We start from the raw sequence: 72,089 nt of genomic DNA on the forward strand, positions 1-72,089 counted from the left end.
AACAAGGTAGCCAATGGCCAGTTAGCTCATTGAGGGTTTGAGAAAGCCCAATTCTTGTGCAATCTCTGATGCAGACCAGGAGCCTCACAGATTGTCAAGAGTGTGGTGGTAACATCTCAGACATTATTGCACTAGCCCCTCCTAATGCAGAGATTTTGACTGGCAACCATAAATATGACAGCCCCCAGGCCCATATATGCAACCCACAGATGGATCTTCCACTCCCCAGGACTACAAATGCATTATTATCAAGGTCACTTTCTTGAAGAGTTGGAAAGGTTCTAATCAGCAAAGGGTTATGTCTAAGGTAAATAGAAGCAGCAATTAGGGATCCTGGGGCTGGGCAGGCATGGAAGCCAGGACAGCAGTGAAGAGGGCTGTACAGCAAGGGGGGATTAAAATACATTTTTTGTTTAGCTTTAAGTTTAACTGCTTATACACTTGATCATACCCAAAAGGTGAAGAAGTCAACCAATAAAAAACAACATTTCCCGATTCCTGAAGGTATGAAAAACAGGCTCCTTTTCAGATATGAGCAAAAAGGTTCATAGGTTAATAGGTATAATAGGTTAATGACCCCTAGGACTATTATAAGCCTAGCCATGCAACTTAAATGTGACCTACAAAATTGATTTGTGTAGGGGGTGATTTACTAACTGCTTTTGTGCATCAGAGACATAGGTGCTAGATCAAGGGTGAATTTCCCATTAACCATCCATGGATTCAAGTTGCAGTTAAATATGGTTAGGGAGGAACACTGCTTCACATGGATGGTGAGCTTGTTTCGGAGAATGGGAACCCTCTGGGAAACATATCTGTCTCTACTACATGTCCTATTTATGTCACAAGCAAATTTTAGGTCTTTTGATCTAGTAATTCTGATGATATTTGTGTTGCAGATGTACAAAAGGTTAATCAAAACAGAGTCCATGGATGACTTGTTTGCCAGGCAAAGATCACCTCTCAGTATTCTGTATGATATAGAGTAAAGAGACAGGGCTTTAAGGTGATCAGTATAAAAACAAGGATATTTTTCCAGACTTCACTAACAGAAGATCTCCCTGCTTTAACTACCACTATCTCAGGTAGATGAAACCTCATTTTAACATGCCATCCAAAGCATGACATCTCAGGAGTATAGCAGCCCATTCTGTCCCAATGCTATTTTCAGTATCTGTACTGGAGTGCAGATCCAGAATATTGTAAGAAGAGAATCCATAGCCTTACAATTCTTCCTGTATCAAAGGCAAGCAGACAACCTTCTAATGAACTGATATTGCTATAATAATGGTTGCAGTTATATTTATTTATTGATTCCTTGTTTACCAGATAAGTGGGCATGTGCATTGCCCCTTTCAGTCATATCCCACACTCAGTGAGCAGTAGTACACATATAATATAAAGCACAGAAACAGCATAAAAAGAAAGAACTCCATAGTTAGAAAAAAGCTAGTCATAGTGTACAAAGTGTAAGTACTTGTTGAGTGGAAATAAACATTGATCAACAAGTATAGCTGCATTGGCAAAACCAAATGTTATTTTCAACTATACAATAGGGAAAGAGATCAGATAATATTTAGGGTGATATGTAAGAATTCAGGTACAAAGACATTAATACATTCAGTACTAACAGGTTGAATTCTTACCTTGTATTAACCATTGCCACAGTAGCATGTGTATTGGGCTGCTTTAAGAAGATGGTCCTGGAGAGCATGTTTAAAGGCCTCATGCATATCTTGTTTTTTTACTTCTGTAGGGAGATGGTCTAAATGGCAAAACATAATCTAGCAAATGCTCTTTTCCAAATAATAGGATTGAAACATGGACGAGTAAGGAAAAGGATTTCACTTTGAGAACTTAGGTTGTAGTCTTAGGCTGAAGATCTTTTAATAGAGTTGTGCATTAGATTGTGCTCATCTGCAGGCTTTCCAAAAATAATCCATGGATTTAATTTGGGACTTTGTATCCTCTGATAGCCAGGGCATATCTGAACTCTGAATTTCCTTCTGGTGATTAGACAAAGAGTACCCTAAATGGAAAAGAAGGTTTCAATAAGGTATGATATAGCAGTATAGGAGTCTGAAATACTGTAGAGGGTGGACAATTCAATAGAATTAAAGTGGGAATTAAAGAGTGGTGGTTTTACATTTGGGGAAACATCTATAATCTGCGGATGTCTCTTTATTGTTCTAAAAGATCAAGTGGATAGCAAAGGGTAAAAGTCACTTAGGTAATTTGGAAGGATGTCTTTCTGTAAGCACCTACATTGGATGCCAATTTTGAGGACATCTACAGTTGTGCTATTGCCTGTGTGTGGATATGACTTTGTGGGTGTTTTCAATAATTGTTCTTAAAGTGTTGTTGTAGCATTTTGTTTATCTGGATAGAATCTGCCTGTAAGGCATTAATATTAAAATCAGCAAGAGTTATGGTTCATTAGCAACCCCTCTAGGAAACTTATTTTGTAGAGTGTTTACAACACTGGTCACCGAATGGGGGGGTGTCATAGAATGAACCAATAAATAGATGAGCATGTGCTCCTAAGATAATATGACATAGGAACAAATTTGGGCTTTGATCATCCATAGTGCCTGATTTAGTGGAGGCAATAGCAGTAAGTAGTATCAAGGCAATGCCTCATCTTCTGGGACCTGGCCTGGGGTCATTGATAAAATGCAGTTATCACAAATATATTGGGAGGAAGAGATCTCATTTTCATCCAGGACTCTTCAGTGGCAACTATAGCACATTGCTGCATCATTATAAGCATTTATGGAAGCAATTCCTTGACAAGATAAGGTTGTACAGGAGGTAGTATCATTTAGTAGAAAACTGTATGACTGTGACTAAGGAATTGTATGTACTGTGTAAGAGAATGATCTGAAGATAAATTTGTTTTCTTGATACAGAAAAGAGAAAGCTAGTGTAGTCTTTATACTTTGTAGGGATATTTATTGATATATGGAAAGAGATTGTGGTTGAAGAGGAAGGAGCCTATCTGCCACTTAGGCTGTTTCTAAGGTAAATGGAAACAAAAATAGCTGGAGTGAAAGTTAAGGTAGAAGAAGCAGGAGTGTTACATAGGGTGAAACGTATAATGGATAGGGAAGAAGAGAGGGAAAAATAAGTATGTTAGCTGAACTGCCACCTAGGAGAAGGGAAGATTGCAGAGGAAGGAGAGATAGAGCACGTAAAAAGTAACTTACCTGCCACATAGGCTAACAAGGAAAATTATGTTTTCAGTGAGTGGAAGAAGAAATATGAAATACGAATTACATACAGCCTATCTACCACCTAGGCCAACACTGAGGAATGTGAAGATGGGTGAAGCACAGGTAGAAATAGAAAAGGTCAAAGTCACCTACCTGCCACCTAGGCTGACTTGGAAAATGAAAGGAGAAAAGTGAAGAGAGGAATAACTTATAGTTATGGTCAAGGAAGTAGATTAGAGGATTTAGGAAGGCATGTAATGGTGAGAAGAGCAAAATGAAAGGTGATAATGTCACTTGAGAAATGAGAGCAGTTGGATGAAGTATGTCAAACACAGGTAGATTTTAAGGGTGTATGAAAGGAATAAAAGAAAGGGGTACTAATCCATACTGGTTAGCTGGTGGCAACAGAGGAGTTTATGAGTGTAATGTTAATGTGAAATAGATGAATGTGTGAGTGAACTAGCTGAAGTAGCTGAAAATGACATAATGCAAGGAAGCTGTGAAAATTGAAGGGCTGCTGAGAGTGAAATGTTAGAAATGATAAAATATAACAGATGGACAAAGTGTCAAATAAGAAAGAGTGTATCTGAAAGAACTAAAAGAATTAAAACAAGAGTAATGTACAAAAATGGGAAAAAGGGAGTTGTGGATGGATGGGTGGATGGATAGATGGATGGATAGATGGTGTGGATTGCCCTAAAAGGTAGAGATAAGTTGTATGAGTTTGTGCAAGTGACTCACTTGTGAGAGGAAAGAGAGTAGAGAGAGTGGTTGCTCTTTTGTAATGTGATAGTCTAATAAGGGTGGGAACAAATATTGGAGATATATAGCTGTCCCAGGAATACTGATGGGCTTATCTCTGAAGACATGGTAGGTTGGCAGAAGAGATTTCTGATAGTTTTGTAGTAGGAGATGTGATATGTTGATGGAAAGCATAAATGAAATGCATTATATACTATAATGTACATTATACTATTTTAAGTCAATTATTTATGACATGACATTTTTGTACAGTGCTCTCTTTGTAGGATTTTTGCATCTTTTGAAACTCTGAGGTCCTTTTCATCACAGTGATTCCAGGCAGACATAAAGATGCAAGTGAGATCAGCAGCTTAACCTTCGAAGCTGAATACAACGGTGTAAAGTCAAAAAGCACCACAGGACGATGCTATGTGACTAAACAATGAAACCCCTCTTTAATCAGTCAAAAGAATGCAACATCTCATCTGTCTCACCTTTCAGTAAACTTGAAAATAAATCAATGCAAGCAGCAACATCAAAAATGAGCTATTATAACTCTAACACTATTTTCGTGCAGCTACATCCTTCAATATGAACTAAACATTGCAGCTGGTGTACAGTAATGCATTGTTATGCCAATAAACCTTCACATGGACTTAAAATGATGTAGTAAACAAAAGCAAAATCTAAACAAAATCACATTTTGATTATATAATAAGGCTTGTTTTTAACCCCAATTAATTTTCATAAATTTCTGAAATTCTTCCTTTATCAGCAGTGTCCTTTTAAACTGTAATGTAAGGCGATTAAAATATGAGCTCAGAGAAATGGCATATTCATATTGTAGTTAAACTGTCCTTTTCTTACTGTGAATGAGACTTTATAATGAAAGGCAGCAATTCTGTCTTATATATATGTATACTCTATCTTGCTTGTGTTATGGAAAATTATTATGTCTCATGTTTATTCTTCACAAAATGCATATTAACTTGTGGTTTCTTCACAAATTAGTTAAATACAATGTTTATGTTTATGTCAAAGAAAAACTAAAAAGTAAATGCATGATTATGCAAGATATAGTTTCATATCAGTAGTAACTTTATATTTCAAGTACCTTACAACTGCATTTTGTGTATTAGCAAATTATAGTGTACTGACAGAAAATTGAAAGCCAAGTGCTGAAGGAGGTAAGGGATGTTATGTCATGTTATGCTATGTTATGTTATGCTATGTTATGTTATGTTATGTTATGCTGAAAGTCTAGATTCAGAAAGTTAATGAATTGTGACAGGTATCTGTGGAAACCAGATTAATTAACAGTATGTTCTGGCCTTTTCAGGCTGGGGAATGAGTCTTTGCAAGGATGTCTGTGTGATACTATGTACTGGTACTAAATGTTACAAGATTGAAAGATAAATTCTTAGACCAGGTGGTCTTTGTTTTAAAATGCATATTTGTAAAGTGTCCATGTGAAGCTCTAAGAAAGGGATGAGGACATTTTAAAATACATTGATTTGTTAAAGGTAATGTAATGTCAAAGTTCTGCATGCATGCAACAAATAAAAAAGAACATGCTGGAGGACTAGATTCCTGTCTCAGAGACTTCCCATACTCTGCAACAAGCTACCTGCCTATATAAAACAAAGCTCCTCATTAGCAATCTTCAAGAAAAATCTTGATAATTGGATGGCAAATGGGAAATTCACCCTGGGGATCACCTCTGTGGCTCTGCTCAACAGAGGCACAGGAAAATAATTTTCTTGGGTGGCAAAAGCCAGGGTACCTTTTTGGCTAGGCTTATATAGGCCCTAGGTCCAATAGCCTAGTACCTACCTATGAACCTATATGTAATTTTGTTGTTGTTGTTGTTCTTTGAGACTGGTCTAAAAATTTGGGCAGGGAGTCTCCTAGCACTGTTTATGGAATAAACCAGTACTTTGCTCATCCTGAAGTGTCATTCTTGACTGAGTCAAAAAGGTAAAATTCGCTGTTATTTAATTTTTTGCTTTAACAATTGGTGCCATAACTCGGATGCTGAACTTTGGTATTGCTGCAAGGCAGTGTGGAATAAATTTAAAGGGCCCAGAATAGTTCTTCTGTGAATTCTACACTGCTTTGTATGGAATAGTCAGAGACTCAGTTACCTAACTATTCATGCTGTGCAAACATGCTAGACTGGGCGGGAAAATTGATTTGTGGGAAAATGTTTTATTCATTTAGATAATTGTAGTTTAAAGAGTAGAATGAGTGAGTAACTAATTTTGTTGAATGACTGAGTTTGCTTGATATGTGTATGTAAAGTAATAGTGGGAGGACCCCACAGGAAATAAGGAAATGTTTATTAATGTGTATGCACATACAACAAAAAGAGAAATTAACACAAGGAGGGGCACTGTGTCAAGGACAGTGCCCTCAAGAGAAAAGTCTAAAAGGTAAGAGTTATGAGAGATTTTTTTGTGTGTTTTGTTTTGTGTTGTTAATGTATGAATGAAAAAAAAGTTAAATTGGTGCAGCCATTATTGCTAAATTACCAGGATCCGGGGTCTACAAAGGTAAGTCTTAATAGGGGAAAATGGGAACAAAGTTAAGTAGGCAGGATCAAATCCCTGCAAAAGGAACACCTGCATATTTTATGTATCATAATTATGGGAAGGAAACTTGTAAGTATTTGAATAAGTGGTTTCAGTTTACTAACATTGCCCTTGTGAAATATTTCCATTAAATGGAACTGATGATAAGGATAAATTAGGGAATTTGAGTGGTATTTTGGAAAATAAGAAAAACAAAATTAGTGGAGAACAATGGGCAGTATTTTATTTTTTGGAATGCTGAAGCTCTTAAAAGGGAAAGGAATAAGTATTAAGGGGATTACAGGATACTAACAAAAAGTTGCTGCAACAGGGAAAAGAAGTTAAGAAGGTAGTACAGACCAGTAAAAAGGGATCCCTTTATCCTGTCTTGGCAGGTTTGTATGAAACTGGGAATGGCCAAAAAGCAGAGACTTCAAAAGAGGATGATAATCCTCCAGTAGCTACTGCACCCCCACCCCTATATGGGTAATACCTATGCAAGATTTCGCTGTTTCGCAGACTCCTACATTTCAATCAACTGTCTACTGAATACCAGGTCAGAATGGTAATGTTACATCTCATCCTAGTTCCCCTGTTCAACCCTTATCTTCAGAACAGCCATCTATAGTCAAGAAGATTTCTACTTCTTCTTCTTCTTCTCTTCCTCTCATTTTCAAAAAGCTTGTACCTCTCCAACAAGAGCACTAGTATTTGACACACCTGTTGCTCTCCACACATGCACACATTATAGGGTAGGACAAGAGGCCCTTGCCTCTAGAGAGGATTTTTTGGCACCACTCATAAAAATATTGTGGGCTAATAGAGAGCTTGTTCACCACCCTTGGACCCATGCTAATTTCCATACTATGTCCAAAAGTTTTCCAAAGATTAGAGAAGACCAATCAAGGTTTAAGGAGGAATTAAAATCTATGATCGAATGCTATAACCTTACTTTGACATATTTAACCAGCTGCTTCATGTAGTCACTTCAGATGAAATAAGAAAATGGTTACTTAAAAAGGCTGAAATAATAGATTTTAATCTCTCAGGAAATGGATTTGTAAACAAAATGAAAGGGCTGTTAAATAAAACTACAAAAGTGTGTCAAGTTAAGACATATTGGTCTAAGATACAGGCATTTAATCAAAATAAAAGGAAAGCCCCCTGCAGATTATTTGAGCTATCTTAAAGCAGTGTTTGCCTGACATTCAGAAATACCAGATCCAAAAGGACAAGCTAAGCCAGTTATTGTTGCTGCGTTTGTGCAGAGTCTGCAAACCCCTGTACAAAATCAAATAAAACAAGTGCTTATAGACTGGCAGGGAATGGTCTTGGAATCCTTGTTAAGTACTGCAAATCAATGTACTGAGTATAAAGAAAAAGGGAAAAAGAACACTGAGGATAAGCTGTTAACCTTGCAAATAAGGCAACTAGAAGCCATAAGGGGATGAAGCAGAGGCAGGGAAAGAGGAGTTACTAGGGGGTTTAGTAAGAGTGTTGGTCAAGGGAAACAGCAAGCTCACAGTGCCCCTCCTGCCGCATCTAATGAATCTTGCTTCAATTATGGTGAAGCAGGACACTGGTGAGATGAATACCCACACAAGCAAATGCAGACAGTTCAAGATACCTGGACCGAATGGCAGTTGAATTATAGCAATACTGGATTTCCTCCACCATCTCCTCACATTGGAAGGAGTCAGGAATCACCATACTGACCATGTCAGAATAATAAGACAAAAAATACATCTTGATCCTTTGCTGCCAATAGATCAAAAGGGACACTATGTTGAGGTAGAAATAAATTCAAAGGAAATTCCTTTCCTGGTGGACAGTGAAGCTACTAGATCTGTATTAATGGTTACTTCAGATAGTCAGATACCAGTCTCAAGACATAAAGTAAAAGCAGTTGGAGTAACAAATGCTACTGTTACATATTTTGTTTCAGAATCTATACCTATTTCTCTAGGACCTATTGAAGAAAGACATTCTTTCCTTTTGAGCACTACTGCACCAGTAAACTTGTTAGGAATTGATCTGTTATGCAAACTGGACTGTATTATTTACTGTACATGTAAGTGCTAGCAGTCTTAGCAAAAGCTGACAAACAACCTGTTGAAGGTATACAGACAGATAAAGAACTACTGCAGCAGATACCTGCTAACATATGAGCTAAATATGCTAATGAAGTAGGTATATTAAAATCTGGAAAACCAGTAAAAATAAAATTAGATCCATGTAAACCTCTCCCTAGAGTTCCACAGTATCCACTGAAACCAGAGGCAGAGCAGGGAAGAATGGAATCAAACCTGCAATTCAGTCCTTAATACAACAAGGAATAATAGTGCCAGCTAAAATCCCTTGTAACACTCCTCTTCTCCCTGTAAGGAATCCAGGAAAGGATACTTATAGGTTTGTACAGGATTTGAGGGCTGTAGACAATGCAATAATACCAACTTTTCCTGTGGTTCCAAATCCAACAACAATACTGAGTTGCATACCAACTACGACAAACTATTTTCCTGTGATAGATATGTGTTCAGCATTCTTTTCTATACCTTTCCATCCTGAAAGTCAGTTTTTGTTTGCCTTTCTTATAAGGGACAGCAGTATTCATGGATATGTTTACTACAGGGATACACTAAATCTCCTTCATTATTTTCTCAAAATCTAAAAAAAAGGATTTGGAAGATGTGAGTTTTCTAGGTAGGTCTGTATTAATGCAATATGAAAATGATTTACTAATAGCATCTGATTATTTTCAGAAATATCAGCAGGATCCAATCCACCTTTTGCAGAAAAAGGACATAAGGTATCAAGAGAAAAGTTGCAGCTTTGGTCATCTCAGGTATGTTGATCATCTGATATCTCACGGTAGCAGGCAGAAGTTACTGTCTCATACTGAGGCAATAGCTAAGGCCCCACATCCAACTATTCAGTGTCATCTTAGATATTTCTGAGGTATGATAGGATACTGCAGACTGGATTTCTAACTATGCAGAAATTGTTACACCTTTGACAAATCTTTTAAAATGGAATACACCAGAGCCCCTCCCTTGGAATAGTGAGGAAGAAAATTAATTTAAAAATTTAAAACAAGTTTTAGCTACTGCCCCGCTTTGGGATTACCAGCTTATGAAAATACTTTCATTTTATTTTGTCATGAAAGAAACGGGTTTGCTCAGGGAGTGCTTGCACAAAAACATGGGAATAACTGTTATCCATTAGCTTATTACAGTTCAACACTTGATTCTGTTGCAAAAGGGATTTCTACCATGTTTAAGGTGGTGCCTGCTGATGCCATTCTAGTCAATCTTGCACAATCACTGGAGCTCAGGCATGATCTTACAGTAGCCATGCTTCTTTCTGTATCATCTCTCTTACTTAAAATGAAAACTCAGCTCCTCTTGATTGCACATCTAACTAAATATGAACTTCCACTCCTTTCTGATCCTTCTCTATCATGCACTGTCCTGTTCTAAATCCTGCATGTGTCTGTGTGTGTGCGTGTGTGTGTGCGTGTGTGTGTGTGTGTGTGTGTGTGTGTGTGTGCGTGTGTGTGTGTGTGACTATTTATCTGCATTCTCCTACGGATGACTTAAAAGACACTCCTATACCTGATTCTGAACTGTGTGTGTGTGTGTGTGTGTGTGTGTGTGTGTGTGTGTGTGTGTGTGTGTGTGTGTGTGTGTGTGTGTGTGTGTGCATGTGTGACTATCTGCATTCTCCTATGGATGACTTAAAAGACACTCATACCTGATGCTGAACTAGGTCTATTTCTGAATGGTTTCTGTGGAAGAGATTGAAATGGAAATTTGGTCATAGAAATATCTGTCTGCACCAGTAATGATGTTTTGCTCTTATATTACCTAAAGAATTAGCGGTAGTTAAATGTAGTGCCTGTCAAAAGGGTATAGATACTGTTTTAAAAGGAAACAATTTAGCAAATCAAGCTGCTAAGCAAATTGTAAAAGGACTCTTTGCAAAATTACATATGAGGTTATTGCAGTGACGACATGTTCGATTTTAATAAAGTATGAGATTTCCAAGCCAAAGCATCACAGAGAGAAGTTCAGAGGTGGCTTAAAGACAGATGCAGTAAATCTACTGATGAGTTCTGGCAACATCTGGATGGCTGACTAGTGGTGTCTGCCTCCTTGCTACATTACCTGGTGAGGGCATATCATTTAGCAGCCCATGCAGGTAAGACAGCTTTATTTAATCAAATTACTCAAAGTTGGTATGCTCCTCATGTCTCTTCTTTGATACTTCAGTATGTTAATAATTGTGCAGCATGTTTAGAACACAATGTTAGAAAAAAAATGAAAATATTAAAGCTGCATGTTTACCACCACCTTGGGTACCCTTTGTTAATGTGCAGCTAGACTTTGTCCAGATATCAAAGGTCCATAATTTGCAATTCATATTGGTCGTGGTATGCATGTTTTCTGCATGGGTGGAAGCTTATTGATGCTACAAAGCAAATACTGTAACAATTATTAAACATATTTTTAAATTTATTCCTAGGTTTGGTGTACCTTTTACTATCGATAGTGATCAGAGAACACATTTCAACAATGCACTGATGTAAAATTTTTAATACTAAGTTGAGTCGTCATGATCCGAACCATCCACAGTCATCTGGATTAGTAGAAAGTGTCAGTAGAACCCTTAAGAACAAGGTGACAAAAATCTGCACTGATACAAATCTTAAATGGCCAAAGGCACCTCCCTTAGCACTAATGAGTATGAGAAGTGCATTAAATACTAAACAGAAATTGAGTCCCTATGAGACATTAACAGGGAGACTCATGACCCTTACAACCACTATCCCTGTGTCAAATGAAATATTGACTCTAACCAATGATGTTATATAGTCTTACTGCACAAAACTTATTTATTTCTTGCAGCAGTACCACAGAATTGTGCAAAAATCTCTTCCTCAAACCCCTGAGCAGCCCTGTCACCAGCTGTGGCCGGTAATTGAGTTTATGTTAAAACTTTCCAAAAAAAGAACCATTTGAGTCCAAAGTGAAAAGGTCCCTTCCTAATGCTACTCACAACATTCACTGCAGCTCGCTGCACAAGACTGCCAGCTCAGATTCATTCATTGCATTGTATAAAGACTTGTCATGCAAAAGCCCCAGACAAGTCATCTTTGTCAGTGAAAAAAAGGTCAAAAGATACAGGATGACTAATCTGCCCAGTGAAGGATTAAAACAGAAAATCAACTCAGATGGCACCCCATGATGAATCCACTGACAGCAGATACCTATATCTTGTTTTCTTTGCTGTCTCCTCTTTGTAATTGATCGAGAGAGATTGGTTTCCTCTTGGTTCTTCGACAATATGACTTAAATGTGACAAACTGTTGGGTGTGTTTGCATATACCTCATCATTCTAAGGCAGGGATTGCCATGATTCTGATCTCTGCATCACAAGTGACATTTAAAAAGAAACTTAGAGATACTAACTTAACTTGGCATAATGTGATTGACTTTTCAAATGTTGTGTTGTAACTCTCCAGCTTGCAACAGCAAATTGTGGAGATACATGTTATGCCAAAAATGGAACTCTACCAGTGGGAACCAGCAGATGCAATGACACTAGACATAAAAGTGTGTTGCACTCTTTACAACTAAAGAGCTATGACTGGGGGTATGACATGGGCATGACAGAGGATAGTCACTACATTTGCGGTGATCGTGCCTACCCCTGGTTGCCTACAAACTGGCCTGGATGTTGTTTTGTAAGCTACATCACCCCTGATATTCAACATTTCAAAAACTCTCCAGCCGGAAGACTTAAAAATAAATGGGCAATAAACTGGGCAGAGCAAGCATTTCAGTTTTTACTCCTGAGTATGGAGTACAAAGGACAATGCTCAAAATTACAATGCTCGCCCAAGTTCTTCAGGAGGTAGCAAACCACACTTCACATCACATTAGGATGGCAAATCAAGAAATGACTAAAATTCGAGCTGTGGTACTACACAATCCGCTGGCACTCAACATGATGCTATCTGCCAAATGGGGTTATGTGCCCTCATAGGAAGCCGTTGTTGTTCCTATATTAGTGACTATCATGATGAACAAGAAAAGTTGGCAATTTTCATGGAGCAAAGGGCCAAAGACATGGACAGTACAGCTAAACAGTGAACACTTTTTGGATGGTTAGGCAGTGCATTTGGTAACTTAGAAACCAGTATATTACAAGGCATCATTACAATAATTGTTCTTATTCTTTTAATTGTTTTAATATTTTCTGTTCTGAAGGCTGTGATATCAAAATGCTTACTCTCACCTGCATGTGCAATGCCAGTTATAAAAGTATCTAATGATGAACTTAAGGTAAATAAAAATCATATAATTGTAAATGATAAATATTATGATGCTAAAGCAAATTTTATCAAATTAAAAAAATTAAATATAATTGTGGGTAACAAAGTGTCAGTGGGAGGAGACTATTATGGAAAATTATCATGTGTCATGTTTATTCTTCACAAAATGCATATTAACTTATAGTTTTCATAGGTTCATAGGTAGATACTAGGCTATCTGCCCTAGGGCATTTATAAGCCTAGCCAGAGTGTATTTGGCTTCCGCCTCCCTATTAGATTAGCCTACTGTGCCTCTGTAAAGTAGGTCACAGAAGGTACCCTTTTAAGATTAGTTTACTGTGCCTCTGTCTGGCAGGGACACAGGAGAGATCCCAGGGGTGAATTTGTGATTTCCCATCCACGCGTCCAAATTTCGCTTGAAGAGGGTCAGCGAGGGGCTATGTCTAACATGAATTGGGATTCTATTCCAGAGTGAGGGGAGCCTCTGGGAAATGAATCTGTCCCTCCAGCATGTCCTATTTATTTTTGTGCTGAGGTGTAGGTCCCTGGATTGTGTAGCTCTAAGGGACTTGGATTTTTTGAGATGGAGCATGTCCATTAATTCTGGGTTTGACATGGCTTTGTACGTCAGGCATAGATCGCCTCTAAGTAGGCAGTAAGCAACTGAGTAGAGCTGGAGATTCTTTAGTCGAGCTGCATAGGACATCTGTTTGTAGCCCATGATCCTCTTGGTGAGGTACTTTTGGGGTCTCTCCAGTTGCTGCTAGTGTCGGGTAAGGTACATCCCAAAAGGGGCATTGTATTCAATTATGGGCCTGATGAGTGACAAGTAGAGGGGCACAATGACCTCTCTTGATCTAGATGCGAACCCTTTCGTGATAAGGTGGGCTATATAGAAGGTCTTTCTAACCACTTTGGCAACGTGATTATCAAAGGAGAGATTACTATCTACGTTGGTCCCCAAATCTCTAATTACTTTTTCCGTACTTAATGGATTACCACCTATGTGGTAATTTGTGGGCACCTTGTTTTTCCCAAAGGGGATGACTATGCACTTTTTAGCATTTAGCTTGAGGCCGTGGCTCTGGCACCAAGCATCCGTCTCTGTGAGTCCCTTTTGGAGGATGCTTGTGTCAGCTGGAGATTCGATTATGGTCCCCAGTTTGCAGTCATCTGCGAACTTTGTCAGCCATAATCCCCCCGTGTTAGCCTGAACCTCAGAGAAGTATATACCGAACAAGAGAGGTCCCAGAACTGAGCCCTGTGGGATGCCACTTGTAACTGGTTTGGATTCAGACATGGCACCTGCGATTCTGACCATGTGGGTTCTATCTCTGAGCCAGTTTGCAACCCATCTTGTGATATAGGGGTTGATATTTAAGCTGGTAAGCTTATTTATGATGCCCGAGTGGGATATTGTGTCGAAGGCTTTTGCGAGGTCCAGGTAGGCTGTGTGGACTACCTTACCCTCATCTATGGCTTTGGTAACTGTTTCAAAGAAATCAACTAGATTTAAGAGGCAAGATCTGCCCTTAACAAAGCCGAATTGGGTAGGGTCCAGTATCTGGAGGCTCCCAATGTCTTTGTTTATGAGTTCCATGATAATACACTCCATAGCTTTACAGACCAGACTAGTCAGGCTTATGGGGTGATAGTTTCCGGGGTCTGTTGTGGCACCACCTTTGTGGAGTGGGACCACTGTAGCTGTACGCCATTCTTTGGGTACATATCCTGTAGTAAGGCTAAGTTTGAACAGTGACTTAATGTGAGGGTTCAGTTCTTCTTGGAGCTCGTGTAAGACATAGCCTGGGACACCGTCCGGTCCCATAGATGCTGCGTTTTTTGCTTTGGAGAGGGCAGCTTTCACCTGTGCATCTGTGATGTCAGGGAGGTTACATTCAGTTGGGATAGGCATTTGCTCCTTTGGGGGGGAAGGGGGGGAGAAGCTTGCGATGAATCTGTCTGCCAGGATGTTGGCTATGTCTGTAGGTTTGGTATATTTTGTACCATTATGCAACAATTCAGAGCATATCTGTGAGTTTCCGCCCATGTTCCTGACATAACTAAAGAAGGCCTTGTGATTATCTTTAGTATCTAGGGCAATTTTTCTTTCAAAACTGGCCTTTGATGATTTTATGAGGGATCAAAGTTTCTTGCTGATACTGATCAGAGATGCCTTCCCTTTTTGGGATTTTGCTCTGTCATGTAGTAGCTTCCTCCTTCTGTTGTATAGCTTATTTATGGCCGGGGTCCACCAGACCGGTCTCCTGTTTTTGGAGGAGTGAGTCTTGGTTTTATTTGGGATAGCACAATCCATGCATTCCTGCAGGTACTCATAGAATGCATTTGTAAAGGATTCTGTGGATTGGGCTGTATTATCCTCTGGCCCAGGGGCTTTGAAGGACTCCACCTCAGTCTTGAGAAGTGCAAAGTTGGCTTTTGAGAAATTCTTTAGAGTGATTTCCTTGGCTGGGGGGTGGGGACGGGATATGGATGTCCAGGGAAATTTGTTTATGGTCTGATCTTACCAATGAGGGGTTTATCTCTGGTGTGGAACATAGAGTCCCCATGTTGGTGATGACCAGGTCCAATATGTTGTTCCATTGCGTTAGAGTTTATAAATTCAAGGAACCGTTGGGCGAGGGTGTTTGGGCTTGAGTAGTTTTCCCAGTCAAAGTTTGGGTAGTTGAAGTCACCCAATAACATAGTGTTTGGAGAGACCTTCATATTCTCCAGTGTTCTCAGGAATGCCAAGTGGGGTTCCTGTAATAGTGAGGGTGTTCTGTAGCAGGCTACAAACTGAAAGGCAGTTTTGCCCACTGTTAGTTGCACATGGATGGTTTCTGATGCTTCGTGCAGTGCCACTAACCTGGAGGTGTAGGCATATTTGATGAATATAGATACTCCCCCTCCTTTTGTGCTTCGGTCCGAGTTTTGGGGCTGAAACGCATGGTATGAGTTATAACCTGGTAGTGCTGGGGTGCTCTCAGGAGCCTTGAACCAGGTTTCTGTTACTGCACAGACATCGATTTTCTCCATACTGAGGACAGTCTCGAGTGCGGTGCATGCATCTTGAGGTTTAGACTTCTGGCATTGAGTAGCATTACCTTTAGTTTTTTTATCTTTGGGTTGTCTATGGAGGTGGGTTTGTCCTTTGAGCCTTGCCTAAAAAGGCATTATGGGGGTGGCAAGAGCCTTGGCCAGTATACGAAAGCCTAAGGGTGACAGGTGCAAGCCGTCCCTAGCGAAGCAACGTGGCTTGTCGAGCATGTCATCCCAGGCTGACAGACACTGGATCCCCTTTGAATGACACCAATACTTTAGCCAATTGTTGAAACTGATCATTTTGTCTTTATACTGTGGCATCATTCTTGGTGAGGGCAAGATGCTACTCAAGGTCAGGGTCATACCAGCCTGGGCTACATGGTCAGAGAGCTCCTCTATGTTTCTTTTCATGTAGTCCAGAGAGGTACGTCTCAGGTCATTCACACCAGCATGGACAATGACGGAGTCATACTTGTACTTGCTTTGGGGTGACCTGAGTGCTTGCGTTATGTGGCGGATCCTGGCACCCGACAGGCAGCTTACAATGACCTTCTCCTTGTTCAGTCTGGTGAGCGGGACTTCAGTGTACCGGATAATAGAGTCCCCTATAACAAGTGTATTTGGTGTATTGTTTGGCCTTAAGGGCTGTGACTGCGAGGCACACTGATTTTGTGAGATATGTGATTTGTGGGTATTGTTGAGGGGTGGCTGTTGCTTGGATATCTGCTTAGGAGGTCTTTGCTGTTTAGGCAGATTTTTATTTAGAGCCTCCGAGTATGTTTTTGTGTGTTTATGTGTTGGGTATGCAGATGCAATAGGTCTATGTGAGACTGGATTTGTGGTGTGGGTGGTTACCTTTTTCTCCTGACTGACTGTGCCAATCTTGGGTTTTGAGAGCTTTGCCTCCAGTTTGGCTGTGTAACTGCATCTCTCACATGTATTAGAGTTTGTTGGAAGGAGGAGATGGTTGTCTGTGTACATAAGGCAATTGTAACATTGCCTCAAAATTCCCAGATTCACCAGCTGGACTGGAGAGTAACCTTGAAACTGACCCTTGGACATACCAGATTAGTATAGGGAACTGTTTTTGTACTGATCAGATTATGGAAGGGAACTGATTTTTCACTTGATCAGGAAGGACCAATTGGGAGTCTAATACTTATGAGAAGTCAAGGAGGGTGTAGTGCTTTAATTAGTTAGTGTTTCCTTGTAAGAGCTGAGCAAGTGCAGGGCTTTAGAAAGAGAATAGAGTGATTACTTTGAGAGTTTGAACAGTTCTAAGGGAAAAAGTGAAGAGCAGACTTTGTGGAGCCTGGAATAGTTTAAACCTGTTTAGGCGGCGCTGCCCGACGCTGCTCAGTGTGCGAAACCGCGCAAAAAGAGAGTTGTAGGGTTTTAAGAGAGAGAGATCAAGGAGTTTAGAATTGACCCAAAATGGCCAATAAAACTACAACTTCTAGGTAGTAACCACTCCTCCAGGAACAGGCAGGCTGTTCAGTGTTAACCACTCCCACTGGTGAACACAGAGACTTCCCTTTAGCCCAAGCAAGCACTGGCCTTCTAGAAACTTCCAAACAGTTCAGAACAGCAAATCTGTAACTGAACTTTCTTAACTTTCAGAAAGTGGGAAAAAAGCAAGATTTTTTTTTTTTTTTTTCTTTTTGTTGTAGTTTAAAGGTAGCAGAGATACACAAGCAGCAAAATAATCACAACAGTGCAATAAATGACCCCACACTTGAGTGCTAGGCCAAAATCAGGTAAAATGCAGTTTTTAGAGAAAAACGATTTTAAATTAAGTGCAACACAGGAAATGCAGTAAACAGGCTCTAGATGTGTTCCAAGTACTGTTACTGTTACAGATATAAACTTTAGCAAGCCGGAAAATGCCAAAAAGTAGGCGGCAAAGCAGTAAAACTTAACAAAAAATCAGAAGAAAATACTTAAAATCACAAAGGTGGCTCCTTTTCTTCTCTCAGCATTTTCTCCCCTTGGTAGGTGCTTCAGCAACAACTAGCAAGCCTGAAAAGATGCCAAAACCATGAGGCAGCCTGGTTTTAAGAGAGACAGATCAAGGAGTTTAGAATTGACCCAAAATGGCCAATAAAACTACAGCTTCTAGGTAGTAACCACTCCTCCAGGGACAGGCAGGCTGTTCAGTGTTAACCACTCCCACTGGTGAACACAGAGACTTCCCTTTAGCCCAAGCAAGCACTGGCCTTCTAGAAACTTCCAAACAGTTCAGAATAACAAATCTGTAACTGAACTTTCTTAACTTTCAGAAAGTGGGAACAAAGCAAGATTTTTTTGTTTTTTTTTTCTTTTTGTTGTAGTTTAAAGGTAGCAGAGATACACAAGCAGCAAAATAATCACAACAGTGCAATAAATGACCCCACACTTGAGTGCTAGGCCAAAATCAGGTAAAATGCAGTTTTTAGAGAAAAAAATGATTTTAAATTAAGTGCAACACAGGAAATGCAGTAAACAGGCTCTAGATGTGTTCCAAGTACTGTTACTGTTACAGATATAAATTTTAGCAAGCCAGAAAATGCGAAAAAGTAGGCGGCAAAGCAGTAAAACTTAACAAAAAATCAGAAGAAAATACTTAAAATCACAAAAGTGGCTCCTTTTCTTCTCTCAGCGTTTTCTCCCCTTGGTAGGTGCTTCAGCAACAACTAGCAAGCCTGAAAAGATGCCAAAACCATGAGGCAGCCTGATTTTAAGAGAGACAGATCAAGGAGTTTAGAATTGACCCAAAATGGCCAATAAAACTACAGCTTCTAGGTAGTAACCACTCCTCCAGGGACAGGCAGGCTGTTCAGTGTTAACCACTCCCACTGGTGAACACAGAGACTTCCCTTTAGCCCAAGCAAGCACTGGCCTTCTAGAAACTTTCAAACAGTTCAGAACAGCAAATCTGTAACTGAACTTTCTTAACTTTCAGAAAGTGGGAAAAAAGCAAGATTCTTTTTTTTTCTTTTCGTTGTAGTTTAAAGGTAGCAGAGATACACAAGCAGCAAAATAATCACAACAGTGCAATAAATGACCCCACACTTGAGTGCTAGGCCAAAATCAGGTAAAATGCAGTTTTTAGAGAAAAAAATGATTTAAAATTAAGTGCAACACAGGAAATGCAGTAAACAGGCTCTATATGTGTTCCAAGTACTGTTACTGTTACAGATATAAACTTTAACAAGCCAGAAAATGCCAAAAAGTAGGTGGCAAAGCAGTAAAACTTAACAAAAAATCAGAAGAAAATACTTAAAATCACAAAAGTGGCTCCTTTTCTTCTCTCCGCGTTTTCTCCCCTTGGTAGGTGCTTCAGCAACAACTAGCAAGCCTGAAAAGATGCCAAAACCACGAGGCAGCCTGGTTTTAAGAGAGACAGATCAAGGAGTTTAGAATTGACCCAAAATGGCCAATAAAACTACAGCTTCTAGGTAGTAACCACTCCTCCAGGGACAGGCAGGCTGTTCAGTGTTAACCACTCCCACTGGTGAACACAGAGACTTCCCTTTAGCCCAAGCAAGCACTGGCCTTCTAGAAACTTCCAAACAGTCCAGAACAGCAAATCTGTAACTGAACTTTCTTAACTTTCAGAAAGTGGGAAAAAAGCAAGATTTTTTTTTTTTTTTTTTTTTTTGTAGTTTAAAGGTAGCAGAGATACACAAGCAGCAAAATAATCACAACAGTGCAATAAATGACCCCACACTTGAGTGCTAGGCCAAAATCAGGTAAAATGCAGTGTTGTTTTTTTTCTTTTTGTTGTAGTTTAAAAATATACATCTTCAATCTGTTAAGCTCTTGCCAGTGGCGAGAATCAAACCCTGCACATTGTGGTTGAAAGGCATAAACCTTACCCACTGTACCATTAGCCTTTCTGGTGTTCTTTATAATATGTTAATGTAAAAAAAAGCTAAAAAGTAAATGCATGATTATGCAAGATATAGTTTCATATAAGTAATAGCTTTATATTTAAAGTGCCTTGTAACTGCATACTCTCTATTAGCACATTATAATGTGCTAACAGAAAAGTTAAGGCCAAGTAAGTGCTGAAGGAGTAAAGGTAAGGTATGTTATGTTATGTTATGATATGCTATGTTATGCTATGCTATGCTATGCTATGCTATGTTATGTTATGTTATGTTATGTTATGTTATGTTATGCTATGCTATACTGTGCTATGCTGTGCTATGCTGAAAAATCTATTTTCAAAAAGTTAATGAATTGTGCCTGGTATCTGTGGAAACCAGATTAATTAGCAGTATGCTCTCGCCTTCTCAGGCTGGGGGATGAGTCTTTGCAAGGATGTCTGTGAGACAGTGTGTACTGGTACTAAATGTTACAAGGCTGAAAGATAAATTCTTAGACCAAGTGGTCTTTGTTTTAAAAGTCATATCTGTAAAGTGTTCATGTGAAGCTCTAAGACAGGGATGATGAAATTTCCAAATATATTGATTTGTTAAAGTCAATGAAACATCAAAGTTTTGCATGCATGCAACTAATAAAAAAAAATATGCAATTTTTTTTCTTGTTCTTTGAGACTGATCTAAAAATGCTACCAGATGGTCTTTCAGTACTTTGCATGTCTTGAAGTGTCTTCATTGACTTCGTCAGAAAGGTAAAATTCTTTGTTATTTAATTTGTACTTTAACACTTGCGAGCAAAGTTCCTGAGAGTTGGTACTTTTTCTGTCTGTATTCTAAAATTCACATTAAAAATGACACAGAATACAGCAACTAAGAAGTGTTTTTAATCCTATGCATTTTAACATGCTGATTTAAGAAGTCAGAAAACCCATCTGTAATCAGGTAAGCACTAATGTCTGAAAAGCGATGCTTATAAGGCCTTAGTCGATTATCTTGCTACAAACCTTCTGTACTATTTCCTGAGTAAAAAACAGAGGTGTGCTTCCACACCAAAATACTTATAGTGAATGAAAGTATTTTAATGTGAGCCATTGTATGCATGCATATATATATATATATATATATATATATATATATATATATATATATATATGTATATGTATATATATGTGTGGGTGTGTGTGCATGTGTGTGTGTGTGTGTGTGTGTGTGTGTGTGTGTGTGTGTGTGTGTGTGTGTGTGTGTGTGTGTGTGTGTATATATACATATATATATATATATATATATATATATATATATATATATATATATATAGGTCTACTTCAGAATGTCGACCATTCAGAATGCCGACTTTCATATAGCTGACACCATATGATCGCTATTCCGAAAGACAGACATCCTGAAATAGCACCATTTACCTACATGTAAACACAGTAAAACTGCACTCCCCACACCCCCTGCTACTTAAATATTCTCACTCCGAGATTGCACTACAGTGCAGGAATGAGGAATCTCCCAGTCCCACACTATAGCGGGATCTCCACTATCATTTGTCAGCCTTTCAAACGTTCGCTCATATGATGTCAGCCATATGAGTTTCGAACATTTGAAAGTTCGAACAAATGAAGGGCTCCTATATATATATATATATATATATATATATATATATATATATATATATATATATATATATATATACTTTGAAATAACGAATTACCAAAAACCCAAACCACAAAATATTGAAACCAGAAAGTCAAACACACTATTTCCTGAAAGTTTAGAACATCGACACTCATAATATTGAAAAACAAAAAGCAAACCTAACCTTCCTGCCCTTTACCAGTACAAAATATACCAAAAAATAAAACAAATCACTGTTTACTCCTCTATGTTTAAGCAGGGGGGGCAAGCCTCCCTGTACCCCCCACAACCTCTGCTAATTAAATATATCAACTCTGAGATGCACTACCATGAAGGAAATGGTAAATATACCATTGCATGCTGTACGGCTTCATGTCTACAGTTTAACAGAATCCCCTTTGTAAACATAAGCAACGTAGTTCTTTAAAAATTCACAGATAACTGAACACACTGAACACCTCTACCTGTATCAGTTCCTTCATGCTTGCACTTTTAAAACAGAAACATGTTTTCATTTATACAGTCCGATCTATATGGTACACTTACCCTTCAATTAAATCAACTAGGAATTATTTTCCAAAGCTTGTAAAACTCCATTCCTAGCCAAAGGTTCACTACTTCACAACTTAATGGCCACCATACCTATTTTTTCACAAACTAATAAACCTTAAAGGGATACCGTACAATTTACTCATGTACTGCACAACAATTAAATACATTTTGTCATTCTAACATTCGATCTTCTAAACTTTCAGGAAGTAGTGTGCTCGATGTTCTGGTCTTGATATTTTGTGGTTCAAGTTTTTGTTGATTTGTTATTTCAAAGTAGATCCATATATATATATATATATATATATATATATATATATATATATATATATATATATATATAGGGTTCCTATTATATAATCAAAGATGTATTTCTTCGAATGTGTCTTGATCGAACTTGAAAGCACGAAACAGCAAAATTGCAAAACGGCATACAAGCAATTCGCTTGGCCGCCTCCATTACTTTGCCGTTTTCCTCATTGTAATGTGTTCTCAGAGTTGGTATATTTAAGTAGGGGGGTGAGGGGGCACAGCCCCCCACATCAGGTTTTAAAGTTTTTGTTTTTGTGGAACAGCGATTTTTTTTTCCCTGGGAAAAAAATCACTGTTCTAAGTGTTCGGGTTTGTAAGCTTTCGCTTACATGGGGTCGATAAATCTTTGATCAACTAGATTGTACTCATAGATTTTGGAAAATCCAGTACCACCCTACAAAAATTACTTTTATTGTGTAACAATGAGTTTTGTACTTCAATATTGCATGTGTAAAGTTACACTTATTTTTCAGAATTATGGGATTCACATTCTGCTGTCTCAAAGAATCTCTGATGAGGCACGATTCCTTTGGTTTTACTATAGTCCCATGCTTTGCTGACTTTCACTTTTATATACTTTTATATACTGCATTTACCTTTAAGTATTATAATAGAATAATTTGAATTCTTCTCTTGGATAAGCATGTACTTGACCCATTTTTGTGAATGGCTATCATTTGCAGGTAGAATATAAGGCAGTTTGCATTGTTGCTTCTGCTGTTGTAGAGATTTTCTTCTCCATAGCTTTTGCACTCAGTACTTTGATTATAATTTTTTTTTAAATTTTAATTTCTAAGCACATCTGCACAAGCATATTTAAGCAATAACCGACAATGTCAGTGTGGTATATTGAAGATTTGCCCACGGTTGGCGTGGTTTAATCACGAGGGCGAAGCTCAAGTGATTAAATCAAGACAACCGTGGGTAAATCTTCAATATACCACACCATGGAGTCAGTTATTGCTATTATATAATGGCATTGTTTAAGAAAAAAAATGCTTACTTTTCATAAATAATCCTCAGGATTTACTAATCTTCTGTGTAAGATTAGATTAGTCTTACATGGAAGCGCCAGTCTAAGAGTATGAAGGCAGCGCACCATGCATATTAATGAGGGTGCGCTGCCTCAACACTAAAGCTTACACGGAGTATGGACAAGTGTAGGGGGTGTGTCGGACTGCCAAGCAGTCCAAAAATCCATGCCCCTGCAATGAAGAAATGCCACAATTTGAAGTTACATGAGCGAGTCTGCTCACATGTGCACAATGTAACACTACACTCCCCCATATGTTAAACAACTGACAAAATTAAAAATAGAAAGAGTTTTTTTATTTTTTTTATTTCATCCGATATTGCTGCCCGTATTTGCGCATGTTTACATGGGTTTGCCCATTGCTTAGCTACAGTTAGCAGCTTAGACACCAGAAGAGGATAATAAGAAAAATATATGCAAATTAAGCAAAATAGCGATAGCGTAGTGGTTAGAGCCTTCGCACAAAGAGGAGGCATTCCTGGTTTGAGTCCCACTACTGCACATTCCATTTTCTGTTGGAAATCTGTATACAAAAATATTTCCTGACATTTTTTATGCATTCTGAGGCAAGAGTACCCTATTTTAAGCATTTTAAAATACTGCTAAGGACATTTTACCAATATTGAGCATATTTAAATCCAATTGCTCATAGCTGCGCACCGCGTTAACCAGCACAATGTCTTTGCGCGTAGCTGTGCACCATGCTAACCAGCGCAACCACAACATATTTGCGCAAAGCTGCGCACTGCGCTAACCAGTGCAACGTCAGGCAATGCTGAGCAATGTTGAGTAACGTCGAGCAACGTCGAGCAACGTTGAGCAACGTTGGGCAAAGTCGGGCAAAGTCGGGCAAAGTTGAGCAAAGTTGGTTAAACAAAGCCACACCTCCTTTACTGTACCTTAACCAGTCAAGTCTGCTCAGTAGGAAAATAAAAAGCAGTGACAGGGCTCGAACTCAGGATACCGTGCACTATAGTCACAGTACTTAACCACTAAACCATGACAGCATTTCATAAACATGCACTATCAACAGACACATATCTATCAAAGGAATTTTAAACATTGCCAACATCAGCTAAGTAAGCGTGCCTACAGTTGAGTTTTTCCAAAAGTGGCCAATCACAAATAAGTGCGGGAAATGAGGCATATTTAAGCTCCACAGGCAGGAATACTTGCTATAACTGGTTGTAGCTTCCTTCTGCAGTCAGCATGGCCGGTGTTGGAGAAGGCACTCGATTTAGACCTCAACCCTGGGGCATTGAAGAGTCCAAAGTAATGGCTTGGCTCCTTGTCCACAATCATGAGGAAAGAGTCCTGCGGGACCAGTACCAGGGTACCCAATATAAAACGGAGGCCTGGAACAGTCTTGCCTGTGATTTCACCAGTGCCACTGGTGTTCCTTGGACTGGTGAGAAGGTCAAGCACCATTATTCTGAACTGAAGCAATGTAGGGAGGATCAACTAGACCAGTGGATCAAGGAATCCCGTGTGATGCCTAATGCCCCAATACTGAGTAAGTAGCCATTTTATTAAGTAGTTAAGAATTGCTATGCATGTCTATACTATGGGCTGCAAAGGCTGCATCATCAGACAGGTTAGCAATTATTCTGCATGTACTGTTATATAAAATAAATGAGAGAGCCTTCAAAAAGTGTTTTAACCCAATAAATAAAGGTGTAATAATCCTTTAATAAATGTATAATTCCTGGAGTGCATCTGTGTCATTTTCTTTGATATGTTGTTGTACTGTTGCATTCTACAAATAGTAGTGTTGTATTAAGCAGTGTCAACCCACACTTGGGTAGGCCCATATAGCATGGATGAAGGGAGTGACAGTAGCTTTTATGCATATTTACAGCCCTCAACTGTTGGTTCATGCCCAGCATGTACAGGTTAATCTGGCACATGAGTAGCTTGGTATTGTGTTCCCCAGAAATGTCAGTGTGCTGTCAGAAATGTAAGGAGCTAACATATAACTGATACTTTCACCTGAACATATCTAGAAAATTATATGAAAGTAGAGCTGTCAGTGTACCATCTTAGCAGTAGTGTGTGTGAGCAACTCTCAAAATATGTTGCAGTAACATCTGCATCTTGGACAATTTGTATGTAAGATACAGCTCATGTATATAATGATCTAGCAAAATCCAATTGCACAATATAAGGACATTGGGTAGTGTAATAATACATGTAAGGGACATATAACTGCAGTTAATAGGAATGTAGTGAAAACTAGAAGGATATATAAGTTGTTAATTGAGCTATCTTTTTCCACCCTACTGTATGTGCATAAAAAATGCAATCCCACACCTCAATCGGTATGTCTCATCTCAAAACATTTGTTGGGACATATGTCCTATTGGTTTATAAATATTTGCATTTATTTCTATGCATGTAACCCTGTTAAAATACCACAATATTGGTGGCCTGCTGCCATCAATTCAACCTGCATGCTGTTGTAATGTCCACTATTGTTCTATATATGCACGTGTTATGCTTGCTTTTCAGCTGTTGAAAATCTGGTGTGTTGGGTTAATGGGAATACTTCTGCATGCTGTTATAACTAATTGAGAATGCTGTTGACTGTCACTAACCCATATCTTTATTAAACTCTCCAAAACATAGTTTGTATGGGAAGGCTGGACCCAGCGGACCCACCTGTCCCACCTCAGCTGGCCATGGCACCTAGCACCAGCAGATCTGGTGCCCAGCCTGGGACCTCCTCCTTCATTGGCCCTGTGCCACCTTCAGGTGGAAGCACTGCAGGGGATTGGGCTCAGCCTCCCCGTGCAAGCGTGTTGAGAGGAGGGCCACCTATCACCCTTTGAATGGTCCGGGCTGTGGTGCGTAGAGAGATTGAACGTTCTGTTGAAGAACCTCTACGCCAGCTTGAGGCCTGAGTGGCACAAATCCCGGGTCAGCCTGTCCCTCCTACACAGCCCCCAGCATAGCCACCCTGTGGGCCATGAAGGTGCAGTGGTGACTGCCCATGGGTGGGGACCTCAGTTCCACTGTTTCCATCTGGGGGCTCATGGGCTTGCAATTTCCAAACATCCCTCCCCGTCAAAGGTGTTCACCCACCCCATGTGTCATATACCGCCCTGTATGTGTCTTGTTTGTCTTGTCTACCTCCCCAACCTACCTCCCCAAATATACCTACTTCCCCTACCCCACATTATACTCTCACCTGAAAAAAAAAGGGCAATCTGCTCTCAAAAAAAAAAATTACACCCCATACATAGCTGCCCATGTTGCACACATGTCCACTGGACACATGAAATGTTATTTAATTGGCATTACAACATACTTTGTTGTCCTCACCCCTCTCTCAGGGGTTGAAGGGTTCATATCTACCTCCAAATTTATTGCATATGTAAAGCTGTTGCTGTTGAAGAAATGGGCAGCTATGGACCTTCCCTACACCCGTCCTGCACATCCCGAGCTATTTTCCATACTGATTTTCCCTCTTTGTGCCCCTCTTTCACCACTTTCCTATCTCCCCATTTTTCTTTTCTTTCAAAGAAATGAGCATGGAGGTTAGCGGGAGTAAGCCCTATTAAGCAGTATTTAGCGGGTTTGAGTGAGTTTGAGCTTGTTTGCCCTTGGCTAAGCAAGGTGCAGCAATGCGCAAATCTGTGCAAACCTGCACAAACCCGCTTACAACTGCTTAAAAGTGTCTTAGTCTCTCTGTATGTGAGAGCCCTTGTTCTGCTCAGGAGCAAAATAAAACACCTATGTAAGTCTCGAATCCTGGACCTTGCACACACTACACAGCCTGAAGTACCACTAAGCCACGGTAGATATACATCAAGTTGGTGCTTAAATAAATATATTATGCATCAGAATGAGTGAATGTAAAGGAAAAATAGGAATACCATACCACACAACTTGTTCTGTGGATGCTGACCAACAGTTGTTGTGGGATTACATTACATGACTGTGATAAGAGAAGCAGCCATTCTAGCAGGAAATAATGTTACACCATCACTTTACAACCCCGCACAGTATCACAGCAGGACAAACACTGGCATATCTGTTTAGGGCAGAGGCCATACCTCCCAACTGTCCCTAATTTTCAGGGATGTCCCTGATTTTGAAACAAATTTTTGCTCTGTCCCTCTGAATCCCTCCAAAAACTACTGACTTTGGCCAGAAAGGTGGTGAATTACACTTAATGAATAATGACGATAATTAAAAGTTAGACAATTCTTTTACTTCTGAAAAGGTGTATTAATTCATATGCTCTGATTCTCTCAATGTCTCAACTTAATGGCACTAATATCTTAAAGGTGTCCCTGATTGCCCCTGACTTTTTCTTGACTTTTCCGTGAGTCTGTTCAAATATGTACCTGAGTTGCTGAGAGGTCTGGCAGAGGCAGAAACACAGAGGCATATCAGCCTTTCTGCTGCTACACATTGTGCAAATAGCTTTGGAAGGAGTTTCGGAAGCATACCCTTATGTAGGACTACAACACTGAAATACAAATGGATGTAGCCATGTACTGGTAGCAACCAACTGTAAGAATGCCATTGCTCTATTGCTGAAAAGACCTGTGTGGTGCACAGACAAAAAATAACAAGCTATTCTGTGGCTATCATGTGGATAGGTCCACAGTTGGGAGTTACGCAGACAGACTACTTGCCTTGATAAACTAACATGTACACAGCAACCCTGTAAGTCCAGCAAGATAAAATCTACACAATATTACTTACGCTCTCTGTACTTCTGCACCCCTACCCAAATGTAGAATATACCTGAGTGTGCAGGGTCTACCAATGATGTAGGTAAGCATACTCACAGTACTGAAATGTGTCCAGTTTTTTTGAGCAGCTCGTGCTAATGTCAACACTAAAAAAGCACAAACTGTTTAGAACTGAGTAAATGAATATTCACAGTATAGCAGTTCACAAACAATTCTTGTGCCAAAGGAATACATCTCAGTAACTAGCTTTGTATGGCAGTTAATTGTAACAGTTGAAAAGAAAGTACATCTTTCCATATATCTTGGGGTAGCATTTTGAGGGGTGAGTACATTTCTGCACTGCCAAGTGGGTACTGGAAGCAGCAACATTAGGTCTGAGTACAAAATGTAAATCTCTGGCTACACCCCTGGCTTCTGATATAAGAACTATACCAAACTTCGGTCTTAAACAATGATGTCCACAGCAAACAAGGATGATCTCCATCTTGGAAAGCTAAAAGGGCCACGCCTACATGAGTCAGCAATTTATAGTACTGGGTTGCTATGACAGTGATTACTGCAATTACTACACAGCAGGCTGCATGCAATTAGCAAATGGTGGCCATTAATTGGTGCAGAGGCCATCACATGCTCATGTGCAAATTCCTACAAAAGCAGGCTGCAATCTCTGCCAACAAACACAAGCACTCTATTGCAGAGACTGACAGAGAGAGATACAAAGAGAGAGAGAGACAGAGAAAAGGAAAAAGAAATATTACCAAATCTTACAAAGGAAAGGTATGTGACACATATGTATTTACTGGCATGTAGTAGATGTTATTGAAGAATAGTCTACATAATGTGAACCATTCATATGTGACAGCAGTACTTCTTTATGCACAGATGTTCTGCTTAACTACTGCTATGGACAATACTGTGTGTACCTGTGGGCAGTGGGACATACCTGTGAAATGTGTAGCTCAGCACTAAATGTCAAAGATCTGATCCATGTTATCTGTGTTCTGTATAGTAGTGTGGCCAATGTCTGTTGGGGGGATTAGCACTGGCATTATATAAACATGGGTGTGACAGAACAACACATGCATGATAGTCATATTAAAGTGTAGCTTAGCATTGGCAACTGCTGTAGCAGTCTAGTATGCTTATCTAGCATCTGTTGCCATATATACCCCCCTAATGTTAGTGTGTGTTCATATGTGACACCTGTTTGTGTTGCAGCAAGGCCCAACAGTTCAGCTGTGAGGTCCAGGGACTTACAACAGTGTGGACCTTGTGTGTATATACCACACGCATACGTAGAAATATTTATGTGTCATATATATTCACATCTGTATATGTGCATAGAGCAGGGGACATATTGCAACTGTTTGTGAAGGGGGGAGATATATATGTTGGTGAAGGTTAGTATGCACATATTTGTATGTAGGTTTTAGTGTGTGACAAACAAGGCAGCATACAGTGCTGGTATACGACATGTGGTGGTTAAACACTGTGGGTGGTTTGTTCAGTTTGCAATGTTGAAGCCAGTAAGGCCTGCTAAAGCTACCTGGGCTGTAAACACCTTCAATGCATTTATCCCAAGACTGTGCGATTTTATTACATCACTGTACACCTTACATCCTTTGTATAATTGATATTCTCACTAAGAAAGGTGAAATGTATATGTGCCTACATATATATGTAGACCAATGGATGTGTATATGTATATATACATATATATATATATATATATATATATAGAGAGAGAGAGAGAGAGTTATATATACTCATACACACCTACATCTACTTGTTGCAATAGATTCTCTGTATTGTTGACTGACTGTGATGGTCAATATGTTTGTGAATACGTCAAAGATATGTATCTGTGGGACAGCTTAGTGGGAAACTGTTTATGTCATGGTATTACGGGTCCTTGCTTTGATCCTAGCAAAAGCTGTGTATTCTGTTGTTAGGCAAAACAAGTGCTATTGCATACAGTGTGATTAAGTCCCTTGGTTTTAACTAGGGTGTGTCATTGGAGGCTAAAGCACTACATCTATGTTTATTGATTGGTACCGATGTTGAATGCAAATCCTGTGTTTACTGTAGTACTACTTGAAGCTCTGGGCCTGTACAGCAAAGTATGGTGTATGTCCACATTGCTTGCATCCATGGCTTTGTGTGGTCCCTGTATTCATCACAGATTACATTTCTCAAGATTAAGGTTGTGTAAGTACTGACACACAGTACTGTATAGTACACACTGAAAGATAATCTGGGTCGTCATACCTTTGTGTCCTGTAATTATGTCTGATGTGTGTGTGGGTATGTCTGTAACATGTCCTTTGACATATGTGTGGTAAAACATATAACTGCGTATCTAGCAACATTCATAGTGTACTACAGCAGTATGCGACCTATATTCCCAATTGTGCACATATTTTGGCCACGGGTTTGCCATTAACAAGTTGTGTGGTATAATAGTAATACATTTACTGGACCTTACACTGATTGTGATGGATGATATATTTCTTTACACATCAGCTTGATGTATACCTGCTGTGGCTAGGTGGTGCATCGTGTTGCATACAGTGTGCCAGGTACTCTTTTATAGTCTTATATAGTGATTTTATTTTGTTGCTGTGCAGAACATGGTTCATTAGATAGAGAGTGAGCAAGGCACTTTCAAGCAGTTGTGGGATGAGCAGTGATAAGTGGCAGTTACAGTGTTTTAAACTTTTGGTTAGCTTATAGGTTGCTATATATGGCAGTTCAGTGATATCTGTACTGTATAATGTTAAATGTACCATATGACTTGCTCAGACATATTTTTGTATTTATGTCTTCCAGGGATCATGGCCCATTGAAGGAACCCCAGTTACAGTAGTGCTGAAGATGATATCATTACTAGCAGTATGATTCAGCACTACCGTCTCATGTTCTCATGAACCAGCTGGGACCAGCAGGAGCGTACTGCAATGTGGCAAGATGTTGTCTGTAGGGTCAATGTGATAGGCCTGCATAACTGGACATATGAGCAGGTACACCACCACTGCAGTGATCTTCTCAGACATGTCTGTTAGTGTGCTGCTGATGTGCGTAGACAACAGCTTGCAACAGGAGGTGGTGTTAATATCCATCCCCCCTCACCAGAGTGGAGGAGCTGCTCCTGAGCCTGGTGGCACCTGCCCAACAACAACAGCAGCAGATATACACCATGATGGAGGTTGGAGCCACCCAGCAAGCACACATGGAGCATGCAGGTAACATGGCATATCTGTAGACTACTGTTATCTGTAATGGTAGACCATGCATATGTGAGATGTGGAGTATGTCGTTCAAAGATGTAGAGCCTGTTGTTGTGCAATACTGATCATTTGGAACATAATCTGTAGCCATGTGAATGTAAACTGTTGTACTGTAAGATTGCAAACACACAGTAGCAATGCCACAGTTGTGGCCACTGACAAACTGTCTCATCTCTATGTAGGTCCCTCTGGGGTGACATCAAGGCAGTGGACAGATGCTGGTGAGTGTGTTCTACATTTATTGTTGTAAATAAAAAGTGCATGTCATAGTTAAGGTGTAGGCCATGTACACATGTAACACACCTACCCATAATGCATGCTGTGCATGTTTGGTGTAAGAGCACGCACATCTCACTAATGTGATTAGCTGCCTCAAACACATGCAATACCCAAACCATCTCAAAAAAATGTGGCTAGACTGTAGTGACCATTGGATAGGCACAGTTGATACTCAACATGCACATAACATACACATCTATGTCATACACAGAGCACTTTAACATGCTACACATAAAGGATTCCCAAACCCTCTGTAAAGACACACTCCAGTATCCAAAATCTCATCCACACATTACACATAATATACCTGAGGGGTAGAGGCCTATCATGGGACATTTAAACACTCTGCAACACACTACACATTCATGTCAGGGAATGCTCCTTGTTGGCCTCCTTACAAACTCACATAACAGCTGGTTGTGAAATGGTGAATTTAACCAAGGTAGTACAGTTCCGGCACAGCATGATTAGTGCTAGTTTGGGAAATATTTGTAGCCTTGAGTGACCACCTGATGCTTCATGATGATGGCCTATGGTACTATAATCCCATCCAGTTATTGTAACCACAGTACTACACATAGCTTTCATTGCTATACACCTTAATGTTGCATGTGTGCACACATATGCACCTTTAAACAGTATGCATATCAATCACCATTTGCACAACTGACACATATATGTCTTGTGATGCTATTGAGTGGCTAGGTCATATGACATACATTGGGTATGTGTAGTGTTTAAATATGCAGTTGTGTTTTAGCATGCCATGTCATGGATGAGACTGGCATGTCCACAATATGATCTACACTCACCATAAGTACCGTACATTGGGTATGTGGCCTAATGGTATTCCATCAATTATCCATGCACCACCGATGATGTTGTGTGAATACTCATCATGCATGTGCTAAACATGTGTCCACAATTATTGGCTAAAGACACAGAGGCTGTAATCAGCATTGGATACATATCTGACACACAGATACATATCCAGCAATGGTATGTACACCTGTGAGTTATGGTGCACAGTACATTACAGGATTATGAATACCTGCACAGCAATGTTGTGCCCATGTATGCATTGTGTTCCAGGGGGAGGGCCATCACCTAATAACAAAACACATGCATCAAAGCCATGTATACTGTTAGTAACAAGGACTGACTACACTTGCACTGCATGCTGTTGAGCAACACATGTCCTGCATGCTGACATGTGTGATATGATTATTTTGCTTGTGATACTGTACCCCACCATCACCTGCTATTGTGTATGTTCTGTGGCTGCTGGTGTTGTGTGTGTCTGCTTTAGGGAGGAGTGTATTTTTGTGTGTGTGCATGTGCGCATGTGCGCATGTGTGCATGTGTGCATGTGTGCATGTGTGCATGTGGTCTGAAGTCATGTTCAGGTCTTAAAGTGTGTTTCCTGTTTTCCTCTCACAGGTGTCGAGGTGAGGCTGGTTCAGTACCGCAGGGAACCTGATGTCACTGAGACAGTGATGATGAAGATAGGTGTGTTGAAGCACAGGTAGGTTTGTCAGCGTCTGTTGTTGGGCCACCAATTGACAGTACACAAGTCTCCACCCCATCCCTGCACACAGTCATGCTGCCTGTACATCCATCATCACCATTGCCCTTAGCTGAGGGACAGTGTATGGTTGTCACTGGCCAGGACAGTGTGGTATCTATGGCACATGTATCAGGACACAGCAGCCATAGCCAGATGTCTGGAATGGTACCACATAGGCAGATGCCCAGGGGTTCTCGTCAGAGCACTGCTGGTCATCATGCCCCTGGCAGATGTGCCATACCTCTTTCTACCACACGCATGTTCCAGGCTGTCATGGAGGCACAGACACGAATGGAGCTGTACACCAGGCAGGGGCTAAGGGCACAGAAGGCTCATTACACCTCTGTAAATGACAGTATCTGTGACCTAGCAGGTGCCATACGTAACTACACTGAGGTCATTGATAGACGTTCGGGAGAGACATTGGCTGTCCTCCACAATGTCATGTCCATGTGTCAGGACAGTGCAGGATGGTTGAGACATCGACGTGGATGTATGTCAGCAACATCAGCAGCTGGAGGTCACTGTGGATGTCCAGCAAGTCACAGCCACTCCGTAGTGCCAGTACCAGCCCCAGCAATGTTGGGGGGCTGTCCATAGACCATCCTAGCAGACCACGTGCACGTTGCTCTGGCCAGTCCCAGCAGGGACCTGGATCCAGTGGACATCTGTCAACCTCTTCGGATAGTACCCAATCTGGATTAGTACCTGATACTGTCTGTAGCACCCCTGCCAGGCATAGGTTCCGTATCCATGGCCAGAGATGGTGATCTGTAAAGCCTGCCAGGTACAGTCTGTAGCTGTCTCACAAATCCCTGTGTATGACAGCCACATGGTGGAACTGTGTGCATGCAGACACACACACATAAACCAGAAACCCAGGGCAAACACATACCTGCACACATTACATCAATACTGGCCCATAACAGTACTCATGGCCCTCACACACACATTCACACACACATGTCGATTGTATGGCTCAGTGTAGGCCTCTGGCAAACCAACAACAAACCCTGTGCATATGATGAAACCTGTGCCACCTCCTGTCATCTGTAACATTGATGCAGGAACAGGCTAACATGGTGCTGATGCACAGGGTGACTTTAATAAAGTATAGCAATGGTTGGATGTGTAGCATGTTGTCAGCAGTAAAGTGTAATGATATCCTTGAAGGTGTAGCTGAGCAGGCATGATGCATTAAAGCTGTAATTAGCAATGTTGTATTGTTTTCACCAGTGTTTATTCCAACTGTGTTTTGTTTGCCCATGTGCCACTTGGCTGATGTGTGTAGTTGTGTCCGCATGCATTATACAGTGGGCAGTAAGTGTGGGGTGTGTGCAACACAGGTTTGCAGGCATCCATTTGTGAACATGGTGGAGGTGCACTGTCTGCATGTACATGTATATTGGACACATGGGCAGGGTGACATGCCCTGTATTGGCCAGTGTTAACACTCTATAGTTTCTATTGGTGGCCAGTATGCATTGTACTACACACATTTTGTAACTTGAGTACACATGTGTGTGTATGACACAGGTTGACACTGTGCTGTGGGTGATGATGTTGTTGCTATCTGTCATTGGTTTGCATTACTAAGGTTAACACTGTCCCAGCTGCATAATCCTTTAGCAATGCACACTATTCACCTAAAGGTTTGCATGGACCGTGCTATCACAAACACAAGAAATTCTCACTTATACAGTAAAAGTGCATTAGTCTCATGGACCCCTGCCATAAACTAAATATATAATAGAAGGTGTGAAGTTGTACCAAAAAAGAGTTACATACCAAGAAGGGATAACCTGTCTGGTCAGTATCATTGGGAAAATACAATCCCTCAATAAACATACAAGGCAAGCTTCAAAATACAAAATGGCAAGGATTCCAAAGACAACACTAAAGCTTTCTTTAGTGTTGTGTATAATCTACAGGGGAAATCTCAGATCAGGTCACAGTTAATGTAAATGGTCACAAAGTACACTTATCTGACTGACATTACCAATTTCTTGTCAGACAGTTTGAATGCGGATTTCACCACCCTGTCGTTACACAAGGGCCACATTTCCAGACCTGAAGAATGTAAAACCTGATGATTCACAGACACTCTAGTTAAAACATCTCTTTACTAAAGTCCAAACCACAGTGGCAATGGTACTGGACAGTGTCCCTGGCTGTGTCATACACAAGCTGACATATGAAGTCACCACTCACCTAAACACTCTGTCCAGATGCAGCCTCTATACAGGTTACATACTTGTTGGATGATGCACGGTAATATTGTTCACAGTCCACAAGGGTTGAGCTACAATGTCGTCTTCTTCTCCTTTTGGATGCTCCCATTAGGGGTCGCCACAGTAGATCATCTGTTTCCATTTCTTCCTACCCTCTGCATCTTGCGCTGTCACACCATCCACCTGCATGTCCTCTCTCACCACAGCCATAAACCTCATTTTAGGCATTCCTCTTTTCCTGTTACCTGGTGGCTTCATCCTTAGCATCTATTTCACAATATACTCTGCATCCCTCCTCAGCACATGTACAAACCAACTTAATCCTGCCTATCTGGCTTGGTCTACTAACCTTCAAACCTGGGCTGACCCTCTAATATACTTATTCCTAAACCTGTCCACCCTCGTCACACCCAGTGCAAATGTTAACATAAATTGATTAAGGGTAGAACTACAACAGATCCTGGAAACCGTCACCCTATAAGCCAGACAAATGTTATCGGGAAGGCTATAGAGCACAGCATTATGGAACTCATTAACAGAGACATTATGATCCTGCAAACACTGCACCATACCCACGTAGGTTCTCTAAAGCCCAGATCATGGCTCATACACCTAGTAGACTTCAAGCCAGTTAACAAGGCTATAGGTGAGGGAGGGGAGGTCCACAGAGTCAAGCTATAGCTCAACAGCAATTCATATCCATCCCACATTCTGATATTATACATAACCTCAACAGACTGACCATAAACAATTGTTAGATGATGGATTGACAACTGACACACAGATGTAGGGGACACAGTAACATTTGCAGCCTCCATGTGCAATTCTATGCCAGTAACAAGTGGTATTCACCTGCACTCAGTCCTGGGACCACTTCTGTTTGGCATATAGCTTTCTTAGGTAAAAGCAAACACAGTAGGGATATGTCTGCCCACGTTTGATGAAAATGCATACTGTGGGCTGTACTTTATTCTCCAGATGACACACACATCCTCCAAAAGGGTATCATAGAGACAGATACCTGGTGTCAAACTCATGCTGTAAAGCTATAAGCCAAGGAAAGCATAGTTATCCACTTTTAGAAAACAAACTATCCCCAGAGTACAACATAGTTAGTAGCCCCCAAAATGTGGAACAGGTACTAATGTATACATAGAACCATGTGTTTAGTTATCTCTCCTTTGATAATCACATTACCAAAGGGTTTTGGAAATCCCTCTGTGGAGCACATAAGCAATAAAGGGTTTGCATGCAGATCCACAGAGGTTGTTGCACACCTATAAAGAGTTAGTCATCTTTGCCAGACTTTGCTTGCTTTGGAACAGGATTCAAATATACCTCAAGCATAAACCCTCACTCACACTCTTCAGTAGAAACCGTGATGAGTGGATGTGAAACAGAAGACGTAGCCCAGGGATCACTGCAGTGGCTAAGCTTGTCACTAGCATACAGAAGTGACCTAAGGTCTGGAAAGTGCCGGCACGCTCTGGCAAAGATAACAGATGCATTCATGAAGAAAGCAGAGTACCCACCTATGAAATAATTGAGGTCACATGTATGTATATGGCTTTGCCCCACAGCTACCTTACATGTGTAATGCACATACAGTTGTCATTGCAATATGTCATACACTAAAAAAATCAAAACCCACTCCACATTGACCAACGGTGTCATACACTCTCACACACAGTCAGCAAGTGCGAGATTCAAACTCCTTCCTAAGTACATTATACTACAGCAGTATGCATTTACACAAAGTGTTATACACTTTACTGGGATTTCATCTTTCCACAGGTATATTTGTAGGATGGTGACATCATCAGACTTGTCAAAGATGAGTATACCACTTTTAAGGGGTGTGATTATTCTCCAAACAGGTTTTTCCTCCCCACGGAATTACACACGCTTGGCAAGTGCAGTATTCAAACCCCTACTTAACTACCTTATGATACTACAGCAGTATGCATTTACATGACATGCTATACACATTATTGGGATTTCTCCTTTCCACAGGTATAGTTATAGGATGGTGACATCATCAGACTTGACAAAGATGAATATACCACTTTTAAGGGGTGTGAGTAGTCTCCAAAAAGGTTGTTCTCTCCCCAGGGAGAGACAGACACACACACAAACAGTTGGCAAGTGCGGGGTTCTTAATCCAAACTAAGTACGTCTTTACACTTCAGCAAGCAATATGGAGTTACAGGATGCAATACAGACATTACTTGCTTACAGTTTGCCCAAAGGTTTTTTTCACATTTGCTAACCTCAGCAGGCTTATCATACTAGGTGTATTGTGAGTGTATTGTATGCATAGGCCATGACCATATCATATATGGGTTGATGCACCACATGCTGGCATACACAGGGTCAAACCGGTGGCTAAGCTCTGTCAACCCAATACTGGACAATACAGTCAGGAGGAGTAGGGTCATGCAACCACAACACCAACTGTCTCACATAGACCTACAATATAAGCACCAGCAAAACACATACATAAATACACATTACCATACTCGGAGAATACAAATATCAATCTGAAAAAGAGAGAGTGTCCTCCTAAGCAGACAAGCAAGCAACATGCACCTCCAAGCACACGCCAGAAAACACATAATACACCAAAGCAGTGTACCTCACAACAGGCCCTAAGGCAAAACAACATACCCAACACACTAGTAATAGGTGACTTCATAGTCAGGCACACAGATGTTCCACTCACTCGGCTGGACAAAGGGAAGGTTACTGTCAGTTGTCTGTCAGGTGCTATGATCCGCCACATAACACAAGCACTTACATCACTCCAGAACAGATACATATATGACATGTTCTTTGTACATGTCAGTGTGAATGATCTGAGACATATCTCCCAGGACAACATGACAAGAGATAAATAGTAGCTCTATGATCATGTAGCCCAGGCTGGTATGACCTGACCTTGAGTAGCATCTTACCTTCACCTACATGATACTGAAATATAACAGAAAGATGATAAACTTCAACAATTGGCTGACCTTCTGGTGTCATTCAAAGGGGATCCAGTCTCGGTCTGCCTGTGATGACATGATAGACAAGCCTCGTTGCTTCACTACAGATGGTTTACACCTGTCGCTCCTATGCTTCTGAATACTGGCCAAGGCTCTTGCTGTCCCCATATTACCTTTTTTAGGCAAGGCTCAAAGGTTCATAGGTTTATAGGTTCATAGGTAGGTACTAGGCTATCAGCCCTGGGGCCTATACAAGACCAGCCAAAAAGGTACCCTGGCTTTTGCCACCCAAGAAATTTATTTTCCTGTGCCACTGTCGAGCAGAGACACAGAAGTGATCCCTGGACTGAATTTCCTATTTCCCATCCAATCATCAAGATTTTTCTTGAAGAGTGTTAATGAGGAGCTTTCTTTGATATAGATAGGTAGTTTATTCCAGAGTATGGGAAGTCTCTGGGACAGGAATCTATCCCTCTGGCATGTTCTGTTTATTGTGTTGACAAGGTTTAGGTCCCTAGAGCTTGTAGGTTCATAGGTTCATAGGTAGGTACTAGGCTATCTGCCCAAGGGCATTTATAAGCCTAGCCAGAATGTGTTGGTTTTTGCCTCCCTTTTAAATTAGTTTCCTGGGCCTCTGTCTAGCAGGGCCACTGAAGTGATCCCAGGGGTAAATTTATGATTTCCCATCCACTCGTCAAGATTCCTCTTGAAGAGAGTCAGCAAGGGGCTCTGCCTAACATAAACTGGGATTCTATTCCAGAGTGACAGAAGTCTCTGGGACAGGAATCTATCCCTCCAGCATGTCCTGTTTATTGCTGTGCTGAGGTTTAATTCACTGGAGCATGTGGCTCTAAGAGATGTGGTTTTCTTGAGGTGGAGCATGTCCATTAATTCCGGGTTGGACATGGCCTTATACGTCAGGCATAGATCACCTCTGAGCAGGCAGTAAGCAACCGAGTAGAGCTGGAGTTTCTCTAGTCGAGCTGCATAGGGCATCTCTTTGAGGCCCATGATCCTCTTGGTGAGGTACTTCTGTGGTCTTTACAGCTGTTGCATGTGCCGATTAAGGTACATACCAAATGGGGCATTGTACTCTATTATGGGCCTAATGAGTGATGAGTAGAGGGGCATAATGACCTCTCTTGATCTAGAGGTGAACCCTTTCATGATTAGGTGGGCTACATAGAAGGAATTTCTAACCACTTTGGCAATGTAATTATCAAAGGAGAGGTTACTATCTACCTGGGTCCCCAGGTCCCTAATTACATTTTCCATACCTAGTAGATTACCACCTATGTGGTAATTCGTGGGCACTTTGTTTTTTCCAAAGGGGACGACTATTAATTTTTTGGCATTCAGCTTGATGCCAGGGTTTTGACACCAGGTATCTGTCTCTGTAAGACCCTTCTGGAGGATGTCTGTGTCAGCCAGAGAGTCGATTATGGCCCCCAGTTTGCAGTCATCTGTGAACATGGTCAGCCATAGTCCGCCCATGCTTGCCTGTACCTCAAAGAAGTATATACTGAACAGGAGGGGTCCCAGGACCGAGCCCTGTGGGACACCACTTGTGACTGGCTTAGAGTTGGACATGGCACCTGCAACTTTGACCATGTGTGTTCTATACGTGAGTCAGTTGGCCACCCATCTTGTGACACAGGGGTTAATGTTCAAGCTGGTAAGCTTGTCTATGATGCCAGAGTAGGGAATGGTGTTGAAGGCCTTAGCAAGGTCCAGGTAGGCTGTGTGGACTACCTTCCCTTCATCTATGGCCTTGGTAACTGTTTCAAAGAAGTCAACTAGGTTTAGGAGGCAGGATCTGCCTTTGACAAAGCCAAATTGGGAAGGGTCCAGTGTCTGGAGGTTCCCAATGTTTCTGTTTATGAGTTCCATGATAATTCACTCCATAGCTTTGCAGACCAGGCTGGTCAGGATTATAGGGCAATAGTTCCCAGGTTCTGTTGTGGCACCACCTTTGTGGAGCGGGATGACTGTTGCTGTACACCATTCTTTGGGTACATAGCCTGTGGTAAGGCTGAGTCTGAACAGAGAATTTAGGTGAGGGTTTAGTTCCTTTTGGAGCTCATGTAAGACGCAGCCTGGGACACCATCAGGTCCCATTGATGCTGTGTTCTTAGCTTTGGAGAGTGCTATTTTTACCTGCATGTCTGTGATGTCTGGGGCTCTGCATTCTTCTGGGATGGACACGGGCCCTTTTGGGGGTGGGGGGGAGTGAAGTTTGCACTGAACTTGTCCACCAGGATGTTGGCAATGTCAGTTGGTTCAGTGTATTTTTTGCCATTTTGCAGTAGCTCAGAGTATATCTGAGAGTTGCCACCAAAATTTGTGATATAGCTAAAGAAGGCTTTGTGGTTATCTTTAGATTCCTTGGCAATTTTTCTTTCGAAACTGGCCTTGGATGATTTTATGAGCAATCGTAGTTTCTTGCTAATATTGATAAGTGATGCTTTCCTTTTTGGAATTTTGCTCTGTCATGTAGTAGTTTCCTCCTTCTGTTGTATAGCTTATTTATGGCTGGGGACCACCAGACTGGCTTCCTCTTTTTGGAGGAGTGAGTCTTGGTTTTACTTGGGATGGCTCGATCCATGCATCCCTGTAGATGCTCATAGAATGCACTTGTAAAGGATTCTGCAGATTGGATAGCATTATCCTTTAGCAAGGGGGCTTTGAAACATTCCACTTTGGTCTTGAAAAGTGTGAAGTTTGCTTTTGAAAAGTTTTTCACAGTGGTTTCCTTGACTGGGGGTGGGGTCGGGATGTGGATGTCCAGTGTGATTACTTTATGAGCTGATCTTACCAGTGAGGGGTTTACCTCTGGTGTGGAACACTGATCCCCCATGTTGGTGATGATCAGGTCCAGTATGTTGTCACCTCTAGTGGGCGTGGTGACCAGCTGTTCCAGGGCATTTGAGTTTATAAACTCTAGGAAGCGTTGGGCAAAGGAGTTTGTACTTGAGTAATTCTCCCAGTCAATGTTTGGGTAGTTGAAATCTCCTAATATCTTGGTGTTTAGTAGGACCTTTATAGTTTCCAGTGTTCTCAGGAATGCTGAGTGAGGGTCCTGAAACAAGGTAGGTGATCTGTAGCAGGCTACTATCTGATAAGCAGCTTTGCCCACTGTTAGTTGCACTTGGATGGTCTCTGAGGCCTCGTACAGTGCCACTAACCTGGAGGTGTGGGAATCCTTTATGAAAATGGATACACCCCCTCCTTTTGTATTTCAATCCGGGTTTTGGGACCGAAGCTTGGAGGGATTGGGATTTCTTTAAGTGGAGCATGTCCAATAGCTCTGTGTTTGACATAGCTTTGTATGTTAGGCAGAGATCACCTCTGAGTAGGCAATATGTGACAGAGTAAAGCTGGAGTGTTTTGAGATGGTCTGTGTAGGGCATGCATTTGAGGCCAGTAATCCTCTTTGTGAGGTATTTCTGCAGCCTTTCCAGTTGTTGGAGATGTCTTGTGAGGTACATACCAAAAGGGGCGTTGTACTCTATAATGGATCTAATGAGTGATGAGTAGAGGGGAACAATGACCTATTTTTTTCTGCATGAGAAACCTTTTGTGATGAGGTGTGCCACATAGAAGGATTTCCTGACTACTGTGGCGATGTGATTATCAAAGGAGAGACTACTGTCCACCTGTGTCCCAAGGTCTCTTATCACACTTTCAGTGTTAAATATACTACCACCTATGTTGTAGTTCATGGGTACAGAGTTTTTACCATAGGGGATGACAATGCACTTTTTGGCATTGAGCTTGAGACCATGGCTTTGACACCAGGCATCTGTCTCAATGAGGCCCTTTTGTAGGATCTCCACATCATTAGTAGTTTTGATTATGGCTCCTAGTTTGCAGTCATCTGGGAACTTCATTAGCCAAAACCTTCTGTGTTAGCCTGTACTTCAGGAAAGTAGATACCAAACAGGACAGGACACAGGACTGAACCCTATGGTACTCCACTTGTCACTGGTTTGAAGTCGGATTTGGAGTCTGCTACTTTAACAGTGTGGGTTCTGTCAGTGAGCCAGTTGGCAATCCATCTTGTGACATAGGGATTTATACCTAGTTTAGTGAGTTTATCTATAATTCCAGAGTGGCAGATAGTGTTGAAAGCCTTGGCAAGATCTAGATAGGCTGTGTGAACCACCTTTACCCTTGTCTATGGCTTTGGTGACTGCTTCAAAGAAGTCTATCAGGTTTAGGAGACATGATCTGCCTTTTACAAACCCGAACTGGTTGTGGTCCAGAGTTTGGAGATTACCAATGTCTTTGTTTATAAGTTCCATGATTATACGTTCCATGGCCTTCCAGACCAGGCTCATCAGGCTAATGGGGCGCTAGTTCCCATGGTCCGTGGTGGCTCCCCCCTTGTGTAGTGGGATAACTGTTGCTGTGTGCCATTCAGCAGGCACAAAGCCTGAGGTGAGGCTATGATTGAACATGGTTCTTAGGTGTTGTGCCAGTTCATTCTGTAGTTCATGTAGAATGCAGCCTGGGATGTTGTCTGGTCCCATGGATGCTGTGTTCCTGGCTTTGGAGAGTGTGGTTTTTACCTGTGCAGCCATGATGACAGCAACTTTGCATTCTTCCGGTATAGGGATGGGCTCTTTCATGGGTGAGAGGGGGGTAAAGTTAGCACTGATCCTATCTGCCAGGATGTTGGCAATATCAGTTGGGTCTGTATATTTAGTGCCATTGTGCTGTAACTCAGAGCAGATCTGAGTGTTACCATTGGGATTCTTGACATAACTATAGAATGCTTCGTGGTTGTCTTTAGAATCAGTGGTGATTTTCTTTTCATAACTAGCTTTGGAGGATTTTATCAGGGATCGCAGCTTCTTACGGAGGCTGACCAGGGAGCTCCTCCACTCATGGGATTTTACCCTCTTTTGCAACAGTTTCTTCCTTCAGCTGTACAGTTTGTTTATGGCAGGAGACCACCAGATTGGCTTCCTTTTCTTGGAGGATTGCATCTTGGTTCTGTTTGGGATAGCATGATCCATGCACTCATGTAAGTGCTTATAAAGTGCAATTATGTAGGATTCAGTTGTCATAACTGTATTGTCCATCTGCATGGCTGTCCTGAAGTTCACCACTTCTGTCTTAAGAAGCATGAAGTTGGCTTTGGAGAAATTTTTTAACATGGTTTCCTTAATGGGGGATGGGGGCAGAATGTGGATATGTAGGGTAATTAGCTTATGGTCAGATCAGACCAATGAGGCATTGACTTCAGGTGTGGAACACTGGTCACTCAGGACAAACCAAACCCCGTAACCAACACAAATAACCACAAAGTGAGCTAAATGCTACTCATTGCCAGACCTCTCATCCTCCAAATGCACACACTTGAGGCACTTCTCAGTATGGAGAATATTGATATCTGTGCAGTAACAGAAACCTAGTTCAAGGCTCCAGAGAGCACACCAGCACTACCAGGATACTGCTCATTCCATACCTTCCAGCATCAGAACCTGGATCATAGCACATAGGATGGGGATGTATCCATATTCATCAAGGATACCTACACCTCTCTCTACAGGATATGTACCCATAGAATGTTGCACAGCGACGTTCTTCCCACTCCACAAGGCTGGGGTCAAAAAAGACCCTTGGCATTCACGCTCTATGAGCCTGATGAGTCTGATCTGCAAGGCAATGGAGCCAATCATAATGGAAGTCAACAATAAAGACATTGGGAACCTTCACACAGTTGACCACACCCAGTTTGGCTTTGTCAAATGCAGATCACACCTCCTGAACTGGGTGGATTTCTTTGAGACAGTTACCCAGGCTACACATGATTAAAATAAGCTCCACACAGCCTACCTATACCTCGCTAAGGCCTTTGACACCATTCCCCAGTCAGGTATCATAGATGAACTCACCAACCTGGGCATGAATCCATGCATCACAAGATGGATTGCAAACTGGCTCACAGAAAGATCCCACAAATTAAGAGTTGCCGGCTACATGTCAGTCTCTACACCGGTAACAACTAGTGTCCCCCCAGGTTCAGTCCTGGGGTCCCTCCTGTTTGGTATAGATTTCTCAAAAGTACATGCCAACACAAGAGGGTTGTGGTTGACTAAGTTTGCTGGGAACTGTAAAGTGTTTGCCGTAATAGATTCCCCAGATGACACAAATATTGTCCAGAAGGTACTCTATGAGACAGATGTGTGGTGTCACAATCATGGCCTCAACCTCAATGTGAAAGAATGCATAGTAATCCCCTTTGGTGAAAACAAAGTACCCACAAACTACCACATAGGTGTTACCCCCTAAAAACTGACAAGGTAATAAGGGATCTGGGGACACAAGTAGATAGTCATCTTTCCTTTGACAACCATGTTGCCAAAGTGATTAGGAAATCCTATGTGGCCCACCTAATCAACAAAGGGTTTGCATCAAGATCAAAAGAGGTAGTGGTGGCCCTCTATTCTTAAGTCATCAGACCCATCATTGAGTACAATGCACCATTTTGGATGTACTCAACTAAGCATATCCAGCAGCTGCAGAGACCACAGAGGTACCTCACCAAGAGGATTTCTGGCCTCAAACAGTTGTGTTATGCAACACAACTGGTAAAACTAAATCTGTTCTCCGTTGCATACCACCTACTCAGAGGCAAACTCTACCTAACATACAGAGCCATGTCCAACACATAACTGTTGAACATTTTCCATCTACAGATAACAAAATTGAGTCACACTACACACTCCAGGGATATGAACCTCATCACAACAATGAATACAACATGCTAGTGGGATAGAGTACCATCCCAAACACTTGCCTTACTGTGGAACAGAATTCCAATGTACATCAGACAGAGCCCCTTGCTGACACTCTTCAATAGGAACCTTGATGAGTGGATGGGAAACAGACAATTCATGCCAGGCATCACATCAGCAGCCCCACTAGAAAGGGGCATAGGGTACTAACTATTCGAACTAGGGCTTAGGAGACTAACCAATGGGGTGGTGAAAGCTGCACAACTTGCCTAGGCTAATATATGCCTTCGAGAAGATAGTCTACTACATACCTATGAACCTATGTGACAGGTAAATGTCTACAGAAAGTAGATGTGCACTTCATTGTACAGTCATGTTGTACAGCAGGCACATGGACCACATACACTGTAATGCTTACAGATACTGGTGGCTGTTATGTACAGTGGGTGAGATGTGCACCTCATGCCTTTTGTGCCATCGGGATGTGTGCTGGGTTGGACAGTCCTGGATGGCTCCCTGTCATGGTCACCCTCTAACACACATCTCTGCCCATCCATATTTGGCTTATTATACTGTGTTCCCCCTACATATATATTGGTACATAGGTAGATAATAGGCTATCTGCCTGAAGGCATATATTAGTATGGCCAGAGTGTGCAGCTATCACCACACATGGGGTTAGTTCCTTAGGCCTCTGTGTAGTAGAGCTGATGAAGTGATCCATGGTGTGACAGTTCAGTTTCACATACACTCATCAAGGCTCCTCTGGAGGAGTGTCAGTGAGGGACTCAGCTTAATGTAGGTTGAGAGCCTGTTCCAAAGCAAGGGAAGTCTGTGAGTTAGTAATGTATCCCTCCAACATGTTCTATTTATTGCTGTGATGATGATATCCCTATAGCATATGGCACAGTGAGCTTGGGTTTACTTCAGATAGAGCATCTACATCAGTTCTGCATTGGACATGGACCTGTCTGTTGGGCAGAGATTGCCTGAGTAGACAATATGCAACAGAGTACAGATTGAGTTAACTTCAGTCTTGTTGCATGGGGCAACTGTTTGAGGCCAGTAATCCTCTTGTTGAGGTACTTCAGTGGTCTTTCCAGCTGCTGAAGGTGCCTAGTCAGATTCATCGCAAGTGTACTGTGATACTCTCTGATGGGTCTGATGACTGATTAAGTAGAGGGAAGCTCCTTTGACCTACATGCAAAGACCTTGGCAATCTGTGGGAACACATAGCATGATTTTCTAACCATTCGTGAATGTGTTTCTGGAAGTAGAGATGACTATCCACATGTATCCATAGATCCCTTATTATTACCTCCATATTTAGGGTGTTGGCACCTATGTGGTATTTGTATGACTGTAGCTCGAGGTCATAATTTTGACACCACATCTGTCTGACTGAGACCCTTTTTAAGGATGTCTCTGTTTTCCAAAACATCGATTATAACAACCTTTTTGCAGTCATCTGCAAACTTTGCTAACCATAGCCCTCGTGTGTTTGACTGTATTTCTGAAAAGTATACACTAGACAGGAGGGGTCCCAGGACTGAGCCATGGGGGACAGCAGTTGTTACCAGCTTACAGTCCAACAGGGAGACTACAATTCTTGCCTTGTGGGATCTATCTGTGCCCCAGTTGGCAATCCATCAGATGACATACGTGTTTATGCACAGGTTGTTGATTTTGTGGATACATGTGTGTGGGATGTTGGAAAAGGGCTTTTCAAGGTCTATGTAGGCCATGTGTAGCTCATTTCATTGATGTATGTCCTGGGTAACTGCCTTGAAAACTGTCTAGCAGGTTTAGGAACCATGATCTGCCCCTGACCAAACCAAAATGGGTACGGTTGGGGGTTTGTAGGCTCCCAATAGCTCTGTTTATGAGTTCCATAATGATGGACTCCATGGCCTTGCAGATCAGGCTTATTAGGCTTATAAGACAATAGTTCCCATGGTCTGTTGTGCACCAACACTTGTGGAGTGTGCCAAACATTGCTGTAACCCATTCAACAGTTTCATATCCTGTACAGAGGGTGAGTCTCAACAGACTGTTCAGGTGCAGGGTCTGTTTGTTTTGGAGTTCACATATGACACAGCCAGGGAAACCATGTCATCCCATAGATACCGTGTTTTTAGGTTTGGATAGAGCTGTTTAACCATTGTATATGTGATTTCTGGGTTTTCACAATCTCCAGGTATGGTAATGGGCCCTTTTGTCAGTCAGAGGGGGGTAAATATGTATGAACCTGTCTGACAAGATGTTGGCAATGTTAGTCATGTACATGTATTTATTTACACTTTGCACTGATTCAGAACATATATGAGTTTACATTGATATTTATGACATAGAGAAAGAAAGCTTCATGGTTCTCTATGGATTCTTTGGTAATATTTTTACCAGAACATGGCTTGGATAATGTTAGGAGTGCTCATTGTTTCTTGATGATACTGATTGGAGATTTATTGATATTCTTTGGATTTTCCCTTTCTTTGAACAACTTAAGTACTTGTAGTACATAATTTGATTATGACAGGGGTCCAATATATTATATGGGTCTGTTTTCATATCACTTTGTGCGCAAGGCAGGATTGGTGAATAGTGACAAGTGTCTGGAGTAAGAACTGCAACTGCCAGATATGTGTGGCCCACTGCTGTACTCAGACATGGCCTAAGTGAGTGAGCATGCACAGTATGAAGTTTCAGTATGCTGTTGACTGACATTTGCTTCATTTGTTTGTGTGTGAATATGCCCAGTATGACCTTTCAGTATGTTGCTGACTGAAATTTGCTAAATTTGTTTAAGTGTGTGAGCATGCCCACTATGGGCATATATACTATATGTGTATGAAAAATCAAGTTGTTTTTTATTTCAGGGCTCACATTTGTGTTGTACATTGACAGGAAGCACGCTGTGCCTGCAGGGCTTCCATGAGTCAATTTTCATAGACTTATCAACATTTCTACATACAGGGGGGACAGCTATTATTTGTACATTTCTACCTGGGGGGCACACCTGATTGTTACTTTGGGAGTACATAGGATGAGGGGTACACCTGACACTTATACACATTTGCTAGGCCTGCACTGCTATGTCATTTACTCCATTTCAGTCTGTACTATTGCCTATCATACTGGCTTGAGGCACACCACTGTACTACAGACCTTAGCTTCCAATTACATGCATATTAGTTTGTGACTTCATAGCCTACCCAACCCACATCACACTGCCTGGCCTGCTGTTATCTGTCTGCATAGGCCTGGTGGGGGTTACTCATATGCCTTTTCAGAGGGCATGATACAGCATTTGTTTGTGTTTGCGTTTGTCTACAATTGTCCTGCTGGCTGTGACTGTTAGGTATGTGACCCACCCAACTGGTATGTGTGAGTGACTTAAGTTGTGTCTGTGCTAGTGAAATGCTGTCATGGCTTAGTGGTTCAGTATTGTGACTATAGTGCACAGTATCCTGAGTTCGAGCCCTGTCACTGCTTTTTATTTTCCTGCTGGTCAGACCAGACTGCTTAAGGAACAGTAAAGCAGGTGTGAGAGTGTTTACCCGACTTTGCTCGACTTTGCCCGACTTTGCCCAATGTTGCCTGATGTTGAACTGGCTAGCGTGGTGCGCAGCTACATGCAATTGTATTTAAATATGCTCAATACTGGTAAAATGTGCTTAGCAGTGCTTTATATTGCTTAAAATAGGGCACTCATGCCTCAGGTAGTGCTGCAGGGCTGCCTATGTCGGATGCACATAGTACACTCCCTATACATGTTTGAAAACAAGTAGTGTCAGGTTAGGCATCCCTTTTACTGTATGTGTGAGTCAGAGAGAGGTGTCATTTCCAGGTTTCCTACTGAGTCAGTGTATGTGTTATGCGTTGCCTCTTTGCCAAGGCCAGGGCATACTGGGCATGCCTCCTTCTGCCTACTGGGGCAGGCTCAGGTTGTTCCTCCTCTGAGTCACGCTGTGCCTGTGCAGGCCTTGGCAATGGTGGGGGGCTGTTTAGCCCTGCCCCATGCTGCTCCTGCTGCAGCTGTTTCCACAGGATCATATTGTGTAGCATGGCACATACCATAACAATTTGGGTACATGTAGTTGGTGAGTACTGCAAGGCTCCACCAGATGTGTCCAGGCACCGGAAACATGACTTGAGCATCCCAAACACATGCTCAATTATGTTTCTTGTTTGTGCGTGTGCCTCATTATGGAGTTCTTGTTCAGGTGTGTGTGCATTTCTGATGGGTGTCATCAGCCACGGCTCCAGTGCGTATCCAGCATCCCCCACTAGGTGACCATCAGGGATGTCCCCATTGGCAAATCTCTGGTACAGCTGTGTCAGATGCCAGATGTGGGAATCGTGATAGCTTCCAGGGCAGCCAGCACACACATTCATTATTATGCCCTGGGCATCGCACACGACCTGGCAGTTGATGGAGGGGAAGCCCTTGCAGTTGATGTAGACCCTACCCTGCTCACTGGGTGGTGCTTTGATGCATATGTGCGTGCAGTCTATTGCACCCACTACCTCAGAGTATTCTGCTATTTGGTTGAAAAGACACATATTGCTGGCCAATGCCTCATGGGAATTGGGGAAATATACGTGGTCACTGACATGTGCTGACATGGCATTCAGGAACTGGTGGAGTACCCTGGATGCTGATGCCTGTGAAATCCCCATCATATCACCAGTTGGTCTCTGGAAGGTACCTGTAGCTAGTATTCTTATGCCAACACATACCTTGGTATCCACTGGGATGGGTTCCCCTCTGTTGGTTCTGTGTGTGAGACGTGGCCGGCACAGCTCAACAATTTGCTGTAGGAGGTCTCTGTCCACCCTATAGCCCTCCACTATCCCCAGCTCATGTAGCCGCTGGTAGGTTACCCTGGGTCTGTACACTCTTCTCCATCTCCTCACTGTGGGTTGCTCAGCAGCATTCACAACATCACCACCCTCAGCACCTTGCATATGTTGGTTTATGATAGCAAGAGCAGCCTCTAACATTTTGTCTGACTTAAGCTTTTTAAGCTTGCCCTGTTTGTATACTGCAGTGTTGCAGAGTTCTTGGGAAAAAAACAGGGGGGAATGCTGTTTGCAGAGTTTAAAATGCTGAGCTGGACTGGGCTAGTCTGCTGCCTGTGTAATTGGCTGATTCTGATATATTTCACCTGGCAGCTCTGCTAGTTCTCCTTGGTTAACATCCTACTACTTCTTTTCTTTCCTTTTGCCTTTCTGTTTCCGCCTGGGGCAGCACCACGCAAACACGCGCACATGTGTGCACACTAGCACACACGAGCGCACACGAGCGCACATGCTGTGTGCATGTTTGCAAGAAATTTCCAATCTTTTAACAGTGTGCACCTTTGGTTTAAGGTTTTCAAATAGGTCAACTGTAGGCACGCCTCTTGCAATCCTGAGCAACTCAGGGCAAACACAAGCCACTGTGCTCTAATTAGCTTACAGCCTTTCTGACAAACACCCTCATGATGTCACCTATATTCTACTCTACTACTCACCTACTCCTACTCTTACACTCTTGGGACATGGCTCACATGCTGGGGAAAATTGGGATTCACTATCCTTATCCTCATTTGCATAAGATTGCCTACTAATGCATGGTTACATCTCTCACACTAAGCTTCCCCCCCTTAGCAACCAGTACTCAGTGGCCATGTTGTCATCAGCCTGCCATTCACCTGCATGGCAGAAAAAGCTTTTTAGTGAAAATGCCTATTTTTGGCTATTTTTAAATTATTTTCTTGTTTTTTAAAGCGCCGCACGTTTGCGTGGTGCTGAGCTATGCTTAAACATCGGAGATCGGGGGAAAAAAAGTTAGAATTTTATATTTTAAACATTTATAAATGCCAATGGTTTTATATTTGGCCATTGGCATGCTTCCTCAACTGTATGCATGATTTATTTGGAGCTGTCATAGCTCCGTTTAGCTATTTGCAGAACGGTACTCCGTTACCAACGGAGTACATTTCTGAAGATAACACTAATCTTTCACGGACAGGTTAGTGTTTCCTGGATTGCAAATTTACCTCATTTGCATAGCTTTCAACATCAAATGAAGTAATTTGCATACCATGACACTGTCCATGCAAGAATAGCTTTAGCAGCTCTCGTACACACCCCTGCCAGCTGTTCCTGGATCGCACGGCAGACATATCGCCTGTTTGACGTCTTACACTACTCTACAACTCCGTGCAAGCTTTCGTAAATCTGGCCCACTGTCTTTGTATAATGCCTCTGTGGTGCCCTTCTGTATTTTTCCAGTATCCTGTGGCTTTTTCTGGTGTGCTGCGCATGAGTATGGGACTTGTGTTTCCACACTTAGGCAGTACATCAGTGCTATGCAAAGGTAGCAATGGAGAAAGGAAGATCTCCATTGCTTTTTTTTTTTTTTTTTTTTTTTTTGAAAAGAAAAAAAAAGAAACCTGGAGACTTTTTACGTATGGGAGAGCTGGGACAGACAACATAAAGGGATAATCAGGTAAGTTTTTTAGTTTTGCAGAACATACTTGATTATCCTCTTAGTTTTGTATGCACATCTCCCTCGTTCATTTGAGGGCTCCCATTTTCATTTTTGGTTAAAAAAAGAAAGAAAAGTAAACAACTACGAGATATACTAATGGAAAAAAGTTTGGGTGGCTGGACCTTTTTCTGCTGGTATATTCTCAGTTTTACAATGAGCACACTGGTTGGGCGACCAATCAGCATGCTCATTTTTTAATATTAATGGCCAGTCATTGTATAATATAAAATTTATATAGCGTTCAGTACTAACACGGATTTTGTATTGTGTTACTGGATGGACATATGTGCTATGTTTCCCACAGATTGCAGAAAGAGTTTGTAGACATTTTTTTTGTTTCACTGTGAAACATAATACATACATATATACATGGTTCCACCTTAGAATCTCGAATTGCTAAAAGCTGGAACTTCACATGACTGAGCCCAGAAGATCGAGTTTCAGAAACCCAAAATTCTAAAGTGTACATAAAAAAAAAGAAAAGCTTCTGTACAATGTTTTTGCAGGGGACCAGCTCCCCTGTACCCCCCACACCCCCCTACTTAAATATACCAACTCTGAGATCGCACTACAGTGGGGAAAAGGGAAATCTCCCATTCTGTACTTTATGCAGAAGCTCACAACAGGAGGATTTCCGTTACTCCGCTATAGTGCAATCACGGAGTTGATATATTTAAGTAGAAAGGGTACAGGGGGACTTGGCCCCCAGCAAAACTGTTAAAAAGAATGTTGTCTTCTTCCTTTATTCCTCCCCTTCACAATGGTGAGTTTCTGAAAATTCGATCTTCTGGGCTCATCCATCTGAATTTCAAGTTTTCAATAATTCGGCATTGTGAAGGAGAACCACATACATACATACATACATAAAATGTTTCAAGCAGGGGCATTAAAGCCCTTCTAGCCTGCCAATATGCTAAAACACTTGTTCCCATATTAAATGTCCAGGCTGTTCTTAAAAATATATAAACTAGTAATTGCTTTAATGTAATTTGGTGGTCTGTTCCAAGCATCAGCTACTCTGTCAGAGAACCAGTTAATACACTTCTCATTCCTATAGAATCTTCTACATAGGTTATCTGATGATACTTTAGTATTTTTGATAACCCCAAACATTCCCAGAAGGAGTTGTCCCTAAATGCCCTATATACCTGAATAAGATCCCCTCTTAAATATCTGTAAGAGACACTGTACAAGTTCAGATATTTTAATCTTTCATAATAACTTAGATTTTCACATCCATGGGTGCCCTTGGTATATTTCTGCTGTACTCTTTCCAATTTATTCATGCTTGGTTTCCTATAGGGTTCCCATAGTGTTATTCCATTCTCAAGTTTGGGTATAATGTAACTAACAAACAATGACTTCATTGTGTTTGATTTCCTAGACTTTATATTTTTTTTTATACAACCTATAGTTCTATAACTATCATTAGCCAATTGGTTGATATGATTAGGAAAACTCATAACTGAATCTACCCATATACCCAGGTCCTTAAATGAGTCTACAGTTTCAATCACTGTGTGCTGTATTAAAGATTCACCTTTCAGTTTATGTCTCCCAAATCTCATATGCTTAGTTTTTGATGTATTTATCAACATATTATTCTCCTGTGCCCAAATGGTCAATTTAGTCAAATTATTTTGCAGACATGCCTTATCTGTAACATTTGTAATCAGTTTACCCAATTTCAGGTCGTCAGCATATACAGTGCAGAACACCTCAGATGAAAAGTAAGGTCTGAAAGATACAATCTAAACAAGTAAGGGCCTAGTACAGAGCCCTGTGGGACACCTTGACTGTAATCAAGGATTTCACCTGTCCAGTTAGTGTGTGATACTTGCCATGTCCTATTTGTAAGCCATGCAGCTATCCATCTTATCAACAGTATATCAATACCTAGTTGTACTAATTTATTGATCAGTGTTTTGTGCATGACCCTGTCAAATGCTGAAGTTAAATCTATATAAATCACATCACATCACAATTTTTCATTCATAGCTGTTATTATATTGTTATAGAACATCATGTCACAGGTGGTAATTGATCTATTTTCAACATATGCATGCTGATATATGGTTTCAATTCCCAACCTAGCCAGTTCTGATAATAACTTATCCAGTATTACCTTCTTCATTATTTTTCCACAACATGAAAATAGACTTAAGGGTCTATATTATTCTGGGTTTGTCCTACTCCCATTTCCCTTAAATACAGGTTTAATAAGTGCATGTCTCCAATCTTGAGGAATCTCCCCATATTTATATGACCTAGTGAATAATAGATGTAATGGCAGTGTAAGTTCTTGCTTAAGTATTCTCAGGTCATTGTTACTGATTCCATCTCCTCCCTGTGCTTTGTTTGGATCCAGTTTGCACAGTTCTTTTTCAATATAATCTAATTTGCATCCAGTATCTGGGGTTACCTGGATGTCACTAGGACAACTTGCCATCCCTTTTGTGGAGCCAAACTGTTTTGCCACAGATTTTGTAAATATATTTATAATCTGCTGTGTCTGAGAATAAATTTTAGAATCTGCACACAGTTTATCAATTTGTGTATCTTTACTCCTTCCACATCTTATGTATCTAGAAAAAGGTTTCCTATTATGCTCAATATCTTTATATAAATTTTCTTCAAATTTTTCTTGATCTTGTCTAGCACTATGCTCAATCTGTTTGTCCAGCTCGTTTATTTCAGTTTTCAAAGTCAACCTCTCTTCTATTTCTTATATTTTTGTCTCTCACCTTAATCAGGTATCTTGTTCTTATGGAAATATACCCCCCTGATGTTGTGTGCCTAGATCCTGATGTTAAGCATTTTTTTTTTTACTTTTTGCACTCAAACAATTTCTCTTTCAAAACTTTCTACATTCGCATATTTTGTCTTATAGTGACAGTAAAAACAAAACACATACTGCTTTATTATAGTATATCAGACTTACACATACCAGACATATGCCACTATAGCATAAAGAAGTGGGACAGCCAAATCTGAAAAAATATTCATATTAAATACAATAATCATAATAATGACCACAGTGATTAAGCAACCATATTTTAAAAACAGACTCCACTTTTGAATCTGTTGCTGTATTTAAAATGTAGTTCAATTTCAGTGAAAATGTAGTTTAAAATTCTTCTGAAATGGGCACACACACACACACACACACACACACACACGCACACGCACACACGCACACACACACACACACACACACACACACACACACACACACACACACACACACATACACACACACACACACACACACACACACACACACACACACACACACACACACACACACACACACACACACACACACACACACACACACACACACACACACACGTGTGCACACACACACACACACACACACACACACACACACACACACACACACACACACACACACACACACACACACACAATATATTTAACAAGAAAATATGTAGAGATGACCAAGAGTATAGAATATTTTATTATGTAATAAAAACAACAGTGGCAATAGCCCACTCAGTGAAAATATATTACTTTTCTTACAGTTTTCAGAAGGCAATATATTTTCCATACAAGCAGGTCACAAATAAGCAAACAACTTTACAAGCAAATAAAATCAGATCCTGCTGTAATTGTAAATGACTCAACAGTCAGAAGTATTTCAGAAATTACATTAAATATTGCTTTGACATCATTCATCTGTTTCAATCAATAGAACCTTTGAAATGTCATTCTAAAGCTATAAACATTCGCCAGCTCTAAAAGGCAATGGCTTTAATACATTACCAATACATGCATAAACCAGGGAGAGGTTCAAATCTTCATGCAGTATTCTGATTATTGGAAGCAGTGAAATAAACCTTCTAAAATATTATGTAAGGATGGTACTGATCTAACATCAGAAAGAGGGTGGACATGACCTTGGCCAGCCTACTTTGTTTTACTGTGTGTTTGTAATGAGTACTTATGCTCATTAAGATTGAATAGTAAAGGAAATCTGTGTGAGGAGATGAGCATATTAAATATTGCACTCACAGCTGCAGCAGGGTCTGCAGGAACAGCGCATAGCACTCGGGTGTAGCCGCAGGATAAGACAAACAGTAGCAGTGCGTGACTGTTGTGCTCACATTTCGGTGATGTTTGGTGTGAACCCATGTGCACAGTAGTGACAAGAAGGAGAAGTGAATTGGAAGTCTTAAATGACCATGATTCAGATGTATTCATCTATTTTGACTAGATTAAAGGGTGCAAATGGGATTATAAGAAAGATATGAAAAGGGGAATAAAGCAGAGATTAGAAATATAATGTGAAAACCTAAGGAAAGAGTTGGATAGAGGTGGGTTAGGTGGAGTGAAATATTTTTGTGAGTCAGATGGCCATTTTGCATATATGGAGAGAAACTAAAAATTGGAAAAGGAAGTAATGGAAGTAAGAGAAGGTAAGTTGTAGTAGATAGCAGGAACAATATTCAATATTTCAAACACAGTTGGTTTAGACTTTGATTTCCATTTTTCTAGTTATTGCCTTTTTCATAGCCAACATAATTACACTCAGCAAGGCCTTCCTATGTCTAAGCAATTTAGATTTTGTATTCATGCTCAAAAAAATAAATTCCTTAGGTACACCCATTTACTCACCAACAGCTCATTGTCTTAAGCCTCTGTTCCAACTGGCAGACTAAAAAGATAATCCACATTAATAGATTTGAACCCCTGCCTTTGTCATTGATATTCTGTAGCCCAGTTCATTATTATGACGTGTCATGGAAGCACATTCTTACTACGATAATGGAACAAGTATTACAGCTGAAGAAGCAACAAACACACCTCTTAATTTATCAAGGCTATTCTCATGCACAACTGAGAAAGGGAAATGAACTCACAACCATTATCCCTTTCATTCTGAAAGGCAAAGTCTTAATGTATTGAGCAATGTGGGCAGCACAACTGAAGTCTGGAGTCAACACACCATAATTGGATATATAAGGCAAATGTAAATTTGCCAAAAAAGAGGCTACTCAGATACAAGTTCCATTCATAAGTACAATAATTTAATGAATTACAACCACAATTCTCAATTTACCAAGAGTGATGTCATACACAGAGAGGGACTCAAACCCACAGTCAGCATCACATGCATTTTAAAAGACAAATTATTAACATGTTGAGTTACTTGGCCAACCCAACTAAAAGATGTAGTCCAACATTCAATAATGGAATATCTGACACAAATGTACATATACAAAAAAAAATCATCTCAGATATACACTGGTGCTGTAATCAAAGGAACTCCAAACAGTACCTACATGACCAAGGATGGTACACATTCAAGTGTGGGAATCAAACTCAGACATCATCACACACAATCCATAAAGTACAGCGTTAATGTGGTGGTCTGCATCTACAATACAAATGAAAGCTGCAACAGACAATATCATTGGACCAAGAATATAAACAGAGTGTCTGTGAGACAAATTTCCACAATGAAAAAAATGTAGCTCATTCTCACACAGGTGTTATCATCAGAGAAGCTCCAAACATACTTCTGACATGACCAAGAATGGTATTCTGCCAAGCATAGGAATCAGACACAGAAATCATCACACACAATCCGCAAGACACAGACTGAATGTAGTGATCTATGTCTACAATACAACTGATCACTGTAGTCAGACAATATCATTAGACAAAGTAATGAACAAAGAGGGTCTGTGAAACAAATTTCTACAATGAAAAAATGTAGCATATACATATTCTCCCTTTTAATGTTGTTGGTATTATAATAAACAGGCACTCAAATTATATCACAATATACATTGGCGGGGGGCTTAAAGCCACAAACATCATCACACTGTGAAGGCAAAGCCTTAATGTTTTGAGCCCCTTCTGCAATTATATGAAAACATGCATGCATGCATGCACACAGACAGTACGCACATGCAACAATCATACTGCTACCTTTGAACTATGGAATTTAAGAGGGAAAGTGAAATAGATTTGTTATCTGTATGACAGCGCATGCTATTTACTGAACCTGTACCATATGAAGTTCCATATATATTAGATTGCTAACAAAAAAATATATAGACATGAGGCAATTATATGCACCCTGACACTCCCTTAGGTACTTTATCCTCATTCTGTGTAGCTACATATTCTCTGTAATAGCTTCAGAGGCTATGGAGAGAAAAACAGCAGATCTGTTGATGGCACACATGGGAAGGTTGCATGTTTAAATAACATAAATTGTACTTACAGAATATAACTGCCAACCAAAAAATGTGTCATCTTCTCAGTTCACCAGTGTGAGAATACACTGAAGCCAATTAAAACCTCCCCCACAACAAACATCTCGACTTCTTATGACACGAAAAAAGCTAATAAATAATTTCAGACAAAGGACCAAAATCAGCAATAGCTATTGCCTTTATATACTTAGAAGCTTCTAGAATAACAGGCTTTACATTAGCATGTTTTTTGAATGCTGTTGCGTCTGCAGCTCAAATCATTATTTAGTGGCTGTGATTGATTTCCTGGAAAAAAACATGAACTTTATGAGGAACAGACCAACATATGACAAAAAGAAATCACAAACATTGAAAGGGTTGGAATTTACTGGAGAAACCTGGTAAAGAAACCAAGGTAGTGGAAAGGTAATAGAATGGGAAGAGGCTAAGAATACACTTGGACTGCAGGCTACCAACTGCCTTTCCTATAAAGCATTGATACCAGAGTATAGGCAAAGAGAAATGAATAGGTGATCCTAAGTGAAAGACCAGCACTGAAATCTAGAACAGACACTCCTGTTAAAAAAAGGATAATTAGTATGGCATAAAAATATTGCACAACATCTATAGGAATCAATCATTGGGGATTAGAAAGGACTGGGAAGAAAGATTGGATAAGCAATTCACAAAGAAACAATGGGAGGATATATGCATGGGTCCCAAATATGCAACAAAGTCTGTAAGATTTAGAATGTTTTGCCTGGAAGTGTTTGCATAGGTATTTTTATACCCCAAGCAGACTTCAAGGAATGTTTCCTCAGGTAGCTTATAAATGTTGGAGGTGTGGTGGGGAAGAAATAGGTAACTGGGAACATATTTTTTTAGGTGTGTAATGAGTTGGAAAACTTTAAAACTTCCCTGCAGACTACATTGCCAGAAATACTGGGTGAGCAAATTGGTATAACTAATAAAAATGATTTTTTGAGCTGTGATACAGAATCAGAATTTCCTAGACATAGTAAGACCTTGCTGATTTTAATTCTGGTGGCTGCTGAAAAAGCAACCGATAGAAAATGGAAAGCAAAGTCTAAATCAACCATACTAGAAATAGTGAATATAGTAAAAGAGATAAAAGAACTAGAAATGGGTTCTTTAGAAAAGGGTAGGAGCAAATTACATAGAAAAATGGGAATTGTGAGAACAAGATATGCAGAATAATGTTTTAGAGGAGGAATAAGGTTTAAGTGAAGGCAGGAACTGAATGAGTTATGTAATGTTCAAATAATGACTGTATAGAAAATTATATGTGTATAGTATATGCAAATGAAAATGCGTCAATATGGTTTGTTTTCATTTATATAAATGTATGAGTAAAGATGTTTCTTCTTAAAAAAACATTCTGCAAAAAGGACAGAAGAGAGCATCTACACTCCTCACATGCATACACACACACACACATGCACACACACACACACACACACACACACACACACACACACACACACACACACACACACACACACAATGCCATCAATTAATGCCACTTGTGTGACTGTACACCTCACATCCTTGATTGCTGTCAAATTAATGGATACATACATAAATAACTGCCGTATAGGAATTTATCTTGTCAGCTTAATGCTGTCAGAACAGTCTGCAATCCACTGTACCCCAATATCTCTCAAACGCTTAGCTTACATATCAAGGAGAAACCTAAACTAATGGTATACAATGGTTCAAAATCACAGCTGCAACCTGTATACAAAACTTGCTAGAATAACAGGATTTGCATCAGCATGCTGTTTTTGAATGCTAAGTCTGAAACTGAATTGTATGTCATCTCTATCTAGTGACTGCGTTCCTCAATGAATTTCCAGAAATTCTACAAACTTTAGGATGAAAAGACCAAATATGAGGCAAAAAATCAGAAACCTTCCCTTAAATTATGGACAGTTTAAGCAACTACCCTCTATACACACACATAGATACATACACATACGCATCCACACAAGAGATGCTATAATTAAAAGACAAATAAATAAAAACAAAAAACATGTCCTCATGCTCATTCCCCCAAACTCCATAGTTACATGACATTCTTTTACTTTCAGTCACAGTCATCTGAAACAGCCTGAGCCGGCAGACAAGCCTTTTCACTGCTTCTTGCAGCAGCCTGGTGAGACCCTATTTGAGGGATGTTTCCAACATCCTCCACAACAACATGAACTAATTCCATGGCAGTGTGTGTGTGTGTGTGTGTGTGTGTGTGTGTGTGTGTGTGTGTGTGTGTGTGTGTGTGTGTGTGTGTGTGCGTGTGTGTGCGCATGCACATGCGCGTGTTTGTGTGTGTGTGTGTGTGGTGGAGTAAGTTTGCTGCTTTGAAAACAGCCCTGTGAGAGGACTAAGATGATTTTTTTTTCAGTCTTGTTTTTTCTTGGAACTCTGTTCATGCAGATTCTGGTGCAAACCTTGAACTGTTTTGGGTGTGCTTTTCTGGATTGCCACACCTCTTTGTTTTTCCATGCACTGTACTCCTAAAAGCATCTTATCAACTACCCACAAGGACAAATTGTAATCTATTGTTTTTAAAATAGGCCCCCCAACCCACACACACACACACACACACACACACACACACACACACACACACACACACACACACACACACACACACACAATTAAACGGTATCATTCCATTGATGATTATCATTTTATTTTTGTTTGACAACAGTATGACAAGGAATTCTCAAGACTGAAGTATAAGAAGTGAAATGCATGTTTCATTACTCAATAACAAAAAATAATCAGTTATGGTCAATTGGCAATCTACCATGATGGACTGTGGGAATGAGCATAACTTCAGTGATGAGGCAAACAAGTGCCATTTGGTTTAACATTTTAACATTTCTGTTTTATTTTAAATAAACTAATCAAATAACTGTTGCTTCAACATACATTCTTTCAGTGTACTGCATTTGTATTTATTGACATCCTGTCTGTTTAATTTGAAAAAGAGGTTAGCAGTTAGTGTGTGCAGCTCAGCAACTTTCATTTTCAGAGGCTCTGTGTACACACAAGATTCTAGAAAGCAAAATTTTAAAAGCTACAGCTTAGACTTAGTCTCTTAATTTTTATCACAATTTTTTAATGTCTCCAAATTTTTTAGGTTTCTAATACCATGATGGGAATGAACCCCATTCCTAAGTCAAAGTACGATTAAAGTTCATGAAATTAGCATTGTTTTAATCTTTGATGTCAGCCAAAAGTGCTCTTCGCAGCACCCGCAATGTTTTTATTTATTTATTTTACATTTGTTGACCGGGAAAGTCCTACTAGACTCCACAGAGCCTAGTTTCAGCAGAGGCCCAGGAGAAATGCTCCAGATGCATGTCTTTAGAATGTGGGAGGAAACCGGAGTACCCGGAGGAAACCTGCGTAAGCGCAGGGAGAACATGCAAACTCCACACAGAAGGCACCCCAGCTGAGAATCAAACCAGGGACCCTTTTGCTGTGAGGCGACAACGTTAACTGCTGCACCAATGCGCCGCCCATGTGCAGTGCCCGGTAATGACTTTTTCTGTAATTCGTACAGAGTTACATGCATTGGTAACATATCTAAATAAGATTGTAGATTCTTTTTTATAAGACCCGTTGCTCCTACTACTATCAGAACTGTCTGGGTATCTTTCTTCCACATTGCTTTCATTAAAGCCTGCAAATCTTGATATTTTATGACTTTGTGTCTCTCTGTCCACTAGACACTGTAGTCACTGGGTGTAGTGATTTCAATGATCAGTACTACTGTCTTCTTTACATGGGCCACTATATCTGATTTTCTCACATCTATCATTTGAACTGTTGGTAATGGGTGATCCCATGTGATATAGATTTCATCATTTTCTATGATGCTTTGCGGCTCATGTTTCCAGTGTTTTTCAGCCACTTCAGTATTATAATGTTTGTATAATCCTCACTGCAACAGTCTTGCCACATTATTATGCCTCTCAGTATACAATCCTTCTGCCATTAGTATGTCACAACCAGCAACAAGGTGTTAAACTGTTTTCAATTCTGTTTTACAAAACCTACATTTGTCTGTAATTCCCACATGTTCAATGGACTTTGTAAACTAATGTGTATGTAGCCCACTATCTTGAGCCGCCAATATTAACTTTTCATCTTTTAGTTTGAATTCACCTCTCCATTGCCATTCCTGCATTTGAACCTGATCAACATGAGGTTCTTCCAGGAGTTTTCTATACTAGCAACTATATTTATGCATTTTCCACATTTCTTGTCTTCTCATCTGATCCTTCATCTTATATTCTTTCTTTTGTTTTTTGGCACATTCAGTTATTGCCTGATTTTCATCTACTTCTGGTTTGATTTCCATTCCTGCTTGACACCAATATGCTTCTGCTAGACTGAGAAGGGAAGTCATCTTAGACTATTCTCCTCATGTTTTAAAACGTTCACTACATTTGGGTCTTGTGAGGTCAACAGATATGTGTGCAGTCTCACAATTGCAGATCTATACATGTAATCAATTTCAAGGAGACCCATACCGCCTTTGAAATGGGGAATATATAATCTTGGTATGCACCGATTTTTATAACTCATTTGGTAAGCATGAAGCATCATTCTTGTTTTCCTGTTTAATCTATCCAACACATTTTGGGGCCAGTCAATCACTCCAAAACTGTAAAATAGGACAGGAAGAGCAAATTGGTTTATTATAGCTTGAGTTCCTAGTTGTCAACATTGTTTTCAGGATTAATTTAAGTCTTAAAATATTCCTTACTAAGTTTTATCCACACTTATGCATGTTTTATTGTTAATCCTTCATCAGTTCTGAAATATTTACACACTCCCTCTTGCTCAAGTTCTTTTATATCACATTCTTGTCTCAAACTGATGTTTTCTTGGTGCTGCGGCTTTCCTGCTTTAAACATTGCTTTTTTACATTTATCAAGACCAAATTACATTCTTATATCATTTGAAAAGGTTTTATCTACTTACAGTTGTGATTTTAGCTCCTCATCTGATGAGCTATACAGTTTTAAATCATTGACAAAGAGAAGATGAGAGGTCTTTAAACTTTGTTGTTTTTCAGGAGCCAGATTATAGCCATGGCCTAATCTGTTAAGTAGACAGCTTCAAGGGTTAAGGGCAAGACAGAATACCAGTGGTGATGGAGTCACGCTGGAGTATCTCCCTTTGAATTTTTATCCCTGGAATAATAATTTGTCCTTTAGCATGGCTTAATTACAAAGTGGTTTACCACTGTTTCATGGTCACTGTAATGTAGTTGATCAGTTAGGATGTATCTTATACATTTTTAAACACTCGTTTATCCATGAATGTGGGATATTATCAAATGCTTTTTTGTAGTCAGTCCATGCCATACTTAGAGTCTTCCCCATTTTGTAATTTTCCATTATTACTTTATTTAGCAACAGTTGATCCTTTGTTCCATATGACTTTATTTTATTACCCTTTTGTTCTATTGCCATGATTGAATTTTCTTCTAAATGACTATAAACTCTGTCTGCATCAATTCTGGTGTATAGTTTAAACATCATTAGAAGGCAAGTTATTGGTCTATAATTTTTAGGGTAGCTTGTAGGTTCACTCTTAAGTAGGAGCATTGTTTTTCCAGCTATTAGCCAGACTGGTGTCTGTTCAGGGTGCGCATATAAATAGTTCTTACTCATAGCTAAATCCTCGTGCAAAGATGTTAATACTTTTAGCCAGAAGTTAGGTACTGCATCTGGGCCTGGGGTTTTCCAATTGGAGGCTTTTCTTAACTTTATCTCAATTTCTCTGGCCTTTACTTCATCCCATTTCATATCCTGTATCTTTGAACTTCTTATTCTTTCTTTTACTTCTTCTGTCCATTTAGCATATTTGTTATGTTCCACAGGATCTTCATAAATATTTCTCCAAAATGTATCTATTTCTTCTTTTTTGGGTGGCTTTTCAATTCCTTTTGCCTTGTTTCACAATTCTCTATAGAACTTTTTGGGGTCATCAATAAATTGCTTATTTTGTACTTTTCCTTTATATTTATCTGTGTATCTTCTAAGTTTTTCTGCCTGTACTGAGATTTTTAGTTTATTACTTGCAATAGACCATGACAGATCCTGATCCATTATAATATTGCGCATCACTTTTATCACGTCTATCTTTCTGAGTATTTTTGTTGATCTGTTCCCTCCTATATACTCTAACAGTAACACTTTTTGTCTTAATTGCTTTATAGTTTTCTCTATTCGATATTTCCATGATGGTATTCGATTTCTCACCTTCCTTTCCCTTACTACCCTGTATTCTTGTGGTAAAATGTTATCTGTTATTAATTTAGCTGCACAGTAATGTATCCTGTTTACTTCGGTTATATTGCATGGATCTCTATGGACAGTCCTAATTACTGTATTCATTTGTTTTATCAAACATTTGACTTTTTGCATTTTATTGACCTTCTGTATTGTATTTCTTTCATTGATCTTAATATGTCTATCTATCTCTATTAAATCAAGCAACTCTTCTCTTTCTTCTAAACTGAGAGGACATTTTTTGTTCTCCATTTCCTGCAGGCATTCATTAGAGTGTTCTATAGCATCTTCCTGTGGCAAATTCTCTTCAATTTCATCCTGTGTTATCCGTTGCTCTGTCATATGGGAACTCACTGGCCTATCACTCCTCAACATTGACTGCATCAGAGTTGCCACAGTTTCCTGTTCCTTCCCTTGCTGTCCAGCTTCAAATTAATGTTTATACTGGTTGCCTGTGGAAGACTCCAAAATATCTTCATGTGGCAACTGCTGGTTTCACCTTAATCTGGATGTCTATTTCTCTATCCTGCTGTGGTGCTTTCTGAGTTAGAATTTCTACACTGAATCCTTCATGTTGCAGGTACTCCATACCCTCAGTTTCTATTTCTTTAACTTCTCCATTACTAATCTTCTTTTCTACTTTTCCTCTTTGTCTTCTTATTTTTTGTGTTGTACAGTTTTCCATGTCTGGATTCCTTTGCCTGTATTTCTCTTCGAATATCTTTGGTGTTGCTCTTTTTGTATTGATTACTTTTTCTTTCTCCTTTGCATAAATATTACACCATATTAAATCTCTTTTCCTTTCCCATGTCCATATTTCTTCTTCAGATGTTTCCTGATCTTCCTGCTTCTCCTTACTTTGGGGACTCATTCCATCATGCTATGATACAACCTGTGTTAGACCTTCTACACCAAATCCTTCACTTTGCAGGCATTCCATAACTTCAGCTTCTATTGTTTTTAACGTCTAATTTAATAATCTTCTTTTCTACTTTCCCTCTTTGTGATATTATTTTTATTGTGAAATTTTCCATATCTGGATGCCTTTGCCTATATTTCTCCTTCAATATCTTTGGGCCTGCCTTTTATTTATTGCTTAATTTGGCTTTCTGACTTTGCATAAATATTGCACCATATCAAATCTCTCTTTCTTTCCCATGTCCATATTTCATTTTTATACTTTTCAAAAATCTCTAGGTTTTTGTCTTTTATATTTTTGCACTTCATCAGATGCTTCTTTTTCCAAACAGAGCAAAGTTTCTTGGTCTATGTAATGTTTTCCACAAATCTGTTGTATTAATGAAAACACATTTTTATTTGAGGCTTCTGACAGTTTTTATTGTGGAAGTATTTTTTTTTCCTCTAATTTCTCTCTTAATCTTTCTGTTTCTCTTGTATCTGGAAATTCTGGGTTTCTTGCATAATAGTAGAAATACATAATTTCTTCCTTATCCTCAATAGTCCACTCTGTTGTCTTTATGGCTCTTCTCTGGCCTATCAGTTTTTGTGATTTTTGTGGACCACTACTTCCTTCTGCATCAGGGAGGCCATTCTCCCCCTGGACCTGGCCTAACCCCATTGTTTGAATGTTTCCATATTCTGAGGATTCTATACTGTCATTTTTTCCAGTCCTGGCACCAGTGCACCTGAAGGATTGGGCAGTTTTCTATACTGGGTCTTGTGCACCCAGCTATCTTTTTTAATTTTTCACCTATTTCTGTCCATGATATATACTATACAAAATACAGTCTATATATCAGTAACGTTTTGGTAAGATTTTGTGTAAAACAAGGTCCACTTCATGAAGGTACTCACCAAGACTTTAGGATGAATTCAATTTCAGAAATATTAGTCTCCTTTGCCTGCTGACTTATCATCCTTCCATTCGGAGATGATATGCTTTGTAATATATGTACTGTTTTATGAATGGTAATCTTTCAGTATAAATGATGTGTGTACCACTACTCCTGTTGCTTTTTCATTGTTGGGATTTAATTTGTAGTTGCTTTAATTTATTTATTAAACAGTCAAGCTCATTGGGCATAAACAACAATTTTCAGAGACATCTCATGAGTGATGTCAGGTTAAATCAAATGCTCAGATATGCATAGTTAGCAAGCAGACTTCAGGGTGTAGGTTGTTAGCGACTCATAGCATTGGCCCTCTGCACTAAACAGTTACCCCCCACCTCCCACTCATGACTGTAGTCATATTTGTACACTTGTACTGCAACATTATTACCTTTTATATATTATCTATCTATCTATCTATCTATCTAATCTATCTATATATATATATATATATATATATATATATATATATATATATATATGTACGCAGTGTATATAAAAAGTGTACACACCTCTATTAAAATACCAGGTTTTTGTGATATATAAAATAGACCACAATAAATCATTTTAAAATGTTTCCCACCTTTAATGTGACCTATAACCTGTACACTTCAATTGAAAAAACAAATCTATTAGGTGAAAAATATGAAAAATAAAAAAGTACAATAAGCTGGTTGCATAAGTGTTCACACCCTTAAACTAATATTTTGTTAAAGCACCTTTTGATTTAATTACAGCATTCAGTCTTCTTGGGTAGGAGTCTATGAGTATGGCACATCATGACTTGGCAATATTTGCCCACTCTTCCTTGCAAAAGCCCTCAAAATCTGTCAGATTGCAAGGGCATCTCTTGTGCACAGCCCTCTTCAGGTCACCCAACAGATTTTCTATTGGATTTAGGTCTGGGCTCTGGTTGGACCATTCCAGAACTTTAATTGTCTTCTGGTGAAGCCATTATTTTGTTGATTTGGATGTATGCTTTGGTTCATTGTCATGTTGAAAGGTGAAATTCCTCTTCATCTTCAGCTTTCTAGTAGATGCCTGAAGGTTTTGAGCCAAAAGTGACTGGTATTTGGAACTGTTCATAATTACCTCCATCTTAACTAAAGCCCCAGTTCCAGCTTATGAAAAGCAGCTCCAAAGCATGACACTGCCACCACCATGCTTCACCATGGGGATGGTGTTCTTTTGGTGATGCGAAGTGTTGTTTTTGCACCAAACATACCTTTTGGAATTGTGGCCAAAAAGTTCAACCTTGGTCTCATTAGACCATAATACATTTTCCCACATGCTTTTGGGAGACTTGATGTATTGTTTTGCAAATTTTAGCCAGGCCTGGATGTTTTTCTGTGTGAGAAAAGGCTTCCATCTTCCAACCCTACCCCATATCCCAGACATATGGAGAATACAGGAGATTGTTATCACATGTAGTACACAAGAAGTACTTGCCAGAAATTCCTGCAACTCCTTCAGTGTTGCTGTAGGTCTCCTGGCAGCCTCCCTGATCAGTTTTTGTCTTGTCTTTTCAATGTTTGGAGAGACGTCCAGTTCTTTGCAACATCATTGTTGTCCCATATTTTCTCCACTTTTTGATGACTGTCTTCACTGTGTTCCATGGTATATCAAATGCTGTGGAAATTTTTTTGTACCCTTCTCCTGACTGATACCTTTCAACAATGAGATTCCTTTGATGCTTTGTAAGCTCTCTGTGAACCATGGCTTTTGCTGTAGCAGGCAACTTAGTAAATATCAGGAAAATCCTACTAGGACAGCTGAATGTTACTTGGGGTTAATCAGAGTCCCTTTAAGTGATGGCCTCTTTAAGTGATGGCAGGTGTAAAAGACTGAATGCTGTAATTAAATCAAGAGGTGCTTCAACAAAGTATTAGTTTAAGGGTGTGCACACTTATGCAACCGGCTTATTGTACACTTATTATTTTTCATATTTTTGCCCTAATAGATTTATTTGCTTTTCAATTGAACTGTACAGGTTAGAGGTCACATTAAAGGTGTGAAAAGTTTTGAAATGATTTATTGTGGTCTCATTTTTTATATCACAAAAATCTGACATTTTAACAGGGGTGTGTACACCTGTTATACCCACTTTGTGTGTGTGTGTGTCTATATATATATATATATATATATATATATATATATATATATATATATATATATATGTATATGAATTTTAAATATAGAGAGCTAGAGAGAGAGACAGGGAAACTAAAGACAGAGACATAGCTAGCTATCAAGCTCTCTATCTATCTATCTATGGTTAAATCTCCTAATATCAAATGACTATTCTTCAATTTCAAATTGCTTTATGAAGTTTAATTGATGAACAGGTTAACTGACAAATGGGCATATGGGAAAAAGGGGGCTGTGGATGTCTGGGCTTGGTAACAGGCAAGATCATGGAACAGAGAGCATTTAACCTTTTGCCTTTTTTCCCCAGTATTGTGTGATATTGGGAATAGTACATCTGTAGTTGCAAGACTGTGAGGGATACAGTCTTCCACACAGGAACTTACCAATGGAAATAAGGCTGTGTTGATGATTTTCTGTAAAATCAATGATGCAGTTGTCAGAAAGGTTGTCGATAAGCTTCCCCCTGTAAATAAGACTGTTTGGTGATTTCTGCAAAATCAAACAATACATTTGTCAAAAGGCTGTTGATGACTTACCATAAATATATATATATATATATATATATATATATATATATATATATATGAGTCACCTTCATTTCACCTAAAGTTCATTTGCCCGACAGAAATTTCAGGCAGCCCAATTACCTGACACTTCATCATTTTCCCAACAGTTCATTTGCCGGATGGTTCATTTCCCCAACAATTAGAAAAAGGCAAGTAAAAGGTATATGTCCCTTTCCCCACTGTAGTGCAATCCTGAAGTTAAAATATATAGTTAGGAGGGGTGTGGGGGCACAGCCCCCCCACACTGGGGGGTGTGGGGGGAGAAGCCCCCCAGCTACTTTGGTTTTATATTGTCCAGTTTGTATTTTTATTGTTCACTAAAACCAAAGTAGGCGGGGGGGCTTCACGCCCCCACAACCCCCCAACTATATATTCTAACTCCAGGATCGCACTACTGTGGGGAAAAGGACATATACCTTTTACTTGCCTTTTTCTAATTGTTGGGGAAATGAACTGTCGGGCAAATGAAGGTGACCCATATATATGTATGCATATATAAATGATTCCTTGATGAACAATCGAACTTATGACATTAAGAAGTTCAAAACTACATAAACTGAACAACCTAAATATCAAATCTACAAAAGATCGAGAAAGTAAAACTATTTCCTCTCCTGATGTTCACACTAAAGCTTCCCATAATGAACCTCACATTAATCTGAATAATTGCAGTGTTATTGGAAGTGTTTTTTTTAAGATAAGGTGTAGGGTTAAGGTAGGGGGAAGGGGCAGGGTTATGGTTATCACCGATTACTAAGGTGGCCAGTGGGCAGTCCTGATAGTTAGGGCCTACTTAAGTTTATTACTGGAGAACCACTTTATAGCAGTATTAGAAAAATAATTTCTAATGCATATTATATTTCGCTGAAAAAAGTCTTTGCAGATTTATCATGGTCAGATTGATTCTTAAAGAAAATCCTTAAGTGTATCATCAGTAGAAATAAGTACCAACATAGCTCAGAAATGCTTTTAATTTGCCAGACGAAAAAATTGCCAGAAAACATAATTAAAACAAGCTACCTGAATTTCAAACTTTAATGAACAGACTAATAATTGTGGCTTTTATAAGTGTCTCAGAGGAGGGTGGCCATGGTGGTGCAGCGGTTAGTGTTGCCGCCTCACAACAAGACATTTTTCAGTTCGATCCTTGGCTGGGGTGCCTTGTGTGTGGAGTCTGCATGTCCTCCCTGTGGTCACGTGGGTTTTCTCTGGGTGCTCCAGTTTCTTCCCACATCCCAAAGACATGCTGTAGGTGGACTGGACACTCTAAATTTGGCCCTAGGCATGCATGTGTGTGTGCCTTCTGTGGAAGGTTGGGCGTTGGGCTGGCAACTCAACACTATAAAACTCCATTGCCAATCATGAGTGGACAGGTGATCCGCTGTGGCAATCCCTAACCGGGAAAAGCCGGAAGAAGAAGTAAATGTCTCATAGGAGAAATCTTTTATAGCAGAGTAAGAAAAGCATTTCTGACACACATATTATATTTCACCAAAAAACTTCTTTGCAGATTTTCAAGGTGAGATATGAGTCTTATATAAAATTCTGAAGCACATCGTTAGTGGAAATAAGTACCAAAGCAGTTCAGATATTCAGTCATTAAAATTAGTTCTACTATCCAAGTTTATCAGCATGCAGGATGCTATGGTAATTTTAGTAAGGCAATACTGAAGAACAGTCATATGTATTAACCGTGTGGATATTTTGTGCCTGTATCTTTTAAAGTTGTGTCAATTCCCTTGACAGACAACCTCCCAGCAATCAGTCTCCCTGATATTTCCAGCATGATTTCCTGATTTTGCTAAATGTGTACGTGCATGTGAATGTGTGTGTTTGTGTGTTTGTGTGCATGTGTGTGTACGTGTGTGCGTGCATGCATGCGTGTGTGTATAGGTGTGGGTGTATGCATTTGTGTGGATATGGGAGGTCATCTGTGTGAGTGTGAGTGAGACTTGTAGTATAATAAAGGGTAGTGCAGTGGTTGACCTCTCTTACATTTCACCATTTATATTATTAATTCATGTATTTACCAAGGGAAATAGCAGGGAAGTGGCTTTAGGACATTCATTTTTCAAACAGCTACATATTAGTCAGGTGAAATTGGTCAGATATTGTTTATATATATATATATATATATATATATATATATATATATATATATATGTGTGTGTGTGTGTGTGTGTGTGTGTGTGTGTGTACTGGTGAGAGAGCTCATGCACACGTACATATATGTTCATATATGTAATAAGTGTATGGTGTTCATATATGTAATAAGTGTATGATGTTTTCCAGGTTATTATTTAAATAAAAGTTTAGCAGATTGTTCATTTCCATTTCATATATGCTGCCAATTGTACCTATTTCTTGTTACATTCCTAGAAAGGATTAAACAGAAAATTCCAGGAAAATAAATCCATAAGCATATTCTCAGGGCACCATAGTAAGTGGTATGACAGTTTGATGAAGTCTTCATGATTCTGAATACAGTTGAAAGCAGACACTAATTAAAGAACATTTTAAAAGTTCATCTTGGCTGTCGTATTTTATTTTCTGCAGTTTTGTTTTATCCTTTTGGGTTTGTATTTCTTATCATACCTTTGTATTCTAAGCAAAACCAATAAACCTACCTACAGGCATTACAAGTACTTATAATTAATACTTATTGTGCTATAGCCCTAAATGACTTGATGGGGCTTGACATATAATTGTGATTTGATTCTGGCTAGTGATTTTCTATCCCACAATGCACTGTGTTTCCCTCAAAATGAAATAATGTTGTATCTTCTCCTAGAGTTATCTTCTCTCAGTTTGCTTAAAATGGCACACCATACAATATACTGGTCATAGTTTTACTAATTTGTTCTACTGATACTCCCAGTTATGCTTTTCAGACTTTTTTTGTTGAGACTGTATTGAGCCCTGTCTTTCAGCCACAAACATCACTGAAATAAAGTTGTATTTTAATAAAAATACTGTTAGGTTCATGTGCACTTGCAAGTAGTTCTTCCACCTTCACTTCCTCAGTCGTTCAGAGTTTATATTTTATGTCATTCTACACTCAGCTGTTTATTTAGCTGTGTCACAGGACTGGCTTGTCTCTTCACAATTAAAGACATTCAACAGGTTTATGATCCCAGTGGGAGGAAAAGAAAGCAGGGTTTATAAAAATGCGACAATATAATTTTTTTTCAGACCAAAAATCTTAAATCTAATGAGTCACGTGACATGAGAACCAGAGAGAGAAATTTCTAAAGAAGGTAATGTGATATTTCTATGATTGTCCTTGTTTTTACAACCAAAATATCTCTTCCCTTACTAA

The sequence above is a fragment of the Protopterus annectens genome, chromosome 3.part1 (genome assembly GCF_019279795.1).
Source record: "Protopterus annectens isolate FY-2018-M chromosome 3.part1, PAN1.0, whole genome shotgun sequence".
Classification (NCBI taxonomy): Eukaryota; Metazoa; Chordata; order Ceratodontiformes; family Protopteridae; genus Protopterus; species Protopterus annectens.